The sequence below is a fragment of the Onychostoma macrolepis genome, chromosome 05 (genome assembly GCF_012432095.1).
Source record: "Onychostoma macrolepis isolate SWU-2019 chromosome 05, ASM1243209v1, whole genome shotgun sequence".
Lineage (NCBI taxonomy): Eukaryota > Metazoa > Chordata > Actinopteri > Cypriniformes > Cyprinidae > Onychostoma > Onychostoma macrolepis.
The window spans coordinates 19,503,755-19,575,843 of NC_081159.1; the positions used below are offsets into that span (position 1 = coordinate 19,503,755).

Here is a 72,089-nt window from a genome sequence, read left to right on the forward strand (position 1 = left end):
CATCTTTATTTTCGAGCCGGCGGGCTGGTTCACTGGAATCTCTTTCAGGGGGATTTTCCCCTCAACCTTGATGTCAAATAATTCTGTAAAGTCTAACATTTGTGATGAAATAATGACCATCTGTGGTTCTTGTTCTTTCTCTCTTCTCTCTCTTTGTCTTACAAACACTTTTGTAATGATTTTAGTGATAATTGACTGTAATCTGTGATCTTTCTAATGCAGAAGAGTAGATATATATACATGCATACACACACACACACACACACACACACACACACACACACACACACATATATATATATATATATATATATATATATATATATATATATATATATATATATATATATATATATATATTAGTTGATTTAAGATGCTGTTGCAGGAGCAGACTGGGGTCTATATGCAAAAGTTGGAAGCAAGAGGGTTGATGTCGTTTATAGTTTTCAGTAATCTGGAGCTTTTGTTCTTTTTACAGATAAGGTTGTTTAATCAATGCGTGCACGTTCATTTATTTATATATAAAATAAATAATGTTTAAAATATGTAAATCTAAGGTTGGAGCAGCATTGAGTGGCACAGGCTCCAGGATACTGAAACCTCAGATGATAAGATATATGTGAAGTTCACTACAACAGCACTTAAATACCGAGGACTAACTAATATCACTCGCACATTCTCCAGAATGTTGATCTTCATTTCTCCTGTACCATCGTAAAGGATGAAAGCTATGCACTTACAGAAAGCTTTCCATGATAACTCCATATTAATGACAGCAACATTCATAAAGTGAAATATAGGCTATTCTGGAGATTTCTTTAAAAATGAATGGAAATGAATTTATTTTTCTGATTGTGACAGATATTTATATATAAAAAATGTGGTGTTGCTCCAAAGTTTTCTTGGTCTTATGTTTGGTCTCATGCATTCTAATGACTATATTTCTAAACTCAAATGTGAATGTTTCTTTCTTTAATGCAACTGTCAGGTGAGGTTATCTGTATGTATTATTTGGGGGAAATAAAGTTAATGTTGGGTTATAAATAATAATCTTTGTTGTGTGATTTATTTAACATCCAGCTCCGATTCTTGTGAAGTATGCTTTTTTTTTTATTGCCAGTAATGAGCTGAAACTAAATATAAACTGTCCCATTTTGCCCAGTCTTAACTTAGCTGACTAAACTTAGGTAGTTTAACTGTTGTTAAATTAAACAAGATAACCAGATGATATTAGAATATATTCTTGAATAGAGTCTTGAAAGTGAAGGATTGCTGTAGCTCAGTCATAGCGGGTAACTCACCCGATTCCCGCTCTCTGCTACAAAAAGTTCATATGTTAATATGAGATGTGAATTTAGCGCGTCTTAATTATCTGTCTTTGAGCGCCCTCGTGTGCTGGAAATTTTTATAGATATATTTAAAAAAAAAAAAAAAAAAACTACAATTCCCAGCACGACTTCCGTTGTTCGTAGGAAGTACATTTCAAAATCGGGACATTTTGGTTTCATGCGGAAGTGACACGTTCATGATGGTAAGACGATCTGAAATAGACGTGGAAGTGTTGTGTGTTTCTTTCTTCGTTTGCTTGTGTTTGTATTAATATTATGCCTAATTGTAGGTCGCCGCGTTGTTCCTGGTTGTTAACTGTCCACCTTTCTAGTTAATATGATTAATAAGCAACACAAGAGTTGCACGTCGTGGTCCGTATTTAGGCGACATAGAATAATTCACCAATAAAAGAATAGTTCTTATTTATTCATTAAAATGTAATTGTTCAGTAGTACTTCTTTGCTCGTTGCTTTATTACAGCTAATTAATAATGTGACCTGTCACAGAGATCCAGACATAGTGTAAACACACCATAAGTGTGAATCTTTAAACTTGCCTTAAAAACACACCATTTGTTTCTTTCAGTGTAGAGTATAGAAGTCAATAAAAGACAACGTATTAATTTCTCAAAAATGTAATATTTATTTTATTTGTTTAAATATATTGTGTTTATGATTATATGTTTGCATTTTATTTGAAATGAGTTATATTAAATGTAATTTGCATTTTTATTTGAGGTTATATTTAAGCTCTAAAATCATTTTCTTTTCAGGCAACAGGAGCAGATCAAGCTGTTGGTTTTGGACTTGTTGGTTTTAGTCTGTTGCTGTTTACGTATTACACCATTTGGGTCATAGTCTTGGTAAGTGTTTGTATGTATGTGTGTTCAATCCTTAAACTTTAACAACATTTAAATTAGATTAATTTTTGTAGTTTTCCAAATTGATATGACACCCATAACATGCTTTGTTTCATATGCTACTGAAAAAAGTGACCAAACACCAATGCAGACTCTTCTGTCCTTGTTCCAGCCTTTTGTAGACAGTGACCATGTGATCCACAGCTATTTTCTTCCACGAGAATATTCAGTTATACTTCCTGGAGTTGCAGCATTAATCCTCTTATTTTTTGTTGGTAAGCAAGCAATCCATCAACATAATGTTAGTACTATATCAAGTTCATAATGTTATTGATTATATCCAAACCCCTTCCGAACAGCTGTGACAAACACATCTTTCAAGAAGTAGCAGAAGACACACCTCTTCTGCAAGCACTTGACCACCTCACACCCTTAAACCAATGCACTTATACACGAAAAGCACTTATTTTTCTTCTGTGCATTACTCCTCTTTTCTAACTTGCTTCCTAATCTAGTTGGAAACTTGAATAGTATATTGTGAATAATGTGACTCCTTGACAAATTGCTTTTGTTCCTCTTTGGATAAAAGCTTGTGATAAATGCGTTAATGTAATGGAAATGGAAATACAACAATACAACCATATTTTTTACAGTTAAAAAAAAAAATCAAAATATCTTTGTTTTCTTCTGGTCTTTCATTTTCTCTGTCTACGCTAGTGACCAAATTTACTCTCATTGTATTTTTCAGGCACCTTCATAGGGGTGGTAACATGGAAGAATCGAAAACCTAAGAAAGTTGATTAAGACTCTCCAGGCTGTTGTGATTCATCTGGTCACAAGAACGAACTCTGTTCATTTCACTGTTGATGTACCACTTCCTGTACACAGCCGTGTGAAGATCAACTCCAAAGCAGCTCTCTATAGCCATTAGACATGTTTAGGTGCTTCTTAAAATAAACAACAAAATAGATTTAATTAATAGCCAAAGCAGTACTGAACATGTATGCATAGTAGTCTGTTTGAGCTTTGTGCACCCAGTGGCCACAACATTGACTGAAGACCACGCTACCTGTGACATGTTTAGCTTTGGAGAATTCTTTCCATAGTCAGGGAGATAGAAGCAAATAATATGTGAGAACACACTTTAGGCACCTAAGAGATGGGGTAGATATATGTACAGTGTGTATCTGGAAGATGTCTAAATGGAATATGGGATTTTTCTTTTTGTTTAGTTATGCTTTATGTTGAGGAGATTCAGCTGTTCTTTTATGTTGTAAATAGATGTATTTATAAACTGGAGTGCTTGCTTTTAGCAGCAAAATAATTCAGAACAACAATCTATAAAGAATGAGAAAGAGAACTTTTTGTAATATAAACAATCCCACATTAAAATGAATAGAAATATGCTTAACATTGTAATGTTGTGGTTGGTTCTTTCTTATTTTATATGTATAGCATATCTATATCTATCTATTTACATGTGTATATACAGTTGGGGGAGTAATTATTTGATCCCCTGCTGATTTTGTAAGTTTGCCCACTTAATCATCATTTTTATGGTAGGTTTATTTTAACTGATAGAGACAGAATATCAAACAAAAAAATCCAGAAAAAAGCAGCATACAAATGTAAAAAAAAAAAGATTTACATTTTAGTAAGTCAAATAAGTATTTGATCCCCAAGCAAAACATGACTTAGTACTTGGTGCAGAATCCCTTGTTGACAAGCACAGAGGTCAGATGTTTCTTGTAGCTGGTCACCAGGTTTGCACACATCTCAGGAGGGATTTTGGTCCACTCCTCTTTGCAGACACTCTCTAAATCATTAAGGTTTCTTAGCTGTCTCTTGGAAACTCGAAGTTTCAGCTCCCTCCACAGATTTTCTATAAGATTAAGGTCTGGAGACTGGCTAAGGCCACTCCATGACCTTAATGTGCTTCTTCTTGAGCCACTCCTTTGTTGCCTTGGCGGTATGTTTCGGGTCACTGTCATGCTGGAATACCTGTCCACGACCCATCTTCAGTGTTCTGGCTGAGCTTCTCGTCCAAGATTTTACACTACATGGCCCCGTCCATTTGCCCCTCAATATGGTAAAGTCATCCTGTACCTTAGCAAAAAAACAGCCCCAAAGCATGTTTCCACCTCCGTGCTTGGCTGTAGGGATGGTGTTCTTGGGGTGATAGATTTTGGTCTCATCTGACCACAGCACATTCTCTCAAGCCTTCTCTGAATCATTTAGAAGTTCACTGGCTAACTTCAGACGGGCCTGTGCATGTGCTTTCTTGACCAGAGGGACTTTGCAGGCACTGCGGGATTTCAGTCCTTCACGGCGTAATGTGTTACCAATGTTTTGCTTGGTGATTGTGGTCCCAACTGCCTTGAGATCATTAACAAGCTCCTCCCGTGTAGTTTGGGGCTGAACCCTCACCTTTCTCATGATCATCCTTACCCCATGAGGCAAGATCTTGCACGGAGCTCCAGACTAAGGCCGATCGATGCTTGTTTTGTATTTCTTCCATTTCCGAATAATCGCACCAACAGTTGTCACCTTCTCACCAAGCTTCTTGCTGATGGTCTTGTAGCCCATTCCAGCCTTGTGCAGGTCTACAGTCTTGTCCCTGATGTCCTTTGACAGCTCTTTGGTCTTGCCCACGGTAGTGGAGAGGTTGGAAAGGAAGATACAGAGTCTATGGACAGGTGTCTTTTATACACACAGCGAGCTTAAATTAGGAGTATCTTCTTAAAGTGACAGGACTAATCTGTGTTCCACATGTGCACATAACCATCTGTGGGAGCCAAAATTCCTGCTGGTTGGTAGGGGATCAAATATGTTACCCTGGATCACTAAACCAGTCTTAAGTCGCTGGGGTATATTTGTAGCAATAGCCAAAAATACATTGTATGAGTCAAAATTATTGATTTTTCTTTTATGCCAAAAATCATTAGGATATTAAGTAAAGATCATTTTCCATGAAGAAATTTTGTAAATTTCCTACCGTAAATATATAAAAACTTAATTTCTGGTTCGTAATATGCATTGCTAAGAACTTCATTTGGACAATTTTAAAGGCGATTTTCTCAATATTTACATTTTTTTGCACCCTCGGATTCCAGATATTCAAATAGTTGTATCTCGGCTAAATATTGTCTGATCCTAACAAACTATACATCAATGGAAAGCTTATTTATTCAGCTCATTATTTCAGATGATGTATAAATCTCAATTTTGAAAAATTGACCCTTATGACTGGTTTTGTGATCCAGGGTCACATATTATTTGACTTACTAAAATGTAAATCTTTTTTAACATTTGTATGCTGCTTTTTTTCTGGATTTTTTTGTCTCTTATCAGTTAAAATAAACCTACCATAAAAATATTTATTTATATGAGACCCAGCTATGGAGTTTTTGTCTCTGTAGTGGACATTATTTAGTGAATTTCTCTGAGATCTTACATGTCACTGTTTTAAATCTGGATGTTCTGTGAAGAGCACATTCAGGGCTTTTCAGAGAGATCAAATGTTTGGAAGTTTCACCATGACCACTCCCTCTCCTTGGTCTTTAAAAATGGCTGACATTTATTCAGTGATATAATTGCACATCCTTATGGAAATATTATAATATTCTAAAATAATATTTTGTCCTATAACAATATTTTGTAATTATCATTTAAATCTGATTAATATTAAAATTGTTTGTCATAAATCAACATCTCAGGAAAATGTTATGGGGTTTCAAATCAAAATATGGCTTCCTGTTACGAAACAGGCCATCAGTTCATACATGTCCACTGTAGAGGACACCAGGACTAAAAGCATATTTATTACACATTTTGGGAGACAAAACAATTGAATAGGAAAATAAATTACATATCAATATTCTTATGAAATATTAGATATTGTTATGAAAATCTGGCCAATTATTACTCCCATTATTACACTTCTGTCCCAACAAAGCATTAGGCTAATATACAAATGACATATTTTATATATATTTAATATACAGTGTATAGATAACTTTGTTTAATGGGAAAACCAGTTTATGGACATTTTTACACACATATTGTATAAAGCAAAGTGGTATATCAAATCGTGTTGTTATATCTTTTATAACAGTTGAGAATCATCATTATAAAAAATTTGGTATAAAAAAACCTCCTGAAACCTTAAAATTGGTGATTTAAAAAAAAATCCCATTCTATTCATGTCATTTTGTTTTTTTTTTTAGAAAAACTGGTTATTTAGTTATTAGTTGTTTAGTTATTTCATTTTTTTCTTATGCTCTAAACAATGTAATGACATGAAAAATGACTAAATTCACAAAGCTTTGTTTCTGGGTCTCGGGAGTATATACAGTGGGGGGAAAAACCTGCTGATTTTGTACGTTTGCCCACTGACAAAGAAATGATCAGTCTATAATTTTAATGGTAGGTTTATTTGAACAGTGAGAGACAGATTAACAACAACAAAAAAAAGTTATAAATTGATTTGCATTTATTTGCATAAATTGAGTCAAATAAGTATGATATTTTTATGATATTTGAACCACTCCTTTGTTGCCTTGGCCGTGTGTTTTGGGTCATTGTCATGCTGGAATACCCGTCCACGACCCATTTTCAATGCCCTGGCCCTGACGGTACATGACCCGTCCATCGTCCCTTTGATGCGGTGCAGTTGTCCTGCCCCCTTAGCAGAAAAACACCCCCAAAGCATAATGTTTTACACCTCCATGTTTGATGGTGGAGATGGTGTTCTTGGGGTCATAGGCAGCATTCCTCCTCCTCCAAACACGGCGAGTTGAGTTGATGCCAAAGAGCTCGATTTTGGTCTCATCAGACCACAACACTTTCACCCAGTTCTCCTCGGAATCATTGGCAAACTTCAGACGGGCTGTACATGTGCTTTCTTGAGCAGGGGGACCTTGTGGACGCTGCAGGATTTCAGTCCTTCACGGCGTAGTGTGTTACCAATTGTTTTCTTGGTGACTATGTTCCCAGCTGCCTTGAGATTATTTACAAGATCCTCCCGTGTAGTTCTGGGCTGATTCCTCACCGTTCTCATGATCATTGAAACTCCACGACGTGAGATCTTGCATGGAGCCCCAGACCGAGGGAGATTATTTTGATTATTTTGACAGTTATTTTGTGTTTCTTCCTTTTGCGAATAAATCGCACCAACTGTTGTCACCTTCTCACCAAGCTGCTTGGAGATGTTCTTGTAGCCCATTCCAGCCTTGTGTAGATCTACAATCTTGTCCCTGACATCCTTGGACAGCTCTTTGGTCTCGTTTGGAATTTCAGCTCTTTACCTGTATAAAAGAGACCTGGGAGCCAGAAATCTTGCTGATTGATAGGGGATCAAATACTTATTTGACTCATTAAAATGCAAATCAATTTATAACTTTATTTGAAATGCGTTTTTCTGGATTTTTTTTGTTGTTGTCATTCTGTCTCTGTGTTCAAATAAACCTACCATTAAAATTATAGACTGATCATTTCTTTGTCAGTGGGCAAACGTACAAAATCAGCAGGGGATCAAATAATTTGTTTCCCCCACTGTATAAAGAGAGAATATATGTGTAGAACATCTTAGTTCAAGGTGTAAGATATGTGTAAGATATCAATCTACTATCAACACTAATAATATTGTCTGTTTGTGTCCGCATACTTACCCGTGTGTTCCGTATCTAAGCACAGAGCGGCAGTGAGTGTGTTTGTGGTGTGTGTGTGTGTGTGTGGGATGGGCCGCTGCAGTCGCGCTCGTTCTAATGAGAGACTGACTGGTAGAGCTCGAGCTGCTCATCCACACACTGACAGTGTCATGTCACGCGATGACAGAGAGAATGCGCTGATCTTCCCATCCACGACCCGGCGGACAGACGAGGACATGTACTAGAGAAGAGAACCCATAATGAATCGCACTGAGGTACGTGCACATCTGTTTTTATTAGACAGAAAAACCTTGTTTCTGTTATTTATTTTTATTTTTTGTCGAACTAAGGATAAACTCAAGTTCCTGACAGCTCGACTAGCTCTTCCTGTTTTAATATTTGTTGGTTTGTTAAAAATGTTAATCAAAAACTGGCCTTGTCTGATTCAGAATAGTAAAAATATACATTATTTTGGACTTTGACTTTAAATCTGCACTTCATATGTGGATCTGATGACAGAGGCATATTTAAGTCCCAGGCTGCATTTAGAGGGGGAAAAGCTGCAGACTTATATTGAAAAATTGCATTTCTTCATGCAGAACAGCTGATAACCATCACTGCAAACAAATAAACTTATGTCTGAAATATTTCTCTGGCAGTCAGTGTACAGTGCAGAAGAGTCCATTTAGGCACATGACACTTGGGAAGACAAATTGGCTGAAAATTGTTTGCAACTATGATTTCCTCATGTGCAAAGAACACACTGGTGTCTTAAAGGTGCAGTGTATTTTTTTTTTTTTGCAGCTGATGGAATGTCAGATTTGTGCTATGACCTGCTGCGGGTGCTCTGCTCTCCCATGATGGTGCTGCATTCACTAGTAATAATTTCCCTGTCTTGAGTAACCCCACCTTTTGAACAGATACAGTTTTTGTTCTGTTGTTCTGTTGTCAGGGAGACCTTAACCAGTTTCAAGATGATGACCAATCCCTTTGTCATTATAACACGAGTAGAGTGCAGTAAAATATATTCACGTCTCATATACACACACACACAAACACACACACACATTCACAAAATACTGATAAAAAATATGTGGTAATGCATGTAGTTTCTTCTAAGGCTTTACAAGTTGGTGTACTGTTTATAAGTACATGTCCATTGTATGTTGAAGATGGAGATGTCAGGGCCAGGTGTGAGCCGACACAGTCGCACAGGTAAGAGGAGACGGTGGGGAAGACTGAGGCAGCAATGGAAACTGCTGGGTCTGTTTGAGATCGACCAGCAGCATGAGTTTTACAGTCTCACCTGTATGATGAAGGAAGGGCTGTTTGCTGCTGTGCAGAACACCATTGACAACCCTTTACCTGTGAGTATACCCATGTTCATGAACCTACACCTCATCCAGTCCCTATTGAATATCACTTCTTCCATCTTAAGGAAAAGATTACAGTTGGAAAGATGCAGTTATAGCTAGAGTTGTGTTTGGTTTGTGGACTCCCAGGGGTCTGTGGAGAAGATATAAAAAACATATATAATTTTCTTTAATCAGTATCAGTATAAGAATCAGAATAAACTTTATTGCCAAGTATGTTACACACAAAAGGAATTTGTCTTTGTGACTGGAGCTTCCAGTGCAAATAAAGTGCAGACATAATAAAGGCAATAAAATAGAATATAAGGCAATAACAAAAAAATAGGCTATAAATGTATAATATAATACAATCCAGTAATAAATACAGGAAATGCACAATAGACAGAATTACAATGTACAGATATGCTATTAAAAATGAAAAATGTAAAACCTTGATGCCATTTCTTACTATGTGCATTAGAGTATGAGTCTATTTACAAAGCTATAATGAAATAGAAACCGGACAGAAAGCCAACTTAGAGGGGGTTTTTTCTTTTCACTTTTAGATTTTTTTTAAATTCACTGTTACATTTTTCCTTAATTAGATTTATCAAAACATTTTATTCAAATCTTTTTGTTTTACCCCCAGACTAATCTGTTCATTACTGACATCAGCTAGTGTTAACATCTACTACTCAAGCTGATATGAACAAATATATCTATACAGAAGTCACAGATCATTGCAGTCGAACAGGTTTGGAATTATGAAAACAAATACAAAATATGATAAATAAACAGTTCAGCTCACATTACATTTTCATTGAAATTAAAGGTGAGAGACGACGGCTTTGGCATGATCTAAGACCTCCAAGGAGACAGGCGTGTTATATTTACCATTTATTAGTATGAGGACAAGCTCCACAGAGAGGACCAGATTTAGTGTGATCTTTCCATGGAGACTGTGTGTTTGTGGTACTGAAGGGGCACCGTTTTGCAGTGTTTAGGCTTGATTAGAGCTGTTTTTATTTTGGTAATTTGCTCAAGAGTAACAGAGCATATGGTGTGAAAGAATAACCAAGTGTTTTGGAAACAAACACCATTGTATTGCACGCACTGGGGAGGAGGGGAGAATTCAAACAATGCAATAGTGCTCAGTGCATGGTAGCGCCACAAGAGAAGGCAGAAATTTTCAAGCAGAAATCAGTGGCTTTTTTAAACCATGAAAAAGAGAATGTAGATTACAGTTGAGTAAGTGACATAAGTAAATAATAAGCATATACCTGATACACAATGTATATCTAAGCTTTAGCATATTATAGAGGAACAAGAGAGTACTATTCATCTCTGAACGTGGTACTGTAAGTGCATGACTCATTTTTTCCCCACATAGGTTTGTCACATTTGTAATGTTTCATAGATTATTCCCGTAGCATTGCAATGCTTTCTATAAATTAATTTTCTTATTGAGATGACAGAATATTGAAACCGCAGTAACTGTGGCATTCACTGATGCCTAAAAGAAATACAGGGGTTTTATTCTGTCAATAATGTGTTACAGCCATGCTAAAATACATATTTACATGTCAGGGAACTTAAGTAATTAATGAAATTTGTAAAATAATCAGAGGTGTAAAAAGTACTCAAAAATTTTACTCAAGTGAAAGTACAAATACTCCAAAAACATACTTGAGTAAAAGTAAAAAAGAGCAAATCATGTAATTATTAAGATTTTAAAAAAAAACATCGACAGTCCTGATTCCTACTCAGTGTGTCATATAATGACATATTATAAATACAACTTATCCACTACCTGGTGAGAACATCACTGAACATGAATTACAATTAATTTAACAAACAATGCTTATTTAAACACTTTTGGAGATTTTTAATTAATTAAGAAAATATTTCCACAAAAAATATTAATGGTATTTAAATTCTCATCACTGATTATATTTGCACTCAATCTTGTGCATTCAGCTAATATATTACACAGCTAATGGCTCTATCAAAACAGAACAAATAATGAATAAACATTTTTTGGGAAAATGCAACTTTGCTACCTCAATATGCTTCCTCGGATTTGATGGTTTTGAAACTTTTGAAGCCAGACATTTACCTGATGAAAGTCATAAGTGAAGTAGAAATATGTGTGCTTGATGCATGAAACATGAAAGTAGTCAGTTTAAATCGTACTTGAATAAAGTACAAATCCCCCAAAATAATACTTAAGTAAAGTAATCAAGTAAAATTACTCAAGTATTTTACACCTCTGAAAATAATATGTGACCCCGGACGACAAAACCAGTCTTAAGTGTCAATTTTTTTAAATTGGGATTTATACATCAACCGAAAGCTGAATAAATAAGCTTTCCATTGATGTATGGTTTGTTAGGATCGGACAATATTTGGCCGAGATACAACTATTTGAATATCTGGAATCTGAGGGTGCAAAAAAATCTAAATATTGAGAAAAACGCCTTTAAAGTTTTCCAAATGAAGTTCTTAGCAAAGCATATTACTAACCAAAAATTAAGTTTTGATACATTTACGGTAAGAAATTTACAAAATATCTTCACGGAACATGATCTTTACTTAATATCCTAATGATTTTTGGCATAAAAGAAAAATCAATAATTTTGACCCATACAATGTATTTTTGGCTATTGCTACAAATATACCCCAGCGACTTAAGACTGCTTTTGTGGTCCAGGGTCACATATATAGTTTTTGTGAAAAAATATGCCTTTTTATGTTGTAAATCATTTTATGATAGCAGTACGACAATCAATTGCCTGCTATTTTGTGATATTTGTGAATATAGTCATGGTTAAAGTGCTTTTAAGACCCATTAGACACATTAAAATGTACTCAGATATTCTAAACGTGATTTTTCCAGAATCTAAATGAATGAATGACATTGACCTCTTCCCCACTTTTTTCAATATAGCTTTCTATTGCCATTTTCAGTGAACCGCACAAACTTGTCTATGAGGCAAACACATCCCCTGATTATTAACTACTCAACCTATTTTGTAGTGTGGTGCTTGTTCACTAACACACACACACACACACACACACACACACACACACACATAGATGATGTTGCCGACCCCTGATTCTATTGAATCCAGGCTGCTTAGGCAGCAGTATGATGCATGAATGTGCTGCCTGTTGTCTGGGGTTCAAAGCTCTTTTGCAACTCTCTCTCTCACACACTTAAACAACAAAAAGGAAAACAATACCTGCAAAAACATGTAATCAACTATACAATATACTTTTCAGTATTGATAATATATTTTGTGTTTTTTAGGATGAGCTGTCTGAGGATGACTATACTCTTGAAGTTACTCAAATCCATAAGGTATGTTAAAAGAAAAAGCCAGCACTTCTTACTATAATTTTAGCTTATTTTGCTGTACCGGACAAACTGTGATGTAATTACTAAGCAATTGTTGAGCATGCACTTGTTTTGCTTGAATTATACGTAAGATATTAATGTATAATTTCTACTGAATCTCTTCTGTTGTGTTTGTGACTGTGTGAAGGACTTCAGGATGGAGACGTACGCTGGGCCGGTGTTTGCCAGTCTGCGGCGCTCCCTGGGGATGACAGAGAAAGAATATCAGCAGTCCCTCTCTTCTGAAGGCAGCTACCTGCAATTCATCAGCAATTCCAAAAGCAAGGCAGACTTCTTCCTAACGTGAGTCAGCACAAATTCTTCACATGCAGGAGCATATGCACTAGGCGCAGTATAAGGAGAAGACAGACCACTTATAGAAAAATAAAAGGAAGAAATCACATAGTTCAATGTGGCCTGTATAAGAAGGGCTGTACTTCATTTTAAAGACCTTTTTTGATAGATTTTTGTATTCTAGAACCTGCATATCATTTTACCATGATTTCAGCCACATGTATACTTTTGTTGTCAGATTTTTTTCTTTGAAATATATGTTTTTATTTGAAACGTGTTATCGAAACATAATGTTTCTTTCTGGGGTTTTTCCCCCATTCATTTAGATAGGAGCTATACTTCATATGACAGTTACTGCCCTGGTGTGCCTTGAGTGAACTGATATAGGTATAAATATATACCCTACTGTTCTATATATATATATATATATATATATATATATGCAGAAAGGATGGATTAAATGGATCAAAAGTGATAGTAACAACTTAAAACTTCTTTTGGACTTTTTATTAATCAAAAAATCAAAAGTCAAAAAGGCAAAAGTATCATGATTTCCACAGAAATATTAAGCAGCAAAACTGATTTTAATTGGTAATAATAAGAAATGTTTCTTGGGCAGGAATTAGTGACACTAATGACTGATGCTAATGGCTGCTGAAAATTCAACTTGCCATACAGGGAATACATTACATTTTAAAATACATTAAAATAAAAAATAGTTTATTTATATTGTGAAAATATTTCATTGTTTTTTTTTTTTTACTGATTTCTAAACAAATAAATGCAACCTTATACTTATTTTAAAAAGCATTTAAAAATCTGACTGACCAAACTTTTTAACGGAATAGTATATATGTTTGATATCAAACCAAATGTCTTTTAACCCACATTTCTCTGTTCTCTGTTTAGTAATGACAAGCTGTTCTTCTTAAAGACACAGAGTAAAAGAGAAGCGCGATTTCTCTTGTCTAACTTGAGAATCTACATGGAACATTTGGAGAAGTACCCACACTCTCTGCTTGTCAAATTTTTAGGTGAGAAAAAGGAAGCTATTAAATTAACATTACTTTTTCAACAAATGTTTTTAATGCATTATGAATTTGAAGGTGTAATTCATGACGATTTACACTAGAACCCTTAAATCTTTATTGCATCCATTTAAGCAATTGTCATGCTTGATTCATGGACAGGTGTTCACAGGATCAAAATAGCATATCAGAGGATGGTAATTATTTCGCTATGCATCTTCAATTTCCTGTTAAAATTATTTTTTTATGAACCCTGAGAGTACATGTTCTAAAATTCTACTGGTTTTCTGTGTGCAGAAGTACTTTATTGTGATGCAAAGTGTCTTTTACCCTGATGACAGAATCACAGCGAGGTAAGATTCACTGCATGTTATAAATGGAAATGGTGACGTGTTAACGATTCGTCCATTATCAATCATATAAATATTTAATGTTTCTAATCTCTCCATCACTTCTGTGAAAGTACACCACAGAAGATGTTATCTTGACTTACTAAAATCCACAGCCTTGCAATTATTGGTCATTAAATTGCTTTGCCTTTTAGCTGTTACTTTTGGCTTGCACTAATGGTAAGAATAATGATCCAATCAATCACTCCCACCTCCTTCTCCATTACTCTTCCTCACTAGTTTTACATTCACCCTTTTCTCTCAATGTTTAAGGTATGACATAAAGGGCTGTGAGGTGAGCCGGTGGACGGACCCAGCCCCTGAAGGCAGCCAGATCATAGTTGTTTTGAAGGATCTTAATTTTGAAGGACAGTTCATTCAGTTAGGTAAGCTCAGTTCCTTGTATGATATTTAGACTTCATCTGCAACACTACGTTCAATCCTTTGGTTCCTTGTTTATATGACAGATCAGCAACGCCCTTGGCTCCTGCATCAGGTGGAGATTGATACAGCCTTTCTTCAGACGCTCAATGTGTTGGACTATAGCCTCTTGCTTGCCCATCAGCCCCTGCACCAGGATGAACTCAGCCAGAGTCTCTCTTTCGCAACACTCATCATGCGTGCCAAAAAGTGAGCATAATTTTAGTATATCATGCATATAGTCATCTACAAACAAGCATAGACATTTACAAATTTGTTTTAATGAAGGCCTGCTTGTGTACATTGTTTAAAGATTTCAAATTCCTCTAGTAAATATGATCAAAATAACCTGAAATCTTCACAAACTACATAATTTAATGTTACTACTTAAGGGAAGTTAGTGTAATTACATTTCATTAAACAAAGAAGGAACACTACTGTTCTCTGTCAAAAATGACTGTATACAAGATGTGCTCAAAACAAGATGTGAGCACTTTTTTAAAAACTTTGGAGGTGTATATATAATGAATAGAATCTTTCTGAAAGATGTTAGTATTTTTGTACCTAAAAAGCATTGTGAATAGAAAACAGTGGAGAGTGAATATGAAATGTCTTTTCACAATAATAGTATACACATTTCAGTGAAGTCTCAAAGTTGGCGTAGTCTGGCATTCATAATTGTATAAAAACTCTATTCTTGACACAGTCAGACGGCACACAGATACTGTCGGGTGGTCACTGCTATCACCACACAGTCATTTGAATGAACTGCTCATGCTTGACTGCTGAGATGCACGCAGAATATTGTGATGAACTTTATATGATTAAGTGGATGATGGCTCTTGCTTTAATTGTTTTCATAGTTCATAGACAATATTTTCTTCAAAATCTTTCAGTCACACTTTATTTTAAGGTCCAATTCTCGCTATTAACAAATCATTAACTACAACTTTTCCTCAATAAACTCCTAATTTGCTGCTTATTAATAGTTAGTAAGCTAGTTGTTAAGTTTAATTATTGGGTAGGATTAGGGATGTAGAATATGTGCTTTATAAGTACTAATGAACAGCCAATGCTTAATAAGCAACTAGTTAATAGTGAGAATTGGTCCCTATGCCAAAGTGGGTAACACTTTATTTTAGGGTCTCTTAATTAGCATGCCTATTACTAGAATATTAGCCATTTATTAGTAGTAATTAAGCACATATTAATGCCTTATTCTACATGACCTTATTCTACATCCCTAATCCTACCCAATACCTCAACTTAACAACGACCTTACTATTAATAAGCAGCAAATTAGGAATTTCCTGAGGGAAATGTCGTAGATAATAGTGAATAAGTGTTCCCTATTCTAAAGTGTTACCGACGTTTCTTTCTGCTGCCTCCTATCTCTAGTTTAGTTCAGTATTTAAGGATAACAGGCTTTACCCTGACTGTGAATGTTCATGTTCAACTCTGTTTCCAGATCCTTCTCTTTCTTCTCCAAACGGCCATTGGCAGGCAGGCATGTAGCTATCATATCTAGCTTCGATGTCATTTTCAAAGTAATGTCTCAAAGAAATAACAAAAACTAAATTATTAAACTATAATAATAACCATGCGTGTACTTGCTACTACCATTCCATTAGTCATTGAACATCATCTCATTTACTGCATTTATCCATCATTTAAACTAATGGTTTACGCAAAAAATGATGCAAGTCTTACTTATTCTCATGTCTTTTGAAACCTGTATGACTTTTTCTTTTCCATAGAACACAAAAGGACATATAGCAGAATGTCCAAGCTGCTCTTTTCCATACAGTGAAAGTGAATAGTGACTGTCAAGCTTCTCCGTGAACAACGGCTTAAATTTCAGTCTGTTCCTCACACAAAGTTAACATATGACTACTTTTAAGGTGACTGGCAGGCTTTGGTCCCCATCCATTTTCATTATGTGGAGAAGAGCAGCATGAACATTCTGTAAAACATCTCTAAACACACTTTGTGTGTTCCACACAAAAAAGAAAGACATATGGGTTTGAAAGGACATGATGGTGAGTAAATGATGTAAGATTTTCAATTTTTGGGTAAACTGTACCTTTAACAGCATGGAATGTTCAGGTGTAATAATCTTCTGCAGAAAAAAAAGAGCTTCAACCCAGAAACAAGCAACATCGAATGGCAATCGTTCAGTAGGTTAATGTTCTTTGTTCTGTTCTGTGTTCTTCTCTGACTGGCTGTTAGGTCAGTAAATGCAACATTCAGTCCTACACATGCCACTTCACCAACTGTACCCGGGGTGGTGGCAGAGGAAGACTCCACACTCCTCTTCTCGGAATTAAATACAACACAATGTCACGTAACAGAAATGCACAGTGGCAATGGTGCAATGGGCATAGCAAGTCCTGAGGAAGACAAAATTGAGCAACAAAGTAGAGTGGGAACAGAGTCAGCCGATCTACAAACGTTTCAGGCCCAGAACCGGAGATTGCTTCCTAACTTCAAAAACCCACTTCATGTCATTGATGGACCAGAGCAGCGTTACTTCATTGGGATAATTGACATCTTCACTGTTTATGGTTTCAAAAAGAGGCTTGAGCATCTGTGGAAAAGACTGAGACACCCACGACAAACATTCTCCACAGTCAGTCCTCCAGCTTACTGTTACAGGCTGTGCCAGTGGGTTCAGGACCATACCAAATAAAATTAGAGAGCTTGGATGACAGATGGACACGCTGTTCGCACACCTGACTCATACATACCTCGTAATGTAAACAGTGGAAAGGATCTGAATGTACATTTGAATGTACATTTGAGAGTGAACGTTTTTATAGCTTTTTGTTTAAATAAAGACGATGCTAATGCAAGTGCTTGTTAAAACACTGTAGTTCATGAAAAATGCAAAAGTTAAAAGGTGTATTCAATTTAAAATTGTTATGTAAGTAACAGCGCAATGACGGTGCATAGGGATTATGCACCTATTATGAAAATATGAATAAGAGCAAAGGAGAGTGTAACTTTTGATTTAAGCTTGTTTTCATAATTGAATTATGAAATACTGGTTACATATATCCCATTTACTGAAAAGTACATTGTTGCTATTTGATTGCCAGCTGTCCAGAACAGAAAGGCTTTTGAGACTGACAACTTATCAACAAATGCAGGGTCACTTCCTTCCTGCTGTCTGTCACGTTCAGAAACTGTTATGTGGAACTACACAAGTGGGCATTCAAATGCTTTCAGAAATATTTATGCAGTATAATAATAAAAAAAGAATGTTTGATATTTGCATCTTCTTTAATGATTTAGATAAATAATGTTCAGGCCTCAAGCTGCTTTTGTACTGTGCTATTTGTAATTGACCAATTTATATTGCTGGAGCTAGAATTTTTGAGCGCATTCTATTAAAATTAAAAAATGTGCTTAAAATATATATTAAATATAAATATATATTTCAAGTATCTTATGATGCTGTAATGTTTCTTTTATGGAATTAATTGAATATTAACGGAATGATACAGTTTACCTGTACAGACCACAGAGGATACTTTTTAAAATTATTTTTCATTACAAGTATTGTATTTAAAAAAAAATTAAATAAATGAAAATGGTTACGATACCCAAAACAATGCGTTCACAAAGAGGGGTTCAAATGAGCATCCAGCTCTCTAAACTAGGCTGAGTAGAGGATGGCCGATGTAACTGATGGTAACTCCAGGTTGCGCTGTCGATTCCTCCTCGTCCTGCACAATCGATCCCGTTGCAGGGACAACCAAGAAGCTGATGTTGCCGAAACGCACACAGTGACAACGCTGACACGATGGATTTCAATGTCAAGAAACTAGCGTCGGATGCAGGTGTCTTCTTCACTCGTGCTGTTCAGGTATGAAATGACCCAGTGTTTTCTGGTTACTTCACGGTAGTTGCGTTCAGCCGTAAGTGCAGTGCGTGAATTGAGGGGATGGATGTGCGCAGCAGTATCAGCGGGCTCGAGTCAATGAATGAACTGCTTCGCTCTGTTGGCCTTATAGCTCCTCACGCGAACACTCAGAAACCACGCTTTCTGTAAACATTAATGTATTTGTCATTGTTCAAGCGAACAACCCTTGATTGTCATGTTGCGATGATCTGTATTTTCCTCGCCATTGTAAGCCGATAGACGCAAGCCAAGCCCGTATCCATTATTAATGGCTGTTCATGTGACAGTCACCAGCTGAATTCTCGCCTACAGACGAAGCCCTGTTTACTACAAAACAGTTATTTTATTTTTAATTTTTAAAATGCTTGTTTAGGGATGCTCATGTTACCGTTTGTCAAAAAATGCTTAGTCTATCGAAATATAACCTAGTGTAACAATATACTCCGTTATATACTGTATAACAAGACGTAAGACAGTTGATAATCATTGACCAAAGTTTAAAGGGACAGATCACCTCAACATGAAAATACTGTCATCATATTCACCTTCATGGTATTTTGAACCTGTATGATTTTGGTTTTTCCATGGAGCACAACAGATGCTCTGCTACTGTCCCAATATATGTGAATGGTAATTGTTCAATTATTAGAGAGTTCAAAATGATTGAATAATGACTTAAATGTCAGTCTGTACAACCCAAAGCTGTTTTATTGTTTATTGTTATTTTATTTTATTGTTATATTTGGAGCTTGGCAGGTAATGGTTACCATTCCCTTTATTTTATGGGAAAAAAAGCAGCACAACATCACTGTGAAGAAAATCATGTCGGTTTTGGAATAGCATGAGAGGGAGCGTTTTCATTTTAATAGACCTCCTTGTAAACGGAGTACTGAAAGATGTCTGGCCAGCTGGTGTGTTTGTGTGACGGCGAATGTCCATCTGTTTCCATGTGGGTGGTTTTCATTTAAGCAATAAAAGTTTCTTTTTTTATTAATTACAATATTTGTAGTTTATTATCTAAGATAATCCTTGAAACTGTAAGTTGTGACAGATGATATTTTCTATATAATATAAAAAAAAAGAAGTTTATTTCTGAAGGATAAACATTTTGTATCTTTAAAAAAAAATTATAAAACTGCAACAATTTAATTTAATTGATAATTAACTGTTAATAAAAACCATGTGATGATTCAAAGACGTTGCATGTAGTTATAAGTAATACAATTGCTAAACTAATGAAATTTAGGGGTGTCAATCTAATGTGAAAATCCTTGTAAATTACAACATAAGGTTTGGCATTTCAAAATTCAAAAATAATATTTATTCAGAATAAGTAAGTGGCATTGTAATACTGATTTTTTTGTTAGTTATTTATTTTTCTTCAATGCCGTATACATGCTACAGTATATTTACACAGTGTGACATTTATTATATTGTCAAAGCATTGTGTGTCTTATTCATAGTCATGCCACATCCCCGGATATCACAAGATACTGTGCAAACACAGTGTGGGGATACCTCATCTGTTATGACCGCCCATATTCTCGGCTCATGTATGACAGACATTCAAACCTGCAGAAGGAAATCCTTCATGCTGAATGTGATTTATGTTTTTTTCCTCTTTCACCTCAGGCCTGAATTTTATGCACTGTCAGCAGGGGTCTTCCCTGTGTGTGAGTGAAATATTAAACACCAGCCTCATATTTTTTTCACCTTGTCAGAGGAAATCTGCAGGTCAAGCATCCTGTTTATCAGGGCATTTGTTCAGCTGTTAGCTACTCGTCTTTAGCAATGGCTGACATTTTAGCCTGCATATTTGGATATCAAGTGAATATCAACTGCAAAGGCACAAACAAGCCGGTACCATACACCTGTCTGATCCTCTTCCATTTAATTCCAGTTTCTTTAACTGATCTTGTTTATTGTTATGTCTCCCCTGAGAAGACACAACAAGACTGTTTGCCTTCTGTAGTCTGATTAACCAGGAAGCAGATGGAGGGGGTGTCCCCTGTCGGCCAATCACCATTTCAGACACAGATAAGCATCCCTGCTCATCCAATCACTACTACTGTACCTGTCAGGGATTTCGTTGGGAGCAGATCATTATCACTCAAAGCCACAGTTCTGTCATGGAGTTCCTGCAGTCAGAGGCAGTGCACATGAGCTGTAGATTACTGGATATACCACAGGCCCACTCTCTGGCAGCAATATTTAGTAATAAATAGGTCTTTTAGCAGTCATTTTGTTCTTTTTCACCTGTTACCATTGCAGAATATTAGACACTTTTTCTGTTGTACACTACCTTTTAAAGGTTTGGGGTCAGTAATATTTTTGAAGTAAAGCTTTGAAGTCTTGTATGCTTACGAAGGCTGCATTTGTTTGATTACAAATACATTAATCAGTCACATTGTGAAATATTATTATTACAATTTAAAGGAACTGTGTTCTATTTGAATATATTTTAAAATGTGACGGCAAAGCTGAATTTTCAGCAGCCATTACTCTAGTCTTCCATGTTGCAATTGTTTAACAAACAATGGTTTAAAATTAAATAGAAATATCTGTAATGTAATGGTTGTAGGTTAGGGTCATGTCAGAGACAACTGTATCCATGCTTTTAATCACATCAGCTTTTTGGATTAAAATCTGCCATGTCCTGTCTTTTGTCAGAAAATGACTTGTTTTTGTTGCACTCAAACCTAATGTGTCTGATTATTATATGCGGCTTGATGTGAACTGTGAAACATTGTCTAAACATAAATATAGCCAAAAAGGGGAATGGCATAATGCCAGCAAATCGTGTCAATAGCTTTAAGAGTATGTCTCCTTGTTTTGCTGAGAATGTTGAGTCTCTGAAGAGTTCAATATTTCTGCTCATTATTTAGTGAGTTTAATATTGCACGTTTTGTTTAGCATTCTGAGACAATATGTTATGGGAAATTATGCATGCATGTTCTTGTTCCTCAGAAAGAACCGCTAATATTTTCTACGTTGTTGTACGTCTGGTTTGGAGTGCTGCTATTACAGACAGGCTGAATTGTTTTGTATGTTCTCCAGTACACAGAGGAGAAGCTTGGCCAGGCAGAAAAGACTGAACTTGATGCTCATCTGGAGAACCTGATTGCTCGAGCGGACTGCACCAAAAACTGGACCGAAAAGATCTTCAGACAAACCGAGGTGCTGCTTCAACCCAACCCAAGTAAGAACCTTCATAAGCGTTAGAAGTTTCAAATCTTCCTACGTTTTGCATCTACCTAAACCTCTGAATTACATTTTCTTCAGGAATTGTTTGAAATGTGTGGTCTTGTCTCCTAAATGTTAAGCTCAACAAAGTCCTGAATGTTGAAAAATGTCTCATGTTGTTGACATTTACCATTAACACAACGAATAGGAACATCCCTTTGTTGATATCAGTCTGCTTTAATGCTTGATTACACCACTCTGCATCTGCGTGAAAAATTAGAGAAATTAAATATTCCTGTAGGTGCAGCCAGGGAAATATGATGCCTGACAACCATCTTAAAACAGCAGTGGTGCTCAGGTGTCACGTTATGTGAGTGTTCTGTATTGTCTTTGCGCCCTTGATTTTTATTTTCTCTCTTCTTCTTGCTACGGTAGTTTCACTAATTATAAGAGTAAGCAAATGTTTTACAAGGGTGCTGAGATGTACAGCAAACCGGCGTAACAGTTGAAATCTGAGCTGTGCTCTTGAGCAGGACACTGTACTGTACGGCACTTTGGATAAAAATGTCTGATTACAAACTTTTGCTTAATTATTTACACTACTGTTCAAATGTTTTATATGAATTATATTAGAATGATTACTGAAGGATCATGTGACACTGAAGACTGGAGTAATGGCTGCTGAATATTCCACTTTGCCACCACAGGAAAAAGTGAAAGTTATTTTAAATTGTCATTATATTTTGCAATATCACAGATTTATTGTATTTTAATCAAGTAAACGCAGCCTTGGTGAGCATAAGAGACTTCTTTCAAAACATGAAAAAATCTTGCTGACTCCAAATGTTTGAATGGTAGTGTATATCGCATTTCGTAAAATTTTATGTTGGCAGTTCACAAATGAATAAACAACATGAAACATTTTATATTAACACTAGTTTGGTTATAATTTCTGAATCATTGATAAGGCCACAGGTTTCAGATGTTTTAAAGCTCATCTTTGATGGCAGTACCTTTCATGTACATATTTAAGCGTTAGTACTAGTAAGAACACTAACCTGTTCTTTCTAACTCTCTCCATGCTCCAGTTGACCAAACTGGTAAGTGTGTCTCTACTCCCCGTGGCCTGTGCTTTAGGTCTTCAGTTTAATGGCTGATGTTTAGTATTAGACCCAAAGTGCGAGGCTGGCTCTTCTCACTATGTTTTTGTCATGGTAGTACTATCCTTTTGCAGCTAAGTCTGGGTGAATGTCTTGTGGGTGAAGTAATGTACTCCTGTTCTTAAATCATCTGAGTATCTTAACCAGATCTGGTTATCAAATCTGTGAGGCCTCTTCAAATCCACACACAGAGAGCTGGAATGATTGGTCGAAGACTGTTATTATATCACATTTTCCATTACAACCCCAAATGGGTTTTATGTTTTTATCTGTGATGTCTACATCAAAGACCTGTGTTTTGTTCATCTTTTTTTGCTTTAAAAATACTACAATGAAAGTATCCCGAAAATTTGTAAATGGTTGGTGAAATATTTTGAAACTTTTATGATTAGATATTGAGAAGCAAGGTATAAATCTGGATAAATTAAATTCATAAATAAAGAAATGTAAACCAATATGTATACCAGTGTGATATTATATATAATATCAATTTTATTACCCTCAATTTGCTGACTCTGAACTATTGGTTTGGATGGGTAAACATGATGGTGCAAAATGGTGTACTTGATTAAGTTTACTGGAGTAAGCCTTGAATAAAGCCTGATGTGAATCTTTATTTAGGTGCCCGTATTGAAGAGTTTTTTTATGAGAAATTGGACAGAAAGATCCCATCCAGAACCACCAATGCAGAGCTGCTGGGACAGTATATGCAGGACGCTGCAAAGGAATTTGGGCCAGGAACTCCATATGGTTCGTACGTTTTTTTGGATTGTTTTTAATCGGAGAAAACACAGAAAAGGCAAAAAGTTATTTTGTTAAGATAAAATGGCTACATATTTCCTAACTAAGAAATAATAAGAAACAATAGAAAGCAGTTTGCACATAATCAAAGTCTAGAATAGAAGTCTGTACTAGAAGCCAGTGTATAAAAGTGCCAGTTTATGCTCATCTTTTTTTAAATAATTGTTTTTATTTATGTGATGCACCATATGAGGCGGAATTGTCGCTGCACATGTTCTCTCCTCCCTTTTTCCTGTGACAGTGCTATAGTAATACAGATCTCTAAATCAAGTTAATGTTTAGCTGCATGCTTTGCTTCACTAGATGGCGCACTTGCCCTTTGGCAAATAAGTGTTCATGGATACTTTTAGGTTAGAATTTACTGAGGGAAAGTGTATTAGATCCTGTGATTTTTATTTTTCTTACCTATTATGATGTTATAACATTTGCTCGTATTTATATTAGAACTTTATATATTATAATTACAGCAATGCTGCTTAAAAAAGATTTATCTGATAATCACACTCTTAGATGTCAACATTCAAAAATAAATAAATCAATAAATAAAAATTCATGACCACTGCCAAGGTAAATATGACAATATGCATGTAAAGACATGGGAAAAAAACAAATGAACACATGTTTCATTTACAGAGAATCAAAGCAGCATCAGAGCATATGTCTAAAGATGCCTTACGTGAGGCAGAGTGTTTCATCTTGTGAGTTTAGGTCTCCGATGAAGATACCTTCATACCCCTTGATTAGTTAAACACGTTTGAAAATGACTTGACAGGAAAAGATTGAAAATGTCACTGCAATGCTGAGTTGTACATAATGTTTTATGAATGTTTTGCCTCTGTTTACAGGTAGTACTTTGATCACTGTTGGAGAGTTTCAGAGGAGGTTGGGTGGAGCAGAGCGGGAATTCCTACATATATCAGCTATCAACTTCCTCACACCACTGAGGAACTTCCTAGAGGGTGATTGGAAAACCATTTCTGTAAGTGAAATTAATAATCTCGGTCTCAGATGGTTCACGTCCTTCTGATTTGTAAACCAACTTACAATGACTGATAATGGCAAGTTACAAAATGATTGGCTGACAAGCCTTTATGGTGTCCAAAATACACTTTAATGTCATTTCTATTGAAACTTATGTCATGTATTTAAATATTTTTATAATTAGACATTTGTATTGAAATTACAATTTAGTACATTTTATATATGTATAAAATATATACATATATACTTCCTTCCTCTCACCCATCGTTCCCTTCACGCTGCTCACTCAAAATGTAATGCAAAATATAATGTTCTACATTAATGCAAGTGATATTCACTTCATGTTTGGTATCATTTGAATTGTCTCTGTGCGTCTTGTACAATGGTCTCATTCTTACAAGAAGTAAACTAAAAGGTAATACAGATCCTAAGAGTTTAGAGATATTTTGCACACTGTAGCGGGTGGGTCATTTCCTAGTGCTTTTCATGCAAAATTACCTTTTGTCCCAAAAGGTGTTAACACGATCAATACAAATTCCAATTGTTAGTTCCTGTCTCCATTTTGGGGGATATTGGTCTTGGGCTGAGTACTTAGGGAAATCTTGCAAGAAGATCAGGGCGATTCTGCAGCCAGAATGATCCCATTGTATGAAGTGTGTTCACACACTTCATAATATGTATTTCTCTAAAAGTTAGGTATGCATCTTACTCTTAGATTCTTAGATCTTTGAGATTTTGATGTCTTGTATTGATTTGATATCCTTGAATTGGCTATGTAGTTGGCATAATACATATTTACCTGACTGATAATAAATTGTTACACTTGATTTTATTCTGTTTTACTCTGTAATTATTGACTCTAGTAGAATACGTTGTATCCTTGTTACGGCATTTCCTGCGTCAGGTTAGTAGCGGACTAAAATTCAGTTGAGATTGAGCATAGGGCACACCAACTGTATCTTTAGAGATCCGGCTAACACTTGGTATTAGTTCAAGTGTACTTAGATTGCAAGGGGTTATAGGGAATTTCCGTTTAGGTCAACTGGATGTTATTCGACCAACCTAAATAGGATGAGCCTAACCTCTGTTTATTGTAATATTACTTTAGCTAAGTGTACATGGGGAAACCATGGCATGACCATACCAAAGCTACTATCAGGGAAAGTAATGTTGGTTGGCTTATATCTATAGTAGTATAGATGACCTCTGACTAGAAATCATGTTGCTTTATTCAAGTGTATACAAATCTATAGGAAACCTTCATCCACCATTGGATACCTTTCTTGGGCCAATCGCGTGGACCTTACACCCTTTAAAGCACAACAAAAGATTATTTGATTTAATATGTACTTTAAAGTAAAACTTTTATTTTGACATTATTATTTAAGAGTGTTAAGAAACATTATCATGAAAGTGTACTCCCTTTACATACGCTCAAGTAGCTTATTATTTCACTTCTTTTTAAAAATCTACATTTAATATATGACATACACTACAAATGCATGTTCAAGTAGACTTCTGTTCTGTTTTCAGAAAGAGAGAAGGCTACTTGAGAACCGACGCCTTGACCTGGACGTTTGCAAAGCTCGGCTCAAGAAGGCAAAGTTAGCAGAGGCCAAGTCTGCTGTAAGTTTCATTTTCACTTATTTCATCACCATCATCACATGTCTTCCTCCTCTCATGTTTTTTCATCTCCTCCACCACCCTCTCATCACAAACCGCTCATGAGCTGTTAAGGAGGATTCAGATCTCTAGGGGACATTTCAGGATGTATGACCTAAAGCAAGGATATTCAGTGTCTAACCCACAGCTCGAATCCACACCACAAGGTTATAAGTGACTCACAATCGCAATTCTGTTTCTGTCACAGACTGTGGGACGTGGCAAATAAAACACTGAAAGCTTTAAAACAGACAGTTAATCACAAAGTGGACTGAATCATAATAATTGGTTAAGAATGTTTCATTGGTGTGTAAATAAGACTTGACTAAATCATTCTGGCCAATGAAAAGGATCTTTAAAAAAACAAACAGACAGACTCTTACTGTTTTGATGCATGAGGTGACAAAATATGTCACTGTTATTGGTTAAAGCCAATCAATCAATTATCCGAAACACTTTTTTTAGTTCTCATTTGTTAACATTAGTTAATGCTTTATCCAACTTGAACTAACAATGAGTAATATATTTGTACAGCATGTATTGATCTGTAATCTTAATAAAACAGCAATTGTTCATTGTTTGATCATGTTAGTGAGTAGTGGATCAATATAATATAATGTAATATAATATAATAATTCATAGTAATTAATACTGAACTAACAGCTGTTTACAAATGAATCCCTGTTGCATGGTGTTACCCAGTTACTGTATCGTCAAATCATTTTATTCACTGGCCCTTTGTCACCCCATATTTTCCAAAAGTGGCCCCTGTTTAATTTGAGAATCCCTGCCCCAAAAATTGATGCCCCTGATTTATTCTCTTTATGTCATTGAAAAAAAGGTTGTTTTTCAGGAACTGTTTGTTATGTGGAAGATATTCATGAAGCAGTTCTGAGTTCTGTCTGGGAAGCTCTGAGTCAGGAGGCATAAGTTAACATCTTTCAAGATTGACTTCTCCTTTTACGTGTTTGCTTCTTCATTGTATCCCTTTCAGTGATTGAATAATTTGAGGTTTACGCAGAGGGCTGAGTCACATGCAGATTTATCATGTTTTGATTTCCTTCCCTGCATAGATGAGATTGTTCACTAAAACAACCATTTAAGTGTGATTTCCCTCCTGACACATATTAAGTGTTGAAGGGGTAATCTGAGGTCCTCGGAGCATAACCAGACTATTGTTACCTCTTTGACCTCCAAGAGGAACCTGGTAGTTTATTTGTGTGTGTGTGTGTGTGTGTGTGTTCAATGGAATATAATTATGACTCAGTCATCAGGCGTGCTCTGTGATTTGTGTGCTCTGTGGGAAATTTTTTCCTTTCCGTGTATTCACTAACAAATCTCTCTGTTGTCATTTGCACAGTGTGAGGGAGATGTGAGTATCCGTGTGTGTGTGTGTGTGTGTGTGTGATTTCTCAGCTGCCTTTCATCCTTGGCTGCTACCTGCAAGCAGTTACATGTACAAGCTTGATAGTTGATCTACTGTATCTGCCACCTCTGCAGTGCCTTGATCAAAAAAAAAAAACCTTTCAAAAGTCAGTCCTTTTTGAAGTCACAGTTACATTAAATGGCTGCATGTAATTTTTTTTATTTTTTTTTTTCTCATAATGTACTGTATATTATAGAGCAGCATTTCCCAACTGGATGTCTGCAAAACCTGTGATGGAATTGGAGGGGTTTTACAAAATAAAAATGATAGAAAAGTTACAATAGAGGGGAAAAAAAGCCTTAGCTATTTTAAGCCAAATATAAAAAAGCTTAATTGAATTGAATAGTGTGTATGGTTTTAGTGTGTATAATATAATGTACACACACATATTTTTGATTGTATGCATGTGTATATTAATGACTCATTTGTGACCCTGGACCACAAAACCAGTCTTAAAGGGATAGTTCACCCAAAAATGAAAATTCTGTCATCGTTTACTCACCCTGAAGTAGTTCCAAACCTGTATGAATTTCTTTGTTTTGCTGAACACAAAGGAAGATATTTTGAAGAATGTGGGAAACATAGCAGTTCTGGGGCACCATTGACTTCCATAGTATTTTTTTCCTACTATGGAAGTCAATGGTGCCCCAAAACAGCCTGGTTACAAACTTTCTTCAAAATATCTTCCTTTGTGTTCGGCAGAACAAAGAAATTCATACAGGTTTGGAACTACTTGAGGGTGAGTAAACGATGACAGAATTTTCATTTTTGGGTGAACTATCCCTTTAAGTCGCTGGGGTATATTTGTAGCAATAACCAAAAATACATTGTTTGGGTCAAAATTATCGATTTTTCTTTTATGCCAAAAATCAATAGGATATTAAGTAAAGATCATGTTCCATGAAGATATTTTGTAAATTTCTTACCGTAAATGTATCAAAACCTAATTTTTGATTAGTAATATGCATTGCTAAGAACTTCATTTGGCCAACTTTAAAGGCAATTTTCTCAATATTTAGATTTTTTTGCACCCTCAGATTCCAGATATTCAAATAGTTGTATCTCAGCCAAATATTGTCCGATCCTAACAAACCACACATCAATGGAAAGCTTATTTATTCAGCTTTCAGGTGTATAAATAATTTAAATAGTTTAAAAAATTGACACTTAAGACTGGTTTTGTCATCCAGGGTCACATTTTATGTATCTGTTATATTAGAATCTTGTCTACTTTGGCTAATTTCAACAGCATTTAATATTTACAAGAATGTGGCACATGGAGACCAAAGGGTTCAACGAAAAAACTGCTCTTGTTCTATGTCATACAGTACAACTGTACTAAGATAAAACCTTACTGTTCATTATACTCCTGCAAAACAGTGACAAATTACAATTAAATTGTTGCTTTTTATGGTAAGTAATGTGTACCTTACTTTAACCCTTAAGCACGAAAACAAGACTATTTGTAAAAACTACTGAAAAATGACTAAGAGTAAGAACATATTAATAAATGATCATGATTTTTTTTTTTTTTTTTATTACTTTCTGTTATTATTATTATTATTTGGCTTGGAGTGCAATGAAGTGATAAAAAAAATCTGCAGCTGCCATCCTAATTTGTCTGTTTGTTTGTTTGTTTGTTTGTGTGTGTGTGTGTGGGAGAGGTTACAGGCTGGTTTGTCAAGTGTTTTTGTTTTCTGTTTTTATATGTAAATATGAAAATAGTGTTGTCTGCTGGGTCAGTTCATGTGGACACATAATTCTTTGTAAAACTCTGTTTTCCCCCCTCCACCTGTAGGCTGCGCCTGACTTTCAAGAGACTAGGCCACGCAATTATGTTCTGTCGGCCAGTGCATCTGCGGTAAGAAGGCTGCAGACCCTTAGCATTAGAAATCTTCCCCCCACGCACTCTCATTCTCTCTCTCTCTCTCTCTCTCTCTCTCTCTCTTTCTACATGACCTTGATTTGTACATACACTTTCCCCACCAATATCTGCACCAACCCTTGTAAATTTAGATTAGCAGGATGCCCTCTGACAGTCCTTTCTCTATGGGGCAGTATACTTTTATCGTGGATAAAAATCATCAACTAAAGCACTTTGGATATACAGTAGCATCATCCTCTTCCCTTTTCCATTACTTGGAATTTGAGGTGGTTGAAAATTGCAGGTGATAGTGAGAAAAGGGCCTCACTGAAACTTTTCCATCGTCCCATCGTCTTTTTTTGTTTATTCTACGCAGTGTGATAGTGAAGTGGGTGATTCATCTCTGATTGACAGAGAAAAGGTTGTATGAACTTGAATCTGAAGTGATGCATTATATAAACCCCTCATAGAGTAGTGTACTTACAGACAAGCAGCATTATTGTGTGTCTTGTCAGCACAGCTCAGTGATGGACAGTAGCATTTCCTTTCTTGTTGACCCAATGTTTAAAACTAGTCCTGCTTTCCATTCTGTCAATGTTGTGAGTTTACCGCAGTAACACTTTCTTATTTCCGTCTCCCTTCTTGCAGTGTTCTGTGCCTGTGTGCCTTTCCCTGTGTGTTTGATTAATGTTTTGGCAACAGCCGATGCAGTACATGTATCTATTAGTCCCAGTAGTACATAATGGTGGTTTGTTGTTTGTGTGTTCATATAGATATGTTATTTACAGTAAAGCTCAAAAGTCTGGACACAGCTACTCCTTCTTTATTCTTAAATGTGGAAAGTCATTAAAGCATTTTATTAAACAACATTCTGGAATGCTCAGTTCTCATTGATTAGTTGCAACCAATAATTTTTCCCATCATTCATAGCAACTCTGTTTATCAGTCCACTCTCGTTTCATAGAAACACAACTATCACGATCTTGCATCTAAGATATCAATTGTAGTTAAATAAAGTGAAATTAATTAAACAGTAATACTGTGAAATAATATTTTTACAATTCTAAATAGCCTAACTGTTTTCTATTTGAAAAGATCTTATAATGTAATTTATTCCTGTGATGGCAAAGCTGAATTTTCAGCGGCAGTAACTCCAGTCTTCAGTTTCACATGGTTCTTCAGAAATCATTCTAATATGCAAAAAAAAAAAAATCAGATTTAAGCATGTCCAAACTTTTGACTGGTTCTGTAATATAGTTTGCATTTGATGTTTTGAAATAATGATGACATCATGTTTTTGCATTAGTCAAAACATGAAAATCCCCTGTGATGAACATTTGCAGTGGAATGCAGGGGGTGGAAAACTTTGCTTTAATCTTTCTCTTTTATTTAAAAGATGTGTGTGTGTGTGTGTGTGTGTACCTGTTTTTCTATTCAGGTGGGGACTTAAACCTGAATACACACAGACTCATGGGGACTCATGTCACGGTGGGGACCTAAATTGAGGTCCCCACGGGTAAACAAGCTAATAAATCACACAGAATTAAGTTTTTTTGAAAATCTATAAATGCAGAACATTTCCTGTAAGGGGTAGGTTTAGGTGTAGGGTTGGTGTAGGGCAATAGAATATACACCATGTACATTCTGTACAGTAGAAAAAGCATTATGCCTATGGAGAGTCCCCACAAGGATAGCAAACCAGACGTGTGTGTGTGTGTGTGTGCGCTCTTATTTTTTTTATTGTAGTTGTTGTCATTGTATAATTTAAATAGGGTCTTGATGTTATAGAGCGATCAGGATCCTATACTGTTTATGTGTCTGATCACATTAAACTCTCTTTCAATCTTAAGATCCCATGAAGTGTAACAGTACAACACTTTCAAATACTTTTTTGTTATAACCTTTACATGTGAAATTTAGTCAGTGTTTTGTAAAGAGAGGGTTTGTGTTATTTTGTCATCACTGTTCTTCTCTTGTTGTTATGCTGCATGTTCCAGCTGTGGAGTGAGGAAGTGGATAAAGTGAGTATTGGGCAAAGATCCACTTCTTCATTTGCTGCTGTTTGAGCACTTCTGAAAACGTAGACATGCCTTTTTTCACTTTGTTCTCATGGAGCAAATAAATTGATTTACGTAATAAATGTTTACATAATAACTAGGGGTGTGACGAGATCTTGTGCCATGAAATTTCTCGTCGAGGTGAAAAGCTCTCTCGCAATATCGCAATGACCGTGTGACTCCAAGTGAGCGTGAAATGAGCATTCTCAATGCCACCGCTATGTTTACATTACATGCCTCCACTATGGTTTTGCTTTTTTATATAAATAATAAATATTTAATTCAGTTGGAAAATGGTCGCTTCAATGATAAACTGATTTGTACGTATTATCTCGCACAGTATGCAGTGGCATCGCTAGGAATTCTGGGCCCTGTGTTTTGCAATGGAGCCCCTTCAAAATCATGTTTAGGGATGACGCAATCTCAAAATCACTTTGGGGGACAACTGAGTGAATCGTACACAACTATTACAAAAGGTTCAAAGGAAACACAATGAATTAAGAACCAGGGGTGTAAACTGTTGAACAGAATAAAGGTGCATACATTTCTGTTTTATTTTGCCTAAATATCGTTATATTTAGTACTGCCCTTTAGAAGCTACAGAAGATACTTGCATGTTTCCCAGAAGACAAAATAAGTTACATTTACCCTGATCTTCAAATCCAGGCTCTTAATGCATTGTGTTTCCTCCTTGAGCATTAGTGAGCGGTTGAACCTTTTGAAATAGTTGTGTATAAGTCCCTCAGTTGTCCTCAGTGTGAAAAGATGGATCTCAAAATCACACAGTCATTGTTGGAAAGGGTTCAGAATCAGATACACAAAAGATGCTAGAAAACCAAAGAATTCGTGGGACCTGAAGGATTTTTCTGAAGAACAGCGGGCAGTTTAACTGTTCAGGACAAAAAGGGACTCGTAAACAAAAAAACAAAACAAAAAAGCTATGGATCATCCAGGTAACAACACAGTATTAAGAATCAAGCGTATGAAAACTTTTGAACAGGGTCATTTTTATAAATTCAGTTATTATTTTGTTTTCTCTTGTGGATTATATGTAAACATCTTTTATTTGAAATATCTTATTCAGGTCAGGTCAAAAAAAAAAACATGCATGCATTTTGTATGATCCCTCTTATTTTGGTAAAATAAGTTTTGCAGATAAATTGACCACTACTGTAAATGTCTTTTTTGCTAGTACTTAATTGAAATGTCTAATTTAAACGTCTGAATCATGCTTGAAGAAAAATTTGATCTCTGTTTGCACTTTGAATACTAACACTTATTGTTTACACTTAACTAAGACTAAGAAAAAACTTTGTGGAACACTTTGTGGAAAGGAGTTCAGTTAGGAGGTCAGAAGTTCTAGAAGCTCATAATTCATGGACGGTTCTAAGGTCTGAAGAGTCTCGTATAGAGGAGAAGCCAGTCTGTCGAGTTTGTGGCAAAACCTTTTACAGTGCTTGGATATTGTGTTGTCTTTTACTGCATATGATAATTCTTATTCATCAAGAAGAACTGAAATGACATTCAATACAAGATGATTAGTTAAAACTTTTCAAAATGCACCTGCAGACTACTGTTCCAGTCATATATTTCATTGAGGATTTCTTACTGTGTAAAATACTGTGTAAGAATCTTGTTTCGTTCGCGTGAACCCAATCTCATGCCTAAGTGTCCTGTCACACCCCTAATAATAATATACTGTATGTAATTCATGTGACTAATTATACTTTTCTGCTCCTACTGCTTATATTTCTATCTGTACACATCTGTCAATCAGACTTAACCTCAATTGTTCTCACATTATAATGACTGCAATGTTGAAAATGTAGGGTTATCAATCTAACGTCATAATATCTGGCTGTCCAGACATATGGAAATATAAAACAGTAGGAAAAGAAAAATGTGTTCTGAAAGAAAATGTTAAGAAAAAAAAACGTCAAGGCAACATGGTTATGATTTGTGTTAAGAGTAGATACCTTTAACCAAGAGATGTTTTCGTTACAGCAGCTACAAAATCCAGCTATTTCTTTCTGTTTTTTGGTAAATAGTGGTTGGTTAGCAAGACAAATTGCTGTCATCATTTCATCCTTATTATAAATGTTATTACAAATTTTAGAACCTTTATTCTTATATTTCAAACCGCTCATTTACTATATAAACATTTCTGGTGTTTGTCAGTGACTAGTTATACAATAAATCATTTCAACTACGTCTGTGTTTAATGTCCTTTATAAATGGATGTGCTAAATGGGGGAGTGGCGAACGGTTAAAGCACATGTTGGGTCTCGAGGACATGTAGTTTGAGGTTAAGGAGTCTGGCCTGTGTTATGTGATTCATAATAAAGATGAAATGGTGACAAATCAAATATATTGTGTGGCTGAGAACTCTTTTTCTATAAAACTCTTCATTTGCTTTGACAAGAATGTGTGGAAGATGTGTTCTGTGTTTTTCTGTTTGTGGCTCCACCAGGCAGAGCACGAGTTGCGTGTGGCTCAGACGGAGTTTGACAGACAGGCAGAGGTCACACGCCTCCTGTTGGAGGGGATCAGCAGCACACACGTGAGTACCTGCGCTTCTCACACTCGCTGTGCCTACATTTTGGACATTATGCAAACAAAATGAGTTGCAGTGCCACCGTTCAAAAGTTTGGGGTCTGTATGATTTTTTTGGATATAAATTAATGCTTAATACTGCTTGTTATTCAGCAAAGACACATTAAACTGATCAAAAGTGAAAGAATCCTGAAACGTATCAGAAATATTGAGCAATTTTCAACATCGCTAATAATACAAATGCTTATTGAGCACCAAAGCAGCATTTTAGAATAAAATTAAAATTTAGCTTTGTCATCACAGGAATAAACTGCATTTTAAAATATATTGTTAAAAAAGGAAAACAAAAAATCATAATATTTCACAATATTACAGTTTTTGGTGAGTTATCTATTTTTTTATTTAAAAAGTTGTGACCCCAGTCTTTTGAACAGTAGAGTATATTTCTTTCCAAATAAGGTAAGAGACTTTTCAAATTGTGCCATTCCATCGCAGGTGAACCACTTGCGCTGTCTGCATGAGTTTGTGGAGGCCCAGGCTGCTTATTACGCACAGTGTCACAAGCACATGCAGGATCTTCAGAAAGAGCTGAGCAGGTGAGAACTTCAGTGAGGTGCTGCAAACTTCAACATAAACATAAACAGCTATTTGTTCTTCTGTCCTAAATCAATTGTAGTCAAATAAGACCATGTTCTACACAAGTTGAGTTGCATGACAATTTGGTAACTTTAGTCTATTTTTATTATCGAGAGATGTGGTAAAACAAGTTGTGAGTTACACATTCTCCTTTATGGCAACTGCTTTTCTAGAAAAGAAAATCACAAGACTTCTTGAGATCATTTTTGAGCTGATGATTTTTTTTTTTTTTTGCTTTTTCTTTCCTGTTCTCAGTGCAAACGGAGATACGTGAGTAACTTTTTCCATCAAACTGAAAAAGCAAGAAAGTTTGCCCACTAAATTTAAACGATTACATTCATGTGACCAAGGGATTTTAAGTGTTTCGCCTTTTATATCGTATCTGTGTCATGTGTTAGCAACAGCTAGATATTTATATCTATTCGCATACACTATGGTTTTGAATCTGTGAATCTGTTCCAGGTTTCCTAATGCTTTTGCTGTGAACGCCTCCACGTCAGGAGTGTCAGCAGGCCCTTCTCCCCTTTCCCCTGCTACCCTACCTGGGGCTTCTCCACCTGGTCGTCCCCCAAACCCCTCCAATGCCCTTGAGTCCAGCACGCTGAAGATTGAGGAGGTGAAGCCTCCCGCCACTGGCACTCGCAAGGCCAAAGTGCTGTATGACTATGATGCTGCAGATACAAGTGAACTTTCCCTTCTTGCTGATGAGGTAAGACACGAGGAAGTCTGTTTTCCCTCTTTAAAGGGGTGATTGATTGCGATTTCACTCTTTTAACATTAGTTAGTGTGTAATGTTGCTGTTTGAGCATAAACAATATCTGCAAAGTTGCAGCGCTTAAAGATCAATGCAAATAGAGATATCGTCTTTTAAAATTCTGACAGTTTAATGCCTGCAAAAACGGCTCGTAGGGACTACAGCGAGTTACTTCCCGAGTCCGTTACGTCACGAACCCAGATAAACCTCGGGAACACGCAGCAAAGGGGGCGAGGCCATGCTGCGCTGCTTTAGAGAAGAGGAAGAGAAAACTAAGGGTGCACGTAAAAATCTATTCATATATGAATTGCGATTGTAACGATTCTAATGGATTCACAAGTTTCAAAATCAGTGTTCTAAAGCAGCGGTTCTCAATCCTGTTCCTCGCGTCGCCTGCTCTGCACACGCTCTGCATCTCTCTCTCTCTCATTCATATCGTCAGATCAGCTCCAACAAACTGTTCCAATTATACACTTATTTTCACATAGCAATGAGAAGCATTATACATGGACGCGCGTGCGGTTGCTGTGCTTTATCAAAGCTTTAATCAGGATAAAACCATATATTAAAAGCTAACAGAAGCAGTAGCACTTACAAGTAACAGAGTATCTAAAAGTATGAACCAACAACAAACAAAAAAAGGTCCCACTTTATATTAGGTGGCCTTAACTACTGTGTACTTACATTTAAATTAATCATTTGGTACAATGCACTTATTGTGTACATACATGTTTTTACATTGTACTTATATTTTTTAAAACACCTATATGTAATTACATCTGTAATTCTTTTCTGTAATTACATTTATAATTACACTGTTGACCCATCCCTTACAGCTTAACCCACCCTTAAACCCAGACCACCAAACCTGTCCCTAAACTTACCCGTATCCCACCTCAATAGCAGCAAAAGTGTTTTGCAATACAATATGACCACATTAGGTACATTGTACTTATTTTTTGATGCAAGTAGTTAAGGCCACCTAATATAAAGTGTGACCCAAAAAAAAAACATACCATTAAGAGCCGTGCTTGCACAGGTTCTGCGCAATTCTCTTCACTAATATTCTCAGGGTCTCAATCGGGTTCAAATTGATAAGCAATATATCAATTTGATATTGTCAATATTGTCAAAAACAACTGTTCACAGCGACCTGTTTCGCTGAATGTCTCTTTAAATGATAATAAGCTACTGCTCACCCACGCCCTCTTCAGTTTTTGTGTACTTAGTGGTGCGTTACCATCAAAAACAAAACTTATCCACTGCGTCCTCAGTGGCTCTGATGTCAGAAGAAAAAGAAGAATGTTTCACGCAGCAAGCTTGAGCTTCGCGTCAGCTTCACGTCATCACTGCAGTGCAGCTGCGGACTTGCAAGAGTATTCGCACTGGAAGAGTTTGTACAGCGTCACAGCAGCAGCTGCTCATTCTTGCGTTGTGAAACCGGCCTTATGTTCACTTTTACAGCCAACTACAAAACACCTGCATTGCTTACGAAACATGTAGCTGCTGCTGCTCGAGTGCGGGAAAAATGACAGCGCGTACAACTAGCTGAGGGTGGAAATTGGAAATTGGAAACTGTCGTGGGTGTGGCCTGACGTCATACTGCTCAGAAACTCAAAACGGCTTGATAATTGAGACCGTTTAAGTTTTTTGGCGATTTAAAAAAGCTATTTGTAGCTATTTAATTAAATTTGATTATATTAAAATGTATTGTTTTTATTATAACTTTTTATATTATAATTATACTAAATATTTTATTTTTTAACCCTTTATTTTTTTTTTTTTTTTATAAATTACTTTCTTTTGTAGTTCTCTGTATTGTTACTTAGTGCTCATTTTTGTTTCTTGCCTATCATGGTCAGTTTAAGCTACAGCTTACTTACAGTCTCTGTGACATTGCTATTTGTTTAATGAAATGGGCTTGTATAGTTTTAAATTTGAACCCTGCCAGATGGTGTCATATGATTCAACCTCACAGACCTGTCTCTAATATGCAGGATTATAAATCTTAATCCTCAAAAGACGTCAAAGGGGTGTCTGCAGATGTGTATTTCTTAATACATGTCTATAAACCACTGTTTATACATGTCTGCTGTTACAGTATACCTGAGTGTAATGAATGCATCTGGAGGACTGTGCCCATTGCAACACAGTCAGCCCACATCAAAATGTCTGCTTAATTTTTTCTTTCTCTCTGTTTCTTTCTGTTATTCTGTAGCTCATTACTGTGTACACGGTGCCCGGCATGGACCCGGACTGGCTTGTTGGAGAGCGAGGCAACCAGAAAGGCAAAGTGCCTGTCACATACCTGGAGCTCCTGAGCTAGATGCCTCGTCCTCTTCACAAATACAGAGTCAAACTGAATTATGCATGAACAAATACTCAAGCACTCCTGAACACTCAGTGAATTTATCTTATTTCTTTTTTCTTTTTTTAGGTCTGTCCATGTTACTGTGCATAAATATGTATTATTGTTTTTTTAGGCCCTATTTATGTTCTATGTGTATGTTGTTTCAGTTGAACACTATCCTGCATAAGGCGTTTCTTTAAGCAACTGATTTTATTTCCTTTATGATCCTGTGACTGCTATATTTTTCTGAAGTCTTTCTTACCCTCCAAGTAAAGAAAACAAACTGAAAAGCTTTTGTGTTGGAGCTGGGTGTGCGTGCGTGTGTGTATGTGTATGTGTGTGTGTATGTGTGTGTGTGTGTGTGTGCGCACACGTGTGTGATCATGAAGACTCTAAACATTTAGGCTTTGCTTCTTTGCGTGTCATCTCGCTCATCATGCTTGTATGCTTATGTGGTCATGGCTTGATATCAGCACTTTTGATTCCAAATGCATTTTTTGTCAGTGTGGTTTGTCAGTGATTAAGAAGATTGTGAAGCTATTAGGTGCGGTTATGATGTACAGTATGTGGTTAACTGTGATCTGTTCATATTCAAAAGACTGATTTTCGTTACCTCCAGTGGTACTTATTCACATCTGCTCAGTCATCACCTTCCCACTTTCATCTTTGTGTTTTTTGCTTGTTGCAAAAAGCAATGCATATTGAATTAATACAATTGAAATATATAATAAAGAGAGATTTACTGGGTCTTGATCTTGATGTTGTTTTTCTAATGGGGGTTCTTGTCTAAAGTACGTAGCGGTGAGATGTTATCAATGACTGGCTTTTAATTCTGGCTCTGGTAGGGTTTGCTGATGGAGTTTGTTGTGATTTATTAATGCACTGTGAGGGTCATGCAGGCAACTTTACTCCACTACTGCACTGACAAGTTGGTTTTGGAAAACATTGCAGTGACTGTGCAAGATAGGTCAAGTTTTGCCAAATCACTCAGAAGGAATTTTGGAATCTACACAATTCCTAACATGATTTTTAGCATACAGCATGCTGTGTATAAAGAAAAAAGAAAAAGCTTTTGATGAGAATTGAGGTGCATAATTCCAATTGTACCTAATCTGCTAAATCAAATGTAATTATTTGAAAAAAATAAAATAAAAAAATAATAATATATATATATATAAGATATATATACAGTGGGTACGGAAAGTATTCAGACCCCCTTAAATTTTTCACTCTTTGTTATATTGCAGCCATTTGCTAAAATCATTTGTTCATTTTTTTTCCTCATTAATGTACACACAGCACCCCATATTGACAGAAAAACACAGAATTGTTGACATTTTTGCAGATTTATTAAAAAAGAAAAACTGAAATATCACATGGTCCTAAGTGTTCAGACCCTTTGCTGTGACACTCATATATTTAACTCAGGTGCTGTCCATTTCTTCTGATCATCCTTTAGATGGTTCTACACATGGGCGTAACCACCATATACTTTGGGGGGGACGTGTCCGCCGCTCAGTCCGACTGTAACTGGTGCTTAAATGAAATGAAGGTAGGAGCTAAAACAAAGAAGCAGGACTGGACGAACAGGCGGACATTCGCCTTTTTTTTCCAGACGGTAACAGAGGCGCGGGAAGTGGGGGTGCTGAGGGTGCTGCAGCACCCCCTGTTTTTTTCTGTGGGCAACTGTTTAATTGTTGGGAATAAAAAAAAAAAAAATCGAAGTGTCTAAGTGCCAATATCCATGTTGTTGACAGAGGCTATTTACATTAATTCCACCCACAAACGTATTATTGGGATAGTCAAATTAGCAAAAGACAGTAATCATTCATTAGATTCAGTGGCGCAGATGGTAAAGCGTGTGTTGCGCTTCTTTTGACACGCTCGACCGGGGTTCGAATCTGCCTTTTGGCGAACTTTTTTTCTGCCTTTTTAAATTTCAAATCACATCAGAAAAGCATTTATTTTCCAATAAAAATGAAGTAAATAATCAAAAAGTTGAGCATAAAGTATCGGGTAGGGTTAGGGTAGGTGTAGGGAGGGCTTTTGTCCTAATAATTTTAAATAAAATTTAAAAATTACACTCAATAAGTTATTGCATACTATTTTATAATGTATTACAATGCAGAGGTGCAGATAAGTGCCACTATTCACTGTTCACATTTGGACCCCCCCAATATCTATACCATGGTTACGCCCTTGGTTCTACACCTTCATTTGAGTCCAGCTGTGTTTGATTATACTGATTGGACTTGATTAGGAAAGCCACACACCTGTCTATTGAAGACCTTACAGCTCACAGTGCATGTCAGAGCAAATGAGAATCATGAGGTCAAAGGAACTGCCTGAAGAGCTCAGAGACAGAATTGTGGCAAGGCACAGATCTGGCCAAGGTTACAAAAAAAATTCTGCTGCACTTAAGGTTCCTAAGAGCACAGTGGCCTCCATAATTCTTAAATGGAAGACGTTTGGGACGACCAGAACCCTTCCTAGAGCTGGCCGTCCGGCCAAACTGAGCTATCGGGGGAGAAGAGCCTTGGTGAGAGAGGTAAAGAAGAACCCAAAGATCACTGTGGCTGAGCTCCAGAGATGCAGTCGGGAGATGGGAGAAAGTTGTAGAAAGTCAACCATCACTGCAGCCCTCCACCAGTCGGGGCTTTATGGCAGAGTGACCCGACGGAAGCCTCTCCTCAGTGCAAGACACATGAAAGCCCGCATGGAGGACTCCAAGATGGTGAGAAATAAGATTCTCTGGTCTGATGAGACCAAGATAGAACTTTTTGGCCTTAATTCTAAGCGGTATGTGTGGAGAAAACCAGGCACTGCTCATCACCTGTCCAATACAGTCCCAACAGTGAAGCATGGTGGTGGCAGCATCATGCTGTGGGGGTGTTTTTCAGCTGCAGGGACAGGACGACTGGTTGCAATCGAGGGAAAGATGAATGCAGCCAAGTACAGAGATATCCTGGACGAAAACCTTCTCCAGAGTGCTCAGGACCTCAGACTGGGCCGAAGGTTTACCTTCCAACAAGACAATGACCGTAAGCACACAGCTAAAATAACGAAGGAGTGGCTTCACAACAACTCCGTGACTGTTCTTGAATGGCCCAGCCAGAGCCCTGACTTAAACCCAATTGAGCATCTCTGGAGAGACCTAAAAATTGCTGTCCACCAACGTTTACCATCCAACCTGACAGAACTGGAGAGGATCTGCAAGGAGGAATGGCAGAGGATCCCCAAATCCAGGTGTGAAAAACTTGTTGCATCTTTCCCAAAAAGACTCATGGCTGTATTAGATCACAAGGGTGCTTCTACTAAATGCTGAGCAAAGGGTCTGAATACTGAATACTTATTTCAGTTTTTCTTTTTTAATCTGTAAAAATGTCAACAATTCTGTGTTTTTCTGTCAATATGGGGTGCTGTGTGCACACTGAGGAAAAAAAAATGAACTTAAATGATTTTAGCAAATGGCTGCAATATAACAAAGAGTGAAAAATTTAAGGGGGTCTGAATACTTTCCGTACCCACTGTATATACACACACACACACACACACACACACAAACAAAAGCTTGTCTAGTGGTGCAAAGCGTTGGTTGATTGTTGAAAACAATGAATTCACAATGAGATGATTTCTTGTCTGCTATTCGAAGTCAATAAAAACTTTCTGCAGTTGGAGGATTGTTAAATAGCAAAAGTTGTCATGCTAACAAAAATATTTGTTACATTTAAACTCTAGTTGATTGGTTGTTACAGTGCACAGTACTAAGTACTGAATGCTGTTGATCTTGTCATTCTGGTTAGTGATTGCTTCACATGACAGCTGCATCAGTTGTTGCTATCTGAGCTATCAACAAGTTGTAAGGTGGTTATTGTTGTACAGTTATACACTTTATACAATTTTTTGTACATCTGTTCCTGCAGTCATGTTGACGTAAATGCTGTTTCTTTGGGATTGTGTGTTTCAGCTGGCAGCGTTGTCATCCATGTTTTGCAATCTGTGTCAAAATGTCAGTCACAGACCGGTAAATTGCGTCACAAATTTCCCTGACTCATCTATGTGTTTTGAACAAGCTTCTTCAGCAGTTTTTATTATTATTAATAAAATAATAATAAAGCGCTCGCATCTGATCTAGATACGGTGTTAGAATCACAAGGAAGGCAATTCAAAAACTATTTTTCACAAGTTACACTACACATTGTCTTGTAATCTTGATGGTTCTTTTGATGGAGTGTTTGCGTCTCTCTAGTATTTCCTCTCCTCGTACTACAAGTGCATTATCATGTAAAAGTAGGCATTGATCTTCTCCTGCGGAGGCGGTGTTTAGCCACACTATTACATCATAAAGTGGCACATTCTAAAATGAGTGATTTTCTGAGCTTGGTTTTAATAAAAGCTGTTTTTAAACTAAAGAGAAAGTTTTGAGTTTTGAAACGTGCAGGATGTTTAATAGATCAAGTGAAATTTGATTTCTCAAATCATGACCCCTTTAAAATGATCCAAAGAGCATCTTGAGCTCTAAATGAAGAACATCTTTCTGTTAAAATAGTCACTTGATTAATGTCACACATTTGCTCATTAGTGACCTTGTCTCAATCTAAAAAAAAATCAATTTTTTTTCTTGAAGTTGTAAAGGACTTTTTTGCTGTATGCAGTACTAAAGTTGAAGGTGTAGCCTTCAACCTGACTGTAATAAAGATAAGATTAGGTGATGGCTTTAACACAAGCCTATATTACAAGGGATGTCAAACAATGTTATGCAAAGGTTCCAAAAACAAACCCTAATCAAGCGTTCAAAAATAAACTGATCAAACACCATTTTTCCACTTGCCACTTAATCTACTGGAAGCCCATCTTGTGATTCATTCAAATATTTGTACAGATTTACATTGTTTTTACATTGCTTTACATTGGTTTTCATTTCCCCACTAATTTGTCTGGCGGACGTAATGCTAAGATAAGCCTTATCCATCAGTTTCCAATTTGAAAATCATCACTGTATTGCTTTAATTTGCGCTCCACAATATTATGCCTTATGCATCTTAAATTTACGTATCAAGTTCATTACTGAAGCAGGTTGGCACTAGCACTGGTTTATCAGTATTTCTGGGTTGTATTAACTCTTTAAGGTTATGCCTTGCACGTCACCAGAATTAGACTCAGGAAAACATATTTGCTTCAGTTTCAGCCGTTCTTGATTTACTTGTCTTCTTGTTTCACTCTTAAAGGAATAGTTCACCAAAAAATTTTAATTCAGTCATTAATTTACTCACCCTCATGTTGTTCCAAACTGGTGAGAGCTTTGTTCATCTTCGGAACACAAATTAATATATTTTTTATAAAATCTGAGAGCTTTCTGACCCTGCATAGACATAAATGTAACTGAAATGTTCCCAGGCCCAGAAACATTGCAAGGACATCGTTAAAATAGTCCATGTGACATCAGTGGTTCAACCGTAACTTTACTAAGCTACAAGAATACCTTTTGTGCGCAAAGAAAACAAAAATAATGACTTTATTCAACAATTCTTCTCCCGGTCACCTGTGCCTTTAAGCTTGAAGTCATGAACTACTGTTCTGTTATTCGACTTCATCGACAACTTCAATATTTTCTGGGGCCAAAGACAACTGTTTAAACTGGACGGCTTCCACCCAAACAAGCTTGGTGCAAGAGTCTTAAAGGACAATATTTATTTCTCCTTCCGTCATCCTTCAGTGGTGTGTGCCAATCCACTCAATGGCACACACACACCTGGACAGAGTATGAGTGACCACAGGACTTCATGTCAGCCTCAGAGTCATCTTGTGGTTGACACATCCCACAAGGACACTGATAACACCACGCAGCCAAAACAAACTTTACTCATGGAAACTATCCCGGCTGAGCCCTGCCCAACGAGCTCTTCACAGACAGACTGTGATGTACTACAACAGCTCCAAGACTCAGCACCCAAGGACAACTATCTGGAAAACAGCCAGGGAAGCCAGGACAAGATTTCACAGCCACCGGAAACACCAGAGCCAGAGCCCCGCTCACCAGACACACTATCCCTCTCTCCAGAATCTCCACTCCTAAGCTTCTCACAGAAAATGGAGGAACTGGTGTATGCTGGGACCAAACTCTCCCACTCGTTTGCTGCAAGCCCTCAGATATCAACTAAAAAACGGCGGGCCCCACAACCACCAAAGACTGCAGGCCCAGCTCTCCCTCCTCCTCCTGTGAGAGCTCTTCGACCGCTGCCACAACGCCAGGGCCCAAACCCTCCTCCATCGGCTGTAGGTGAACCAAAAACAACTGATAACAGCTCTCAGTGATATGTGTCGGGTTCCCGCTATATTAGCAGCAACATTCACAACCCAGAACCCAGTGTGCCTGTAGCCTTCTATATTTCTGTTTTATCACGTGATAGAAAGTCTAAGGCCTTCTCAAGCCGTACGGCTGACCCATCTAATCTAATCTAATAATGCGTCAATCTGAGATTGCTGTAGAGACAAAATGTAATTCCATCAAGTTAGCATTTTTAAACATTCGCTCACTAAAAAATAAATCATTTCTGATCAATGATTTAATAACCACAAACAACCTGGATTTTATGTTTCTAAATGAAACATGGCTTGAAGACAGCTGCAGTGCAACAGTCCTCAATGAAACAACCCCTCCTAACTTTAATTTTACAAGTGTCTGCAGGACTGTTAGGAGAGGTGGAGGTGTAGCTGCTCTATTTAAAGATGTTTATCAATGCAAGCAAGTGTCATTTGGTCAGTATTTGTGCTTTGAATACCTAGGTATTGTGTTGAAAGGTGCTCCACGCATTCTGTTTATCATTATTTACAGGCCTCCAAAATACTCTCCAGCCTTTGTTGAAGAGTTCACAGAACTGTTATCAATGATTTCCTCAGAGTTTGACTGTTTTACTATTGCAGGGGATTTTAATATTCACATAGATAATGCAGAAATCAGAACTGCAAAAGAAATTATAACTGTTTTAAACACTTTTGATCTGACCCAGCATGTGCATGGACCCACACACAATCGTGGACACACTCTAGATTTACTCATCAGTAAAGGTCTAAACATTTCATCCATTGTTGTTAAGGATGTAGCACTATCTGATCACTTCTGTATTTTCTTTGATATATTGATCTCTGTTACCACTGAATCTAGATCTGTCTCTGTCAGAAAGAGATGCATTAACGAGAACACTAGTGCGCTATTTATGAAGGCTATATCTTTAACACCAAACATTTCTGCAGACTCTGTTGATCTTCTCCTGGATTCTTTTAACTCAAAAGTTAAGAATGTTATTGATGATATTGCTCCGGCAAGGGTCTGCAAGAAGAATGGCAGACAAAAATCACCATGGAGAAAATCAACAGCAGTTCAGAGTATCAAAAGACAATGCAGAAAAGCTGAGCGGATGTGGCGGAAGACAAAACTTGAAATTCACTATAGCATCTATAAAGACAGCCTTCATGCTTTCAATGTGGAACTAGCCACAGACAGACCACTAGACAGACCTTCTTCTCAAACCTCATAAACAGTAACTTAAACAACTCTCGCACTCTTTTTGCTACTGTGGAGAGACTGACAAACCCCCCAAGTCAAATTCCCAGTGAAATGCTCTCCGACAGTAAATGCAATGAGTTTGCTTCCTTCTTTTCTGAGAAGATCAATAATATCAGAAAGGAGATTGGCATATCTACTTTTGCAGAGGTCACAGATTCGACCGCAATTTCAAAAAGAAGTGACTATGTCTGTTTTTGAAGCAATTGATAGCAAAATTTTGAAAGAAATAGTACAGCACCTTACATCGTCAACATGCTATCTTGACACACTTCACACTTCTTTTTTCAAAAGTGTGCTTAACTGTTTAGAAGCAGATCTCTTAGAAGTGGTGAACGCTTCACTTCTTTCTGGGACTTTTCCAAACTCCCTGAAAACTGCAGTTGTTAAGCCCCTTCTGAAAAAGCGCAATCTTGATAACACAATGTTGAGCAACTATAGACCAATATCAAATCTTCCTTTCATAGGTAAGATTATTGAAAAGGTAGTTTTTAATCAGCTGAACAACTACTTAAACTCAAATGGATACCTGGACAATTTTCAATCTGGTTTCCGAGCACATCATAGCACAGAGACAGCACTCATTAAGATAATAAATGATATTCGCTTCAATTCTGATTCAGGCAAAATATCAGTTCTGGTACTACTAGATCTTAGTGCTGCGTTTGACACTGTTGATCATAACATACTTCTAGAGAGACTGGAAAACTGGGTCGGGCTTTCTGGGATGGTACTCAAATGGTTCAGGTCATACTTAGAAGGGAGAGGTTATTATGTGAGTATAGGAGAGCATAAGTCTAAGTGGACGTCCATGACATGCGGAGTCCCACAAGGCTCAATTCTTGCACCACTCTTGTTTAGCCTGTATATGCTCCCACTAAGTCAAATAATGAGAAAAAACCAAATTGCCTATCACAGCTATGCTGATGATACCCAGATTTACCTAGCCTTATCTCCAAATGACTACAGCCCCATTGACTCCCTCTGCCAATGCATTGATGAAATAAACTGTTGGATGTGCCAGAACTTTCTCCAGTTAAACAAGGAGAAAACTGAAGTCATTGCATTTGGAAACAAAGATGAAGTTCTCAAGGTGAATGCATACCTTGACTCTAGGGGTCAATCAACTAAAAACCAAGTCAAAAATCTTGGGGTGTTTCTGGAGACAGACCTTAGTTTTAGTAGTCATGTCAAAGCAGTAACTAAATCAGCATATTATCATCTCAAAAACATTGCAAGAATTAGATGTTTTGTTTCCAGCCAAGACTTAGAGAAACTTGTTCATGCCTTTATCACCAGCAGGGTGGATTATTGTAATGGTCTCCTCACCGGCCTTCCAAAGAAGACCATTAGACAGCTGCAGCTCATCCAGAACGCTGCTGCCAGGATTCTGACTAGAACCAGAAAATTTGAGCATATCACACCAGTCCTCAGGTCCTTGCACTGGCTTCCAGTTACATTTAGGATTGATTTTAAAGTACTTTTACTCGTTTATAAATCTCTAAATGGCCTAGGACCTAAATACATTGCAGATATGCTCACTGAATATAAACCTAACAGACCACTCAGATCATTAGGATCGAGTCAGTTAGAAACACCAAGGGTTCACACAAAACAAGGGGAATCCGCTTTTAGCTATTATGCCGCCCGCAGTTGGAACCAGCTTCCAGAAGAGATTAGATGTGCTAAAACATTAGCCACATTTAAATCCAGACTCAAAACTCATCTGTTTAGCTGTGCATTTGTTGAGTGAGCACTGTGCTACGTCCGAACTGATTGCACTATGTATAATCACTTTCTATTTTTAAATGTTTTAAATTCTTTTTAAATCAATTTTTAAATCACTTTGTTTTTATTGTTGTGATTATTATTATTTTTAATTTCTTGTTATTATTTTTACTTATTATTTATACTATTTCACTTCCTTTTATGTAAAGCACTTTGAATTACCACAGTGTATGAAATGTGCTATATAAATAAACTTGCCTTGCCTTGATAAATGCCTTGATACACTTTTGAATTCATTTTTCCTTTGAGGATATCCTGTATCCTCTGTAGAAAGATGCCTTATCGCTGATTCATGAACTCCCACTCCTCATGAACTCATTTCCTTAACTTATTAATTTATCTCATCTCCTTATTAAAAGTGGAACTTTTTGTGTTACTAATAAAGTCAGACTGTGTTTGTCTGTAATTGTGGCTTTAGGTGGAAATCATGGCATGATTGGCAATCAGCACAGAAATATAGATATTTTCAAAGGCTTCACAAACGTATTCTTGCCACTGTATCTCAAATGCATTCATAATAATTTTATAGTACTGGTTTGCCTCATTAATGAATTATGTTTCTGGACTTTATTTTAATGAGAAGGTGCCAAGAAGCCCATGGATTGCAGGAAAAGCCCTGCCTCCCATTTTATTCATCCTACTATTTACTCGTAACTCTCCCAGCACGATGCTGCTTTTTTGTAAATGTGAATGCATACTCTGAAACACCTTAAAACCAGATATTTTCAGAAAAAAAGAGAAAAAGTCAAAGAACAGGTGTCTTGGATCATGCAAAACAGACTGACAATGAACAAGACCAGAAGGACCATGTCCACCAGGAAACCTGGGAAACAAGGAGAGGTCCAATAACAAATACAACAATAAATACAGAGAGAGCTGTAAGAATTACAGAACCTCAGACACTTTGAACTTCTGAGATGGACAACACAAACACGGTGTATTGACATACAGACATCTGTTTCCACATCCCACTGAGAGAAATTACGGGAAAACCTTTCACACAGATTCATCAGTTCCTTTTCATCCACTTCCTTCCCCTCACCCATCCTTCCCTTCACTCAGCTCACTCAGAATGGTCAATAGAATATAATGTTCTACATGAATGCAAGTGATATTTACAGTCATGTTTGGTATCATTTGAATTGTCTCAGGGCATCTGGTGCAATGGTCTCATTCTTACAAGAAGTAAACTAAAAGGTAATACAGATCCTAAGAGCTTAGAGATATTTTTCACACTGTAGAGGGCGGGTCAGTTCCCAGTGTCTTTCATGCAAATTACCTTCTGTCCCAAAAGGTGATAACTCTACTTGATCAATGCAAATTCCAATTGTTAGTTCCTGTCTCCATCTCGGGGGAAGATTGGTTTTGGTCTGAAGTACTTAAGGAAATGTTGCAAAAGGATCGGGGCCTTCTGTAGCTGGAATGAGCTCATAGGATGAAGTGTGTTCACACACTTCATACTATGTATTTTTACTAATTTTTAAAAAATAAAATACTATTGAGATACTAGCATGGTTCGGGCATATTTCATAGTACTAGCCATAACCTCTGGTTATTGTCTCAGCTTTAGTCAAGTTGTTACATAAGGGGCTAAACAGAAACACTATTTAAAAATGACAAGCATGAAGCGGTCTATTTTCATTTTATTTTTCATTTCATTTTATTTCTATAGCACAGATTTGTTACTCACAGGTAACAAATTCCACAGCTTCGGTGCAGCAACTGAAAAAGAGCGATCACCCTTAAGTTTTAATCTAGATCTGGGAATTGTTAAAAGTTGCTGATCAGAAGATCTCAGGGATCTAGCAGAAGTGTGACGTTTTACTAAGGCATCAAGTTAAAATATTAGAACACACAGAAGTAAACGAAAAAAAATATCTCATCTGCACAATAGCTCATCGGAGAACAGTCATAATACGAATTTGAAAAGGCGGCCTCATACATAGTACAAAAATCATTGCTAGTTTCAGAATTCATAATGCGACACCTGCGAGTAGACACACATGGTTTCCCTACCGAGTATGAAAGAGAAATATTAAAAACAACAGACTTATGATCAGAAAACCAAGTCTCCATAATCTCAAAATCACAAACAGTTAAACCATACGATAAAACAAGATCCAAAGTGTGTCAGTTTATGAGTCGGGCCGGTCACAGACTGTACAAGATTAAACGAATCAATAAGATTTAAGGTGAGGAACAACAGTCTCACAAGTATCACAAGTCTGTCGTACTTCATCAGAATTCCTCCTAAAAATCCAGTGAACTCATGAATAAAGTTCGTATTTATTTTGGGTGGTCGGTATACCAACACGCACAGCACTGGGTTTCGTGAATCAATTTGCATCAACTGAACAACTATTAAATAGTTAGTCATAACCTCTGACTAATGATCAGACTGAAGGGTTTGTGACCGTGGGGTACATGTACATCGGCCGGCCGGTGATACACCCTGAGCGACATAGATTCCTAATGAACGAGTAATAAAGTATAAAGAGAATAATCAAATGTCAGAAGAATAATAATTAGAAACAGACGAACCAATCTGCATTTCAACCTAAATTCGAGGACATAATAAAATGGAGTCAGATTAGAATTTAACCTAAATTTAATAACTTTGTGCACTGAAAATACCGAACACGCAACCTTCATCCACCATTGGATACCTTCTTTGGCCCAAATCTGTGGACCTTACAGAGCCAAGGATTTTTCTGACATGAATGTTTTCCAAAACTTATTATTAAAGGGATAGTTCACCCAAAAATGAAAATTCTGTCATCGTTTACTCACCCTCAAGTAGTTCCAAACCTGTATGAATTTCTTTGTTCTGCCGAACACAAAGGAAGATATTTTGAAGAAAGTTTGTAACCAGGCTGTTTTGGGGCACCATTGACTTCCATAGTAGGAAAAAAATACTATGGAAGTCAATGGTGCCCCAGAACTGCTATGTTTCCCACATTCTTCAAAATATCTTCCTTTGTGTTCAGCAAAACAAAGAAATTCATACAGGTTTGGAACTACTTGAGGGTGAGTAAACGATGACAGAATTTTCATTTTTGAGTGAACTATCCCTTTAATCTTTACCTTTTAAAGTTGATAGGAGACAAATGGTTAAATAAGGATAGGAAAATGGGTCCCTTGGACTCCCTTGAGTACTTTTCATTCTGCGTTGTATGTATGGATGAACAGGACCAGGCAACAGGAATTGCTCAGGCCACATTTTATTTTGCATGAATAAAAGAACACATAAATCAAAACAAGCTTGAATCTGTGGCCTTCTCTCACATTTGTAATGGTAACCTCTCCTCAGAAGCACATTTTACAGTTTTCAGGTAAGTCAGACAGGCAAGTCAGATTTAATAACATCTGAATTGGTCAAGTCAAATGTTTCAATGCATCATCACAATCAGAAGGTCCTGTGCTCAAAGATTAATCAGGGAGCAACTGGACTGGACTGTCTTGAACAGGATTAACACAGTCACCTCTTTCATCCTCTTCCCGTTCTGTCAGCATATCTAGAGGTTTTGAACTTTGTGAGACATGAACAGAACCTGCTCTGTTCTTTTTAGGATCTTCATTCTTCATCTTCATCCAATCACACTGTAATTGTCTGATCAATCAGAAGCAGTTGATCCACATGTTTTGTCCTCAAAGCATGTCACTGGTAAGAAACTGGGTAACACTTTAGAATACTGTTCCATCATTAATGAATAACTACACAAGATCACATGAGTAACGCAATATTAGCACTCTAGTAACTACTAGTAACTAACAAGAAACTCTGATTAATGAATTAGTAAGTAATAGTGCTTAGTCGAATGTGGTAGTTAACTATTAGCTAATCAGTAAGTATTATTTTTTCATACCTCCCTAAGAACTACTGTATACAGGTTCATAATTAATATGAATAATACATAATTAATTCTAAAGTAAAGGTCATGGTAACCCACTAGTAATGACTCAAGTATTACCCAATTCATCAGAAGGAATTACTAATTATTTGGATCAGTATTCTAAAGTGAAGATCATGATAACTCCCTAATTGTTACGGAGCCGATGAGATGAGAGGCGAGCGGATCCAAGTGCAAGCTTTTATTAATAAACATAGTCAAATCACAGGCAGGGTCAAACAACGGCAAACAGGTATGGCAGAGACAAGACAAAGAGTAGTCCTAGGGCAAGCGTGGGTCTTTGATCGGTGAACAATATCCAATAGGGCAAGGCAGAGAGATAATCCAGGTACACGAGCAGTAGTCCAAGAGAGGTGCAAACAGAGTCTGAAAGGGAAGGCAAAGGGTCAATCCAGGAAACACAGGCAAGAATCAAAACACTAGAAAACACACAAGGCAAGACTATGACAACAAACTGGGCTCCGTAGAGTAGCTATCGCTTGGAGAGTGATAAACGCTATACAATACTCGGCAGTGAGGGAGAGAAAGTCCATGGCTTAAGTAAGGCGTGCAAATGGGAATCAGCTGTGTGTGATCAGTGCAATCAGCTGTGTGTGTGTGGTCAGTGCAATGGATGATGGGAACTGTAGTCCGGAGGTGATGTGCAACAGTTAGTGTACTGCAAGAGTCAATGTGGTGAGTGAATGAAAGTTCATAGACTGGATTTGTGACACTAATGACTGAAATCTTTGTAAGCTTTTGAGGGTTTTGTAAAGTATTGGATAGTATTTATTCAGGTGTTACTACATCCTTCTAAAGGAATTACAAATTATTTGAATCAGTATTCTAAAGTGAAGATAGTGATAACTCCCTAGTAATTACTGACGTCATTGTAAACTTTTGAGGTTTTTGTAAGGTTTTGGTTAGAAATTCATTTTGCTAGATTTAGTAAGACTTAAATCATTACTAGTGGGTTACCGTGATCTTCACTTTAGAATACCAATCCAAATAACTAGATTAAAAGGTTCGTCGAGACAAACTTTAGGTTGGCTTGAGAAAGCCTAGCCTGAATGTTTAAAGCAGTTGTGAAAGCTTGAAGTTTAAAGGTTTTCAGTTTGAAATAGGCTAGTTAAGTATTCATTTACTGGTTTTTAAAAGGTAAAAACCAGAAAAAGGTTGATAGCATGATTAGCATGTTACTAGCATGATTAGCAAGTGACTAGCATGTCGCCAGCATGTTTCTAACATGATTAGCATGTTACTAGCATGTTGCTAGCATGATTAGCAAGTAACTAGCATCTTGCTAGCATGACTAACAAGTGACTAGCATGTCGCTAGCATGTTTCTAACATGATTAGCATGTTACTAGCATGTTGCTAGCATGATTAGCAAGTGACTAGCATCTTGCTAGCATGACTAGCAAGTGACTAGCATCTTGCTAGCATGACTAGCATGTCGCCAAGCATGTTTCTATCATGATTAGCATGTTACTAGCATGTTGCTAGCATGATTAGCAAGTGACTAGCATGTCGCCTAGCATGTTTCTAAGATGATTAGCAAGTGACTAGCATGTCGCTAGCATGACTAGCATGTCGCTAGCATGACTAGCATGTCGCTAGCATGTTTCTAACATGATTAGCAAGTGACTAGCATGTCGCCAAGCATGTTTCTAAGATGATTAGCATGTCGCCAGCATGTTTCTAAGATGATTAGCAAGTGACTAGCATGTCGCTAGCATGACTATGAAGTGACTAGCATGTCGCTAGCATGTTTCTAACATGATTAGCATGTTACTAGCATGTTGCTAGCATGATTAGCAAGTGACTAGCATGTCGCCAGCATGTTTCTAAGATGATTAGCATGTCACTAGCATTTTGCTAGCATGATTAGCATGCTACTAGCATGTCTCTAGCATGATTAGCATGTTACTAGCATGATTAGCATGCTACTAGCATGTCTCTAGCATGATTAGCAAGTGACTAGCATCTTGCCAGCATGACTAGCAAGTGACTAGCATGTCGCCTAGCATGTTTCTAACATGATTAGCATGTTGCTAGCATGATTAGCAAGTGACTAGCATCTTGCTAGCATGACTAGCAAGTGACTAGCATGTCGCTAGCATGTTTCTATCATGATTAGCATGTTACTAGCATGTTGCTAGCATGATTAGCAAGTGACTAGCATCTTGCTAGCATGACTAGCAAGTGACTAGCATGTCGCTAGCATGTTTCTAACATGATTAGCATGTTACTAGCATGTTGCTAGCATGATTAGCAAGTGACTAGCATGTCGCTAGCATGTTTCTAAGATGATTAGCATGTCGCTAGCATGTTTCTAAGATGATTAGCAAGTGACTAGCATGTCGCTAGCATGACTATGAAGTGACTAGCATGTCGCTAGCATGTTTCTAACATGATTAGCATGTTACTAGCATGTTGCTAGCATGATTAGCAAGTGACTAGCATGTCGCTAGCATGTTTCTAAGATGATTAGCATGTCACTAGCATTTTGCTAGCATGATTAGCAAGTGACTAGCATGTCGCTAGGATGTTTCTAACATGATTAGCATGCTACTAGCATGTCTCTAGCATGATTAGCAAGTGACTAGCATCTTGCTAGCATGACTAGCAAGTGACTAGCATGTCGCTAGGATGTTTCTAACATGATTAGCATGTTGCTAGCATGATTAGCAAGTGACTAGCATCTTGCTAGCATGACTAGCAAGTGACTAACATGTCGCTAGGATGTTTCTAACATGATTAGCATGTTACTAGCATGTTGCTAGCATGATTAGCAAGTGACTAGCATCTTGCTAGCATGATTAGCAAGTGACTAGCATGTCGCTAGCATGTTTCTAAGATGATTAGCAAGTGACTAGCATGTCGCTAGCATGTTTCTAAGATGATTAGCATGTCACTAGCATGTTGCTAGCTTGATTAGCAAGTGACTAGCATCTTGCTAGCATGATTAGCAAGTGACTAGCATGTCGCTAGCATGACTAGCAAGTGACTAGCATGTCGCTAGCATGTTTCTAACATGATTAGCATGTTACTAGCATGTTGCTAGCATGATTAGCAAGTGACTAGCATGTCGCTAGCATGTTTCTAAGATGATTAGCATGTCACTAGCATGTTGCTAGCATGATTAGCAAGTGACTAGCATGTCGCTAGGATGTTTCTAACATGATTAGCATGTTACTAGCATGTTGCTAGCATGATTAGCATGCTACTAGCATGTCGCTAGCATGGTTAGTATGTTGCTAGGATAGATAGAAAGATTAGAAATATTAGATAGATGAGTTTGAATGGATTAGAAATAGTACATAGAAGGGAAGCTTGATTGAGTCTCAAAGGATTCTGGGAGTTTAAAAGTTGTATTTTGACAGTTGGAGTTTGAATTGTCTTGGCTCATTTGAACATTCCGTAATGGTAAGTCAATGGGATTTTATGATTTTTAATCTTCAGTTTTATAAAAACTATAAGTCCAATCAGTTAGAAAAGATATAGCACACTAAGTGAGATCAGTCTGAACAGCTGGGCTGAGTTTGGTGATTCTAGCTTGAAAGGTCTAGGAGGAGATGCATTCAGAAATTTAGAAGAATAATAATAACTAGAATGTACATTTCCTGAAGAAAATGTGAGTGGTGCTTGCAGTGGCAAAACTCGGCGCTGGGCAGATACTACAGTGTTCCGCGCGATTGTAGAGAGCCAACTCCCATGTCTGTATGATGTTGTGGAGCTGAGATATGACTTCTTTATGTTGATATACGGTTGCTAGGATTCTCTATGTGGTTGCTAGGGTGTAGCTGCACAGTCGCCATGTTGATACTTACAGACTGGTTTTTCAGCCTCAACAAAAGAGGCCACCCCCATATCTATACAATTTTCTGGTGCTGAGAAATTGCTTATTCATGTGTTTGTTCAGTTGCTAAGGTACTCTAATTGGTTGCTATGGTGTGACTATACAGTTTATGGAATGGTATTTAAAGACTATAGGACAGTCTGAATCAACAGAGCCCAACCCCATGTTTCTACAATGTTTTGGTGCTGAAAATTTGTTTTTTAATGTCCTTTTACAGTTGCTAGGGTGCTGTAAGTGGTTGCTAGGGCATAGCTATGAAGTTGTCATGTCAGTACTTATTGGCTGCTTGATAGGCCGAGTCAAAAGAGCCCTCCCCCAAGTCTCTGTGACCTCCTGATCCAAAGATATAATCTCACTAATTTTGTGCCAATGTTAAGTCTATGGGACTTTTTCGCCCACATTTTTTCATCCATCAGACGAACATCGTACACTCAATTACTTATAAAAGATATAGCACACCTCTATAACTGGGAGGTTAGTAAGCGTATTGCTAAGCGGTTGGTAGTCACACATCATTACTATGTAGATTTATAGAGTTATTTGTATGTTCTCAGTCTGATTTAACACTTAGCTAATCACTATTAGCATGTAGCTATTCACTGCTAGCATGTGTAGCATGCATGAGGAAAGTCCTGTTTGCGATCACGAGTCAAAAGAGCAAAACCTGCATGTTTATATGACACTTCTATCCAAAGATATCCCTTTTGATCTGTTTTCAATGGAGGTCTATGGGGTGGTTGCTAGGGTGCTGTAAGTGGTTGCTAGGGTGTGGCTATGAAGGTCATAGGTCATTATTTATTGGTTACTTAAAAGAGGAGTCAAATGAGTGTGTGTGAGTTACAGAGAGAGAGAGAGAGAAGGGGCTCTAAGGGCCTGCTTGTGTGTGTGTGTGTGTGTGTGAGAAAGTGACAGTTGAGATTCAAATTCACGAACATTCCACCATTGTAAATCAATGGGATTGTTTGCCCGCTTTTCCGTCCGCTGTGTGAACATCGTAGGTCCGATCGCCCGATATAGCCCACATCTCCTCAATGAGCCGGTCGATTTGACACCTCTGTCATGGGTCTGTGACAAACGGTGCAAGAGGAGTAGCGAATCGAAATTTTTGTCCAGAAGAAGAATAAGAAGAAGCAGAATAATAATAAGTATGCAAGATAACAATAGTGATGCCTTGCCTTTGGCAAGCACCACTAATAACTAGATTAAAAAGTTTGTCGAGACAAACTTTAGGTTGGCTTGAGAAAGCCTAGCCTGAATGTTTAAAGCAGTTGTGAAAGCTTGAAGTTTAAAGGTTTTCAGTTTGAAATAGGCTAGTTAAGTATTCATTTACTGGTTATTAAAAGTTAAAACCAGAAAAAGGTTGATAGCATGATTAGCATGTTACTAGCATGACTAACAAGTGACTAGCATGTCGCCAGCATGTTTCTAACATGATTAGCATGTTACTAGCATGTTGCTAGCATGATTAGCAAGTGACTAGCATCTTGCTAGCATGACTAGCAAGTGACTAGCATGTCGCTAGCATGTTTCTGTCATGATTAGCATGTTACTAGCATGTTGCTAGCATGATTAGCAAGTGACTAGCATCTTGGTAGCATGACTAGCAAGTGACTAGCATGTCGCTAGCATGTTTCTAAAACAATTAGCATGTTGCTAGCATGATTAGCAAGTGACTAGCATCTTGCTAGCATGACTAGCATGTCGCTAGCATGTTTCTAACATGATTAGCATGTTACTAGCATGTTGTTAGTATGATTAGCAAGCGACTAGCATCTTGCTAGCATGACTAGCAAGTGACTAGCATGTTGCTAGCATGTTTCTAACATGATTAGCATGCTACTAGTATGTTGCTAGCATGACTAGCAAGTGACTAGCATGTCGCTAGCATGTTTCTAACATGATTAGCATGTTGCTAGCATGATTAGCAAGTGGCTAGCATCTTGCTAGCATGACTAACAAGTGACTAGCATGTTGCTAGCATGACTAGCATGTCGCCAGCATGTTTCTAACATGATTAGCATGCTACTAGCAAGTCGCTAGCATGTTTCTAGCATGGTTAGTATGCTGCTAGGATAGATAGAAAGATTAGAAATATTAGATAGATGAGTTTGAATGGATTAGAAATAGTACATAGAAGGGAAGCTTGATTGAGTCTCAAAGGATTCTGGGAGTTTAAAAGTTGTATTTTGACAGTTGGAGTTTGAATTGTCTTGGCTCATTTGAACATTCCATAATGCTAAATCAATGGGATTTTATGATTTTTAATCTTCAGTTTTATGAAAACTATAAGTCCAATCAGTTAGAAAAGATATAGCACACTAAGTGAGATCAGTCTGAACAGCTGGGCTGAGTTTGGTGATTCTAGCTTGAAAGCTCTAGGAGGAGATGCATTCAGAAATTTAGTCTAAGAAGAATAATAATAACTAGATTAAAAAGTTCGTCGAGACAAACTTTAGGTTGGCTTGAGAAAGCCTAGCCTGAATGTTTAAAGCAGTTGTGAAAGCTTGAAGTTTAAAGGTTTTCAGTTTGAAATAGGCTAGTTAAGTATTCATTTACTGGTTTTTAAAAGGTAAAAACCAGAAAAAGGTTGATAGCATGATTAGCATGTTACTTGCATGATTAGCAAGTGACTAGCATGTCGCCAGCATGTTTCTAACATGATTAGCATGTTGCTAGCATGTTTCTAACATGATTAGCATGTTACTAGCATGTTGCTAGCATGACTAACAAGTGACTAGCATGTCGCTAGCATGTTTCTAACATGATTAGCATGTTACTAGCATGATTAGAAAGTGACTAGCATCTTGCCAGCATGACTAGCAAGTAACTAGCATGTCGCTAGGATGTTTCTAACATGATTAGCATGCTACTAGCAAGTCGCTAGCATGTTTCTAGCATGGTTAGTATGCTGCTAGGATAGATAGAAAGATTAGAAATATTAGATAGATGAGTTTGAATGGATTAGAAATAGTACATAGAAGGAAGCTTGATTGAGTCTCAAAGGATTCTGGGAGTTTAAAAGTTGTATTTTGACAGTTGGAGTTTGAATTGTCTTGGCTCATTTGAACATTCCATAATGCTAAATCAATGGGATTTTATGATTTTTAATCTTCAGTTTTATGAAAACTATAAGTCCAATCAGTTAGAAAAGATATAGCACACTAAGTGAGATCAGTCTGAACAGCTGGGCTGAGTTTGGTGATTCTAGCTTGAAAGCTCTAGGAGGAGATGCATTCAGAAATTTAGTCTAAGAAGAATAATAATAACTAGATTAAAAAGTTCGTCGAGACAAACTTTAGGTTGGCTTGAGAAAGCCTAGCCTGAATGTTTAAAGCAGTTGTGAAAGCTTGAAGTTTAAAGGTTTTCAGTTTGAAATAGGCTAGTTAAGTATTCATTTACTGGTTTTTAAAAGGTAAAAACCAGAAAAAGGTTGATAGCATGATTAGCATGTTACTTGCATGATTAGCAAGTGACTAGCATGTCGCCAGCATGTTTCTAACATGATTAGCATGTTACTAGCATGTTGCTAGCATGATTAGCAAGTAACTAACATCTTGCTAGCATTACTAACAAGTGACTAGCATGTCGCTAGCATGTTTCTAACATGATTAGCATGTTACTAGCATGATTAGAAAGTGACTAGCATCTTGCTAGCATGACTAGCAAGTGACTAGCATGTCGCTAGCATGTTTTTAACATGATTAGCATGTTACTAGCATGTTGCTAGCATGATTAGCAAGTGACTAGCATGTCGCTAGCATGTTTCTAACTTGATTAGCATGTTACTAGCATGTCACTAGCATGTTTCTAACATGATTAGCATGTTACTAGCATGTTGCTAGCATGATTAGCAAGTGACTAGCATCTTGCTAGCATGACTAGCAAGTGACTAGCATGTCGCTAGCATGTTTCAAACATGATTAGCATGTTACTAGCATGTTGCTAGCATGATTAGCAAGTGACTAGCATCTTGCTAACATGACTAGCATGTCGCTAGCATGTTTCTAACATGATTAGCATGTTACTAGCATTTTGTTAGCATGATTAGCAAGTGACTAGCATCTTGCTAACATGATTAGCAAGTGACTAGCATGTCGCTAGCATGTTTCTAGCATTTTGCTAGCATGATTAGCATGTTACTAGCATCTTGCTAGCATGACTAGCATGTGACTAGCATGTCGCTAGCATGTTTCTAACATGATTAGCATGTTACTAGCATGTTGCTAGCATGATTAGCAAGTGACTAGCATCTTGCTAGCATGACTAGCATCTTGCTAACATGACTAGCATGTGACTAGCATGTCGCTAGCATGTTTCTAGCATGGTTAGTATGTTGCTAGGATAGATAGAAAGAATAGAAATATTAGATAGATGAGTTTGAATGGATTAGAAATAGTACATAGAAGGGAAGCTTGATTGAGTCTCAAAGGATTCTGGGAGTTTAAAATTTGTATTTTGACAGTTGGAGTTTGAATTGTCTTGGCTCATTTGAACATTCCGTAATGGTAAATCAATGGGATTTTATTATTTTTAATCTTCAGTTTTATAAAAACGATAAATCCAATCAGTTAGAAAAGATATAGCACACTAAGTGAGATCAGTCTGAACAGCTGGGCTGAGTTTGGTGATTCTAGCTTGAAAGCTCTAGGAGGAGATGCATTCAGAAATTTAGTCTAAGAAGAAGAATAATAATAACTAGATTAAAAAGTTCGTCGAGACAAACTTTAGGTTGGCTTGAGAAAGCCTAGCCTGAATGTTTAAAGCAGTTGTGAAAGCTTGAAGTTTAAAGGTTTTCAGTTTGAAATAGGCTAGTTAAGTATTCATTTACTGGTTTTTAAAAGGTAAAAACCAGAAAAAGGTTACTAGCATGATTAGCAAGTGACTAGCATGTCACCAGCATGTTTCTAACATGATTAGCATGTTACTAGCATCTTGCTAGCATGTCGCTAAGATGTTTCTAACACGATTAGCATGTTACTAGCATATTGCCAGCATGATTAGCAAGTGACTAGCATGTCGCTAGCATGTTTCTAGCATTTTGCTAGCATGATTAGCATGTTACTAGCATTTTGCTAGCATGATTAGCAAGTGACTAGCATGTCGCCAAGATGTTTCTAACTTGATTAGCATGTTACTAGCATGTCGCTAGCATGTTTCTAACATGATTAGCATGTTACTAGCATGTTGCTTGCATGATTAGCAAGTGACTAGCATGTCGCTAGCATGTTTCTAACTTGATTAGTATGTTACTAGCATGTCGCTAGCATGTTTCTAACATGATTAGCATGTTACTAGCATGTTGCTAGCATGATTAACATGTTACTAGCATCTTCTAGCATGACTAGCATGTGGCTAGCATGTCGCTAGCATGTTTCTAACATGATTAGCATGTTACCAGCATGTTGCTACCATGATTAGCAAGTGACTAGCATCTTGCTAGCATGACTAACATGTCGCTAGCATGTTTCTAGCATTTTGCTAGCATGATTAGCATGTTACTAGCATGTTGCTAGCATGATTAACATGTTACTAGCATCTTGCTAGCATGACTAGCATGTGGCTAGCATGTCGCTAGCATGTTTCTAACATGATTAGCATGTTACTAGCAGGTTGCTAGCATGATTAGCAAGTGACTAGCATCTTGCTAGCATGACTAGCATCTTGCTAACATGACTAGCATGTTGCTAGCATGTTTCTAGCATGGTTAGTATGTTGCTAGGATAGATAGAAAGATTAGAAATATTAGATAGATGAGTTTGAATGGATTAGAAATAGTACATAGAAGGGAAGCTTGATTGAGTCTCAAAGGATTCTGGGAGTTTAAAATTTGTATTTTGACAGTTGGAGTTTGAATCGTCTTGGCTCATTTGAACATTCCGTAATGGTAAGTCAATGGGATTTTATTATTTTTAATCTTCAGTTTTATGAAAACGATAAATCCAATCAGTTAGAAAAGATATAGCACACTAAGTGAGATCAGTCTGAACAGCTGGGCTGAGTTTGGTGATTCTAGCTTGAAAGCTCTAGGAGGAGATGCGTTCAGAAATTTAGTCTAAGAATAATAATAATAATAATAATAATAAGCTTAAGTAGCAGATCAGTAGGTTGGCTCTCTCAAGCCAACCTAATAATAATAAGCTTAAGTAGCAGATCAGTAGGTTGGCTCTCTCAAGCCAACCTAATAACTAGATTAAAAAGTTAGTCGAGACAAACTTTAGGTTGGCTTGAGAAAGCCTAGCCTGAATGTTTAAAGCAGTTGTGAAAGCTTGAAGTTTAAAGGTTTTCAGTTTGAAATAGGCTAGTTAAGTATTCATTTACTGGTTTTTAAAAGGTAAAAACCAGAAAAAGGTTGATAGCATGATTAGCATGTTACTAGCATGATTAGCAAGTGACTAGCATGTCGCCAGCATGTTTCTAACATGATTAGCATGTTACTAGCATGTTGCTAGCATGATTAGCAAGTGACTAACATCTTGCTAGCATGACTAACAAGTGACTAGCATGTCGCTAGCATGTTTCTAACATAATTAACATGTTACTAGCATGTTGCTAGCATGATTAGCAAGTGACTAGCATCTTGCTAGCATGACTAGCAAGTGACTAGCATGTCGCTAGCATGTTTCTATCATGATTAGCATGTTGCTAGCATGATTAGCAAGTGAGTAGCATCTTGCTAGCATGACTAACAAGTGACTAGCATGTCGCTAGCATGTTTCTAACATGATTAGAATGTTACTAGCATCTTGCTAGCATGACTAGCAAGTGACTAGCATGACGCTAGCATGTTTCTAACATGATTAGCATGTTACTAGCATGTTGCTAGCATGATTAGCAAGTGAGTAGCATCTTGCTAGCATGACTAGCAAGTGACTAGCATGACGCTAGCATGTTTCTAACATGATTAGCATGTTACTAGCATGTTGAAAGCTTGAAAGCTCTAGGAGGAGATGCATTCAGAAATTTAGTCTAAGAATAATAATAATAATAATAAGCTTAAGTAGCAGATCAGTAGGTTGGCTCTCTCAAGCCAACCTAATAATAAGCTTAAGTAGCAGATCAGTAGGTTGGCTCTCTCAAGCCAACCTAACTAGAATGTACATTTCCTGAAGAAAATGTGAGTGGTGCTTGCAGTGGCAAAACTCGCCCCTCGGTTGCTATGCGGTTGCTAGGGTCCTTGGGTTTGTTGCTAAGGAGTTGCTATGCGGTTGCTAGGGTACTTGGAGTGGTTGCTAGGATGTTGCTATGTGGTTGCTAGGGTACTTGGGGTGGTTGGTAGGGTGTTGCTATGCGGTTGCTAAGGTACCCGGGGTGGTTGCTAAGGTGTTGCTATGCGGTTGCTAGGGTACCCGAGGTGGTTGCTAAGGTGTTGCTATGCGGTTGCTAGGGTACTTGTGTGGTTGCTAGGGTGGTTGCTATGCGGTTGCTAAGGTACCCGGGGTGGTTGCTAAGGTGTTGCTATGCGGTTGCTAGGGTACCCAGGGGTGTTGCTAGGGTGTTGCTATGCGGTTGGTAGGGTACTTGGGTTGGTTGCTAGGGTACCTGGGGTGGTTGCTAGGGTGTTGCTAGGCAGTTACTAGTTGTCACTGATCGTTACTTTGGAGTTTTATAGAGTTCTTAGTTTGAATTAGCACTTAGCTAATCACTATTAGCATGTAGCTATTCACTGCTAGCATGTATAGCATGTTTGGAAGTCCTAATTGTTAGCATGAGTCAAAAGAACCAACTCCCAAGTCTATACGACATTCTGATGCAAAGATATAGGACTTGATAAATGGTTGCTAGGGTACTCTGTTTGGTTGTTAGGAAATGGCTTGGCAGCTGCCAATGATGATACTCCAAAGGCTGTTTGCCAGTATGAATAATATAAAACAACCCCCATGTCTCTATGACATTCAGATTTGAAGATTGGCCTGTTTGGGTTGCTAGGGTACTCGACATAGGTTGCTAGGGAGTGGCTAGGAAGTGTCTATGGTGATTCATGATTGGCTGTTTGCTGCCCCGAGTCAAACGAGCCCACCCCCATGTCTCTATGATATTCAGATTGAAAGATATGGCTCTTTGGGTTTGGGTTACTAGGGTGCTTCATAATGGTTGCTAGGGCATGGCTAGGAAGTGTCTATGGTGACTCATGATTGGCTGTTTGCTGCCCCGAGTCAAATGAGCCCACCCCCATGTCTCTATGACACTGTGATCCGAAGATATCCATCTGGGCTTTTAACATGGCAGTCTATGGGATCAGTTGCTAGGGTGCTATAAATGGTTGCTAGGGCGTGGCTTGATAGCTTCATAATGATCGTGAGAGTCTGTTTGGTTGGCTGAGTAAAATGAGCCCACCCCATGTCTCTATGATATTGTGATGCAGAGTTATGTTCAATGCAAAATTCCTATGTAAATTACCATAGTAGGAAAAACGTGTGCTGTTTCATGGGCCGTCCCTCACCATAGTATGTCAATGGGGCAATTTTGGGGCGCTCTTGTGCCCCAGGGGTACACCTTATACCCCATTGCGGGGTATGTTCTCGCACAGCTTGATAGCCTCTCTAAATGTGGTGATTCATATGTTTCTACGAAATTCTCGCTCTGAGCTACGACTCGTCAAAGTTAGCCGCAATGTTAAGTCTATGGGATTTTTCGGCCGATTTTTCGTCCACTGTACGATTATCGTACGCCTGATCCCTTATAAAAGATATAGCACACCATTCCTCAATAAGCCGCACGATTTGACGCCTCATTCATGGGTCTGTGATGAACGGTGCAGGAGGAGTAGCGAACCGAAGTTTTGTCCAGAAGAATAATAAGAATAAGAAGAATAAGTATGCAAGATAACAATAGTGATGCCTTGCCTTTGGCAAGCACCACTAATAATAAGCTTAAGTAGCAGATCAGTAGGTTGGCTCTCTCAAGCCAACCTAATTAGTAGTTCCTTTAGAAGGATTTGGTAATTCTTGAGTCGTTACTAGTGCGTTGCCATGATCTTCATTTTAGAATTAATTATACATTATGCACAATTCACATTAATTATGAACCTGTATACAGTAGTCCTTAGTAGTTCTTCAGGATATATATAAAATAGTAGTTATTGATTAGCTAATAGTGAACTACCAGTTTCAACTGAGCGCTATTACTTACTAAATCACTTATCAGAGTTTCTTGTTAGGTAATGGTATTTACTACAATGTTAATAGTGTATTAGTCACTTGTTCCTGTGTAGTTATTCTTTAACGAAGGAACAGTATTCTAAAGTGTTACCAGTAACTGATATCTAAGAACATATGTACCATTTTAATATGTGCTTTTTCATCCTTCACCTTGTATATGTGTGTGAGGGTCATTATCCACAATGGTGTGCACAGTAGGTTCCCATCTATCTGCCAACATTCTTTTCCCTCTTTCTCCTTTATTGGTAATGAGCATCTATATTATTCAAATGTACTCCCTTGAGGCTATAAAGGTCTGTTTCCTCTGATTTTGCACAACATGTTATTGGGCAATTTCAGCTGTTTTGTGAAGGTGAGACATTAGGCAGCTGTGGCCTAATAGTTACAGTGTTGGACTTGTAATCCAAAGGTTGCAGGTTCGCGTCTCAGTACAAACACAGATTGCAGGTGGGGGAGTAAATGACCAGTGCTCTCTTCCAACCTCAATACCACTGAGGTGAGACTTTTGAGCAAGGCACCAGACACCCATCTGCAGCCCATGACGAAGTAGTATCATTGCGCCTACTGCACCCATGGTACGGCAGCAAAGTTCCTTGATTATTACACCAGAATGAGAGTATAGTTCCTAGCCATATCGGCCTAGAAAATCGCAACCTTAATTTTCCATCAGTCTTAGTACACAATGTAACTACAGAAGAGTAGGAAAAATATCGAAACTCTTTGGTCATTTTGAGCGAGATGCTAACGGTCTAATCAGATTCAATGTTCTATGCTAAGCTGCTGCTAAAAGTGCTACCGCCAGACCCGGAGATCGCCTGAATGGATTCAAAAACGGTAAAACTCAACTGAAAAATGAGCCTATTTTCAAAAATAGTGGAGTGTTCCTTTAAGATTAGAAGGACCAAGTCCACCAGGAAACCTGGGAAACAGGAGAGGCCAGATAACAAAAACAGCAGGGTAGTGTGTTTACATTCACTTTGCAGGCACTTCCTGTCTGTCGTGCTGCTGAGAGGTTTGTGATTGTAGCTCCGTGTAGCTTCGCTTTTCTGTTGAATCTATCTTACTTTCACTCTCTGTTGTTTAAAGTGATAAAATATAACTTAATTCCCACCATATTTCTGGTGTTATCTATCAAACTAATCTAACTAATTTGATCATTCGAGTGGAGTACCTCCACAGTACCTACTCATAGGTATAAGGGAACAATATGCAACGTTTGAGGAATAAGGGGTTAATAACCTGCAGAATTATAAAGCATTTATACTGTAAGCATTTTATAACTAACTTTTTCAGCACCTATTCTGAAATTACGTGGTATGTATGACACACAAAGCGCAATTTTCCGCGTGAGCATAACTTATAGCTGTACGTACGTGTAGGTAAATGGAAACATTGTGCAACAAGTTTGGGGATAAGGGAGTAATGACTTGGAAAATCAATTTATAATCAAGTTATACTGTTAGTATTTCATAAGTAATGCGTAACTATTTTAAGATTATGTGGTATGCATGACCTACTGTGTTTGGCAACTATTATGATTTATAACAAGTTGCAACTATTATGATAAAATATATGATGCAGTATATTTTACACTACATACTGGGTACTTATTGTATTATTACAAGATACAGTATATCTTACATGACATTGAAACAAATAGCAAACTGTAGCAGGCCTATACTATAGTATAATTTAGTAATTATAGTAAAGTTAAAAACCACCATAGTTGAGATTACTAAAGTATGGGGAAATTTTATAATGAGTTTCTGCTATGATTTGGTTTAAAATTTGATTTGAAAATTTACCTGATAAGAGCATTGCATATGGTCATCTCACCAGCGAATCATGTCCGTTGAGGTGCAGTACAGTGGAAAACTAGATTACCTGTTTCCAGCTGCTCCCAGGATATACCATATAAATATAACATCATAATACACATGTACACTTACCGAACTGATGTTTTTTTTATAGCTGTAGTGCTGTTGGTGCACTTGAGCTTCCGTATGTGGTTTGAGGCAAGTAGAATAAAAGTCAAGTCAAGTCAAGTCACCTTTATTTATATAGCGCTTTTAACAATACAGATTGTGTCAAAGCACTTAACAGTATCAAATTGGAAGATAGAGTGTCAGTAATGTATAATGATAAGATTAAACACTCAATTTTCAGTTAAAGGCATTTCATTATTGAATTCAGAGATGTCATTGTCTAGCTCAGTTTAGTTTAAATAGTATCTGTGCAATCAAATCGGCGATAATCGCTAGAAATTAAGTGTCCCCGACTGAGCAAGCCAGAGGCGACAGCGGCAAGGAACCAAAACTCCCTCTGCGACAGAATGGAGAAAAAAAAACCTTGGGAGAAACCAGGCTCAGTCGGGGGGCCAGTTCTCCTCTGGCCAGACGAAACCCGCAGTTCAAAAGTTTATATTTCAATTTTTTTTATTTTGTTGCAATTTCTAACAATAATAGTATTATGTAGTTAGGTATTTTATTACATTTTTTGTTAATTTGTTATATTTTTAGTTTTATTGTATTTAATCGAGGTCATCACTGGGGATATGTCTCTGGGGCTCATCTAGGTGTCCTGGTCTCCGCTGACGATCAAGGCTGCAGACATCATCTCTTGGTGCTGATCCACCATCTGATCGGATACGGACTGAGAAACAGAATAGGAAAGAAACAGACAAATATTAGCGTAGATGCCATTCTACTTACGATGTAACGAGTACATCATGTGTTATGGGGAGTGTTCCCGGTTCCGGTTGATCCAACTAATGCAGCCTAAAAATCCTTTAACGGATTTGAATAATAGAAGCGTATTAGTGTGTTATGTGTAAGCCAGGCTAAAGAGATGGATCTTTAATCTAGATTTAAACTGACAGAGTGTGTCTGCCTCCCGAACAGTGTTAGGTAGATTGTTCCAGAGTTTGGGTGCTAAATAGGAAAAGGATCTGCCGCCCGCAGTCGATTTTGATATTCCAGGTATTATCAAACGGCCAGAGTTTTGAGAACGCAGCGGACATGGAGGACTATAGTGTGATAAGAGCTCGCTCAAGTACTGAGGAGCTAAACCGTTCAGGGCTTTATAAGTAATTAACAAGATTTTAAAATCTATCCGATGTTTGATAGGGAGCCAGTGCAGTGTTGACAGAACCGGGCTAATATGGTCATATTTCCTGGTTCTAGTAAGGACTCTAGCTGCTGCATTTTGGACCAACTGTAGTTTGTTGATCAAGCGTGCCGAACAACCACCCAATAAAGCATTACAATAGTCTAATCTTGAGGTCATAAATGCATGAACTAACATTTCTGCATTTGACGTTGAGAGCATAGGTCGCAATTTAGATATGTTTTTGAGATGAAAAAACGCAGTTTTACAGATGCTAGAAACATGGCTTTCAAATGAAAGATTGCTATCAAACAGCACACCTAGGTTCCTGACTGATGAAGAAGAATTGACAGAGCAGCCATCAAGAGTTAGATAATGTTCTAGGTTACTACATGTGGGGTTTTTAGGTCCGATAATTAACACCTCTGTTTTTTCAGAATTTAGCAGTAAAAAATTACTCAACATCCAGTTTTTTATATTGACTATGCATTCCGTTAGTTTCTCAATTTGGTGTGTTTCACCGGGATGTGAAGAAATATAGAGCTGAGTATCATCAGCATAACAGTGAAAGCTAACACCATGTCTCCTGATAATATCTCCCAAGGGTAACATGTAAAGCGTGAAAAGTAACGGCCCTAGTACTGAGCCTTGAGGTACTCCATACTGCACTTCTGATCGATATGATACCTTTTCATTCACTGCTACGAACTGATGGCGGTCAGATAAGTACGATTTGAACCATGCTAAGGCACTTCCACTAATGCCAACAAAGTTTTCTAGTCTATTCAAAAGAATGTTGTGGTCGATAGTGTTGAACGCAGCGCTAAGATCCAGTAGAACTAATAAAGAGATACAACCACGATCAGATGATAGAAGCAGGTCATTTGTAACTCTAATGAGAGCAGTCTCAGTACTATGATACAATCTAAATCCTGACTGGAATTCCTCACAGATATCATTTTTCTCTAAGAAGGAATATAATTGTGAGGATACTACCTTTTCTAGTATCTTTGACAGAAAAGGGAGATTTGAGATCGGTCTGTAATTAACTAGATCTTTGGGGTCAAGTTGTGGTTTTTTAATGAGAGGCTTAATAACAGCCAATTTGAAGGTTTTGGGGACATATCCTAATGACAATGATGAATTAATAATAGCCAAAAGAGGATCTAGGACTTCTGGAAGCAGCTCTTTTAGTAGTTTAGATGGAATAGGGTCTAACATACATGTACTACAACATTTTTCTTAACTACTATGCAAACATACACCCTTGTTACGTGTAGTTACTGTGTAAGTGTAACATCCGCAGGCTGTATCTAAAGTGATGTCTTGTTTCCCTCTTGTTACGTGTAGTTTCTGTGTAAGTGTAACATCCGCGGGCTGTAATCTAAAGTGATGCCTTGTTACCCTCTTGTTGCGTGTAGTTTCCGTGTAAGTGTAACATCCGCGGGCTGTAATCTAAAGTGATGTCTTGTTACCCTCTTGTTACGTGTAATTCCGTGTAAGTGTAACATCCGTGGGCTGTAATCTAAAGTGATGTCTTGTTACCCTCTTGTTACGTGTAATTCCGTGTAAGTGTAACATCCGTGGGCTGTAATCTAAAGTGATGCCTTGTTACCCTCTTGTTACGTGTAGTTTCCGTGTAAGTGTAACATCCGCAGGCTGTAATCTAAAGTGATGCCTTGTTACCTCTTGTTACGTGTAGTTACTGTGTAAGTGTAACATCCGCAGGCTGTAATCTAAAGTGATGCCTTGTTACCCTCTTGTTGCGTGTAGTTTCCGTGTAAGTGTAACATCCGCTGGCTGTAATCTAAAGTGATGCCTTGTTACCCTCTTGTTGCGTGTAGTTTCCGTGTAAGTGTAACATCCGCGGCTGTAATCTAAAGTGATGTCTTGTTACCCTCTTGTTACGTGTAATTCCGTGTAATTGTAACATCCGTGGGCTGTAATCTAAAGTGATGCCTTGTTACGTGTAGTTTCCGTGTAAGTGTAACATCCGCGGCTGTAATCTAAAGTGATGCCTTGTTACCCTCTTGTTACGTGTAGTTTCCGTGTAAGTGTAACATCCGCGGGCTGTAATCTAAAGTGATGTCTTGTTACGTGTAGTTACTGTGTAAGTGTAACATCCGCAGGCTGTAATCTAAAGTGATGTCTTGTTACCCTCTTGTTACGTGTAATTCCGTGTAAGTGTAACATCCGTGGGCTGTAATCTAAAGTGATGTCTTGTTACCCTCTTGTTACGTGTAATTCCGTGTAAGTGTAACATCCGTGGGCTGTAATCTAAAGTGATGCCTTGTTACGTGTAGTTTCCGTGTAAGTGTAACATCCGCGGGCTGTAATCTAAAGTGATGCCTTGTTACCCTCTTGTTACGTGTAGTTTCCGTGTAAGTGTAACATCCGCAGGCTGTAATCTAAAGTGATGTCTTGTTACGTGTAGTTACTGTGTAAGTGTAACATCCGCAGGCTGTAATCTAAAGTGATGCCTTGTTACCCTCTTGTTGCGTGTAGTTTCCGTGTAAGTGTAACATCCGCGGGCTGTAATCTAAAGTGATGTCTTGTTACCCTCTTGTTACGTGTAATTCCGTGTAAGTGTAACATCCGTGGGCTGTAATCTAAAGTGATGCCTTGTTACCCTCTTGTTACGTGTAGTTTCCGTGTAAGTGTAACATCCAGGCTGTAATCTAAAGTGATGCCTTGTTACCCTCTTGTTACGTGTAGTTTCTGTGTAAGTGTAACATCCGCTGGCTGTAATCTAAAGTGATGTCTTGTTACGTGTAGTTACTGTGTAAGTGTAACATCCGGCTGTAATCTAAAGTGATGTCTTGTTACCCTCTTGTTACGTGTAATTCCGTGTAAGTGTAACATCCGTGGGCTGTAATCTAAAGTGATGTCTTGTTACCCTCTTGTTACGTGTAATTCCGTGTAAGTGTAACATCCGTGGGCTGTAATCTAAAGTGATGCCTTGTTACCCTCTTGTTACGTGTAATTCCGTGTAAGTGTAACATCCGCGGGCTGTAATCTAAAGTGATGTCTTGTTACGTGTAGTTACTGTGTAAGTTTAACATCCGCAGGCTGTAATCTAAAGTGATGTCTTGTTACCCTCTTGTTACGTGTGGTTACTGTGTAAGTGTAACATTAAACAATTTAAGTTACAGTAGATGTGTTTCAAAGTTATTAACAATGAATCATATTACATAGTTAAATGCAAGGTCCAAAGTTAAAGAAGTATTTGGTCCCACTTTATATTAGGTGGCCTTAACTACTATGTACTTACATTTGAATTAATAATTTGGTACAATGCACTTATTGTGTACATACGTTTTTACATTGTACTTATATTTTTAAAAATACCTATATGTAATTGCATCTGTAATCCGAATGGAGCACAAGTAGGCAACAGAAGTGGGTCCAAATGCAGTTTAAGATCCTTTAATGATAATCCACAGATAAATAGATCTGAAATACATGACACAACCAAGAAAGGGTAACCAGCAACACAGGAGGTAACACTTATCAACAACTCAAATAGACAATAGCAAACCGGGGCTTAATATACACAAACACAGGACCAATCAGGAAATGGAACACAGCTGAACCAGTTAGACACTGATGAAAACACAGCATGATGGGAAATGGAGTCCATGACCAGAACAACAGGCAGGAACACAAAACACAGGAACACCTTCTAATGCCTCACAATGGTGCAGGCAACCGGGCATGACATAGCCCCCCCTCAAAGGGCGGATTCCAGACGCCCTACACTATCAAAGTCCAGGAGGGCGGTGGTACAGAGGCGGACACAGGGGGAGGGAAGGAGGGCCAGGACTGTGGAGAGGTACGGGAGGCAGAGACGGAACAGAGGGTGAAGACCACGGATGAGTCCGCAGAGCACCGGGTCAAGACCAGATCAGCAACAGAAATGAAGCTGACAGAACTAAAGGCAGTGGCCACGGAGGAATCAGCAAATCAGAGGGCAGGGACCAGAGTGAAGCCAAAGGTAGAGATGATTGAACTGAAGGCGGTGGCAATGGTGGAATCAGTGAAGCAGAGGGTAGAGACCAGAGTAAAGCCAGGGGTGGAGCTGATTGGACTGAAGGTGGTGGCCATGGTGGAGTCAGTGAAGCAGAGGGCAGAGACCAGATTAAGGGCAAAGTTGGAGCTAATGGAGCTAAAGGCGGTGGAGTCAGTGAAGCAGAGGGCAGAGACAAGATTGAGGCCAAAAGTAGAGCTGATGGAGCTGTCTGACCAGAAGGTGGTGTAGATGAGACAGATGGTGGTCTGGGCAGAGCTGGTGGAGCACATGGTGGCTTAGGTTTTCGGTTGAGTGAGCGCTGGCGTGTTCTGACTGCCGCTGTTCTCCGGTACATGTTTTTGAGTTTTGTTCTCTGGAGTTTCTTTGTGTTCTCCAGTTTAATTTTTTGTCTCAATTGGTCTTGGTTTTATTTTGCTCCAAACGCGACGATTTACAAACTGACCTGGATAATCCTTTCAGTCAAGCTGTGTTACCTGCCAAACGCGAGCTTTCGCCACCACTCAACGGGCTGTTCTTCCGTCTTCCGTGAGTAAGCTAACACTTTCTTTCGGACTGTTGGTCGTACGCTAGTTTTGGGTGGAGGTGGTCTTACAAAGGGCTGCCTTTACATGTACTTGCACTGTGAAGTGGCTTAGTTGTTTGGTGT

At 37.7% G+C, this 72,089-nt stretch overlaps 3 protein-coding genes across 10 annotated transcripts; all 3 read left to right on the forward strand.

The window, feature by feature from the left end:
• Positions 1-1,467: 1,467 nt before the first annotated feature.
• Positions 1,468-3,599, forward strand: dpm2 (dolichyl-phosphate mannosyltransferase subunit 2, regulatory). The gene is made up of 4 exons (XM_058776234.1): positions 1,468-1,531; positions 2,102-2,191; positions 2,361-2,463; positions 2,937-3,599. Exons 1-4 carry the CDS (start codon positions 1,526-1,528, stop codon positions 2,990-2,992), a joined length of 255 nt encoding a protein of 84 aa, XP_058632217.1. The 5' UTR covers positions 1,468-1,525; the 3' UTR covers positions 2,993-3,599.
• A 4,374-nt stretch (positions 3,600-7,973) lies between these two features.
• Positions 7,974-17,984, forward strand: pip5kl1 (phosphatidylinositol-4-phosphate 5-kinase-like 1). Of its 3 annotated transcripts, XM_058776200.1 has the most exons (11): positions 7,974-8,111; positions 9,009-9,203; positions 12,499-12,549; positions 12,734-12,888; positions 13,789-13,913; positions 14,070-14,104; positions 14,205-14,260; positions 14,570-14,682; positions 14,764-14,926; positions 16,185-16,223; positions 16,946-17,984. In XM_058776200.1, the coding sequence occupies exons 1-11, from the start codon at positions 8,097-8,099 to the stop codon at positions 17,403-17,405; spliced, it is 1,407 nt and encodes a 468-aa protein (XP_058632183.1). In that variant the 5' UTR covers positions 7,974-8,096; the 3' UTR covers positions 17,406-17,984. The 3 variants fall into 3 exon arrangements, with proteins under 3 accessions (XP_058632183.1, XP_058632185.1, XP_058632184.1); XM_058776202.1 differs by lacking the exon at positions 7,974-8,111 and having other exon boundaries at positions 9,176-9,203; positions 12,742-12,888; XM_058776201.1 differs by lacking the exons at positions 7,974-8,111; positions 9,009-9,203 and having other exon boundaries at positions 10,545-12,549; positions 12,742-12,888.
• Positions 17,985-18,395: 411 nt separating this feature from the next.
• On the forward strand, positions 18,396-38,794 carry sh3glb2b (SH3-domain GRB2-like endophilin B2b). 6 transcript variants are annotated; one of them, XM_058776204.1, is made up of 12 exons: positions 18,396-18,584; positions 21,678-21,819; positions 23,585-23,713; positions 24,610-24,743; positions 26,279-26,371; positions 29,632-29,694; positions 31,695-31,718; positions 34,225-34,314; positions 34,803-34,903; positions 35,199-35,213; positions 35,406-35,652; positions 37,916-38,794. In XM_058776204.1, the coding sequence occupies exons 1-12, from the start codon at positions 18,522-18,524 to the stop codon at positions 38,021-38,023; spliced, it is 1,209 nt and encodes a 402-aa protein (XP_058632187.1). In that variant the 5' UTR covers positions 18,396-18,521; the 3' UTR covers positions 38,024-38,794. The 6 variants fall into 6 exon arrangements, with proteins under 6 accessions (XP_058632187.1, XP_058632188.1, XP_058632189.1 ...); XM_058776205.1 differs by lacking the exon at positions 35,199-35,213; XM_058776206.1 differs by lacking the exon at positions 31,695-31,718.
• Positions 38,795-72,089: the final 33,295 nt, after the last annotated feature.

What these genes read in the sequence shown, in the direction of transcription:
- dpm2 (XM_058776234.1), top strand. An exon ending in CCATTTGGGTCATAGTCTTG is followed by an intron (nt 2,192 to 2,360) that starts GTAAGTGTTTGT and finishes TCCTTGTTCCAG; the next exon opens with CCTTTTGTAGACAGTGACCA. An exon ending in AATCCTCTTATTTTTTGTTG is followed by an intron (nt 2,464 to 2,936) that starts GTAAGCAAGCAA and finishes TGTATTTTTCAG; the next exon opens with GCACCTTCATAGGGGTGGTA.
- pip5kl1 (XM_058776200.1), top strand. An exon ending in AAGGCAGACTTCTTCCTAAC is followed by an intron (nt 12,889 to 13,788) that starts GTGAGTCAGCAC and finishes TTCTCTGTTTAG; the next exon opens with TAATGACAAGCTGTTCTTCT. An exon ending in GATGACAGAATCACAGCGAG is followed by an intron (nt 14,261 to 14,569) that starts GTAAGATTCACT and finishes TCAATGTTTAAG; the next exon opens with GTATGACATAAAGGGCTGTG.
- sh3glb2b (XM_058776204.1), top strand. Translation starts at nt 18,522, where the DNA reads ATGGATTTCAATGTCAAGAAACTAGCGTCGGATGCAGGTGTCTTCTTC. An exon ending in GTGATTGGAAAACCATTTCT is followed by an intron (nt 24,744 to 26,278) that starts GTAAGTGAAATT and finishes TTCTGTTTTCAG; the next exon opens with AAAGAGAGAAGGCTACTTGA. An exon ending in TTTCCCTTCTTGCTGATGAG is followed by an intron (nt 35,653 to 37,915) that starts GTAAGACACGAG and finishes GTTATTCTGTAG; the next exon opens with CTCATTACTGTGTACACGGT.